Source organism: Salmo trutta, chromosome 1, assembly GCF_901001165.1.
Source record: "Salmo trutta chromosome 1, fSalTru1.1, whole genome shotgun sequence".
NCBI classification, from domain to species: domain Eukaryota; kingdom Metazoa; phylum Chordata; class Actinopteri; order Salmoniformes; family Salmonidae; genus Salmo; species Salmo trutta.
In genome coordinates this window covers 43,817,034-43,889,122 of record NC_042957.1, presented here as the reverse complement: position 1 = coordinate 43,889,122, position 72,089 = coordinate 43,817,034, and the positions used below count along the sequence as shown (strand labels likewise).

Here is a 72,089-nt window from a genome sequence, read left to right as displayed (position 1 = left end):
ACTGGGGAACCAGGCCCTACCAGGCCCACCCAATCAGATTGAGCGAAAACAAAACAAAAATATTTCTTCCGGGTTGGAGTATGAAGCACTCACCAACCTGAAGCTTGACCAAATTCTTAAAATACAAACTAGCATTCTAATTATAATTGAAACACTCCAAATAAAGTAAGTGTTTATGTTGTACTTGCTACTCTACACACTAAAAACAAATGGTTCTATATAGCGCCAAATGAGGGTTATTTGTCTTTTAACCATAGCGGATCCCTTTATGTTCCTGTATATCCAAGATAGCGTAGGTCGGACGTGTGTTTTGTCTTGTCCCGTGTAAATAATAGTTTTCCTCGTTTTTTTCGTTTATATTTAGCATACATTTTAATCTCACTTTCCATCTACAGATTAAATATACTCCTCACCCAATGTGGTACGGATCTGCTATTTTTATACTTTAGAACCGGAAACCCCATCAGAAGCTAGCCAGCTAACTAGCTACTAGCTAGTAGTCAGTTAGCCACTGCTAGCGGTCTTCACCGTTAACTTGAACACCAGCTAGCCTCAGCTCAGTCAATACCTGCCAGTCTGCACAGCGCGATATCAACCCAGAGCATATCGGACTGCTTTTTCTCTACCACATCTCCGGATTCCTACCGTAAGCTCTGGACCATTACACCGGATCATCGCAGCTAGCTGCAATCCGATTGGCTACTCCTGACTAACGCCTCTGTCCCGAAGCAAGCACCAGTTAGCCTTGAGCTAGCCTCGAGCTAGGCCCACCTCCCGGCTAGCCGAAGAGGTCTACCAGCTAATTCTTGGGCTACAATATCTCTTTTTACAAAATAGCCTCCAACACTCTACTCAGCAAATTGCATGTAGTCTATCACAGTGCCATCTGTTTTGTCACCAAAGCCCCATATACTACTATCATACGGTGGGTGTAGCTGGTGCATTGAAGTCAGGCGAAAATGAAAGGTGGAGCGGCGATGGCTAGAAGACTGGTGACGTCGACCGCCGAACGCCGCCCGAACAAGGAGAGGGACCAACTTCAGCGGAAGTCGTGACAACTACCTACCACTGCGAGCTGTATGCTCTCATTGGCTGGCCCTCGCTACATATTCGTCGCCAAACCCACTGGCTCCAGGTCATCAATAAGTCTTTGCTAGGTAAAGCCCCGCCTTATCTCAGCTCACTGGTCACCATAGCAACACCCACCCGTAGCACGCGCTCCAGCAGGTATATTTCATCCCCAAAGCCAACACCTCCTTTGGCTGCCTTTCCTTTCAGTTCTCTCTGCCAATGACTGGAACGAATTGCAAAAATCACTGAAGCTGGAGACTTATATCTCCCTCTCTAACTTTAAGCATCAGCTGTCAGAGCAGCTTACCGATCACTGTACCTGTACACAGCCCATCTGTAAATAACACACCCAACTACCTCATCCTCATATTGTTATTTTTTATTTATTATATATTTTTTTGCTCTTTTGCACCCCAGTATTTCTACTTGCACATCATCATCTGCACATCTATCACTCCAGTGTTAATGCTAAATTGTAATTATTTTGCCTCAATGGCCTATTTATTGCCTTACCTTCCTAATCTTACTACATTTGCACACACTGTACATAGACCTTTTCTATTGTGTTATTGAATGTACGTTTGTTTATCCCATGTGTAACTCTGTGTTGTTGTTTGTGTCGCACTGCTTTGCTTTATCTTGGCCAGGTCACAGTTGTAAATGAGAACTTGTTCTCAACTAGCCTACCTGGTTCAATAAAGGTGAATTATTATTATTTTTTAATATATATATATATAACCTTTTTTTTAAAGTTCTATAAAGAACCACGTGCATAAGGTTCTAAATGGTACCTGTATGGTGCTACAAAGTACCCTTTTCTAAGGTTCTATAAAGAACCATTAATTTGGGCGGCAGGTAGCCTAGTGGTTAGAGTGGTGGACTTGTAACCGAAAGGTTGCAAGATCAAAGCCCTGAGCTGACAAGGTAAAAAGCTGTCGTTCTGCCCCTGAACAAGGCAGTTAACCCACTGTTCCTAGGCTGTCATTGAAAATAAGAATTTGTTCTTAACTGACTTGCCTTGTTAAATAAAGAAAAAACACTGTCACTGGCCATAGTCATATATAACATAACAGATTGGATAAACTGGAATGACATTCTCACCTACACAAAAAGAGCAGTAAACAAACCATGCCCCAAAATGTTTGAATGAGCTGCCACTCCTACATTTTAATTATTACTAAAAGAGCAAAGAACCCCTTTGTGAACTGAAAATAACCATTTGAAGGTTCTTTGAGAATCAAAGGGTTTTTTGAGTCATTAATGTTCCACATAGTACCATCACTCTTCCCAAAGAACCCTTGAGGAACCCTCCTTTCTTAGTGTGTACCCTAAACAAACACTACCTCTTCATTGTCAGATGATGGCGCCACTACCCTATAATAAGGAATTTCCCATTACAGTTGCTGTATGTGTAATTCAATCAGACAAACTCTTCCAAACCAGCTATCATTCTGTTGAAGTAATGGTTTGCTTCATATTTTCTGTTGATTAAATGATTTGCAACATTTGATCCTATCAGTTCGTATAGGCACTGCACACTGTTTACTGGTGAAGACCAAACGAGTCTGTATAGATCCATGTTAACTTATGGTAATGGTAAAAAAACAAAGGGGCCACTGAGCAGGAACACAAGCTGTAATTAGATATATGCAGTGTAAGAGGCCTCTTCTTCCTTGTTAATTTCATGTGACTTTTTGTGTATATTATATTTTTTATTCAACCTTTATTTATCCAGGTTTGTCTCATTGAGATAAAATGTATTTTTAGAGAGACCTGGTCCAATCTAGACCTGGTAGCTAATCTAGCTAGATTTGCGTGCACAACAATTCATTTGCATACACCCCAATTCAATTCACTCTTTGTGTACCCCACAATTCACTCTTTGCTTACATCACATTAACAAGACACACTGAACCTCCTGGCTCAGATTTATATCAGTCTGGTTGTTACTGGTTGTGCAATGTGAACTTCAGCAGAGCAGGGAGTCAAATCAGGAAAGTTGTAGCAAGTTATAGTCAAGCACTAATCATGGATACGTCCTATATAGCCACTGAAACAAATGTTTTCTCAACTAAAGCTCATGGGCAACTTTTCAATCACCTCTAGAATCCCTTCCAGAATCCCTTTAAGGCTGATGACGAAGAATATACCAGAGACAAAGGGGTCAGAAAGGGTAAGACGCTAAACAGAACAGCATCTTTAGTCTCTACACTTGGGGAACTCAACACCAGGGAAAGGAGAAGAAGAAAGAGCTTTAAATACTACCATTTCACCCAACACCCTGAAGGGGCCTAAATTAGTATCTGTAAAGGTTCCTCTGACATTTGCTACCTGGGAGACACTATTTGTTGTCGAGCCATAACAGGGACAAAACACAGCAGTTAATATTTGATGAGTACTGCCCGGGGCAACGGGATAGACTCTAGGAAGAGAAGAAGAAAGGAAACCACTTAAATCTTTAGCTTTATTTAAATGTCACCGAAATCAAAGATTTACATAATGAGAGCTAGCTGACCCTTTCCAATGTGTAAAGGCTCCACTCCAATTTAGAACAAATTCGTATAGGTGAAAGAGTTGGTACAGTATGTTCAGAGAAACATACACTAGTCAAGTGGCACTATTCAGTTAACAGGGATCTGTTTTTCTTGTTTTCACAAATTAATAGTGTTTTCTCTGCCTTGCTTATACCCAAGGATCATCTCATCTTAGATAGAGCACTTTCACAATGTTTTGAGGACACGAATAAAGCGTTGTCAATCCAAGTGGATAATCATCACCTGGAGGGGGGAACCAAAAAATATTGATCCTTGTACGACAAACTAAACCCAATGACACAGTCCACAGCCTGCCTGGCAGCTTGTATAATCTGTACGAATATGTAGATAGCATGTGTTGGTCTAAACTAGTGTCTGACTGGTACCGATATTCAGCCCTGATGAGGTGCAGAGAGAGCTGCTGCCACATCATCATCATCCCAAAGTGTCAGTCAGTGTTGCTATCGTAAACTGAACCCCCAACTTTCCCTCTGTCTCTCTCTCGCCCTCTGTCTCGCTCTTTCTTTCTCTCTGAGAATAGTGTGGGTTGTTTTCATTCTCATCCACTACCCGACCCACAGCCTCATAACTGTAGATCCTTGATCGTCAGTATTGTTTCTCACTGATGTTCATTGGAGTAAGACTAAATGATCTTGCCCTAGTTATAAGGGCCCAGAGTTTTCCTGGCCAAGTCACATGAAAAACAGGAAAAACTCCCTGCCTTATACTTATAAACTAGATGAGCTTCACAAGGCTTGCAGATCTTCCTGATACAGTCTACAGCCACCTTATGGATATGAACAAGATCCTACAAGATCGATACCTCACTATGACTGTCCATTATGATGTGGAATCATCCGTGGCCCCTGAGGTGGAAGAACAGGCGGACAGACAGAAAATGTAATGTTATGCCTCAGCCCTCCACAGTCTCATCTGTGTAATCTGACCTGAATGATGTGTTCCATCAGGATACAGGCATTTGGTCTTTGTACCTGGTCTTGGGTTTGCTAGCTGGAGAGTGAAGCCATGAAGATAATGGTCTGGGAAGAGCTTTCAGAGGCTCAGTAATCTCGACTGGATATATTTTGTGTGTAAACCAAATAATGTGTAGGATAACACAGCAATAGTTCCTGTAGCATCAGTAGTTCCTGTGTTTTGGTTTTCTTCACTGATATTTGGATGGGGGGGTGCTTTGGCTGAGAGCTTCATTTTGCGAGGGTGGACTTCCCAAATCGGAACTCCCAATTTCTAACACGTATGGACCCAGAACTAAATCACTCACCTGACCACATTACGCAAGTTCTGGGTTAACCGAAATTAGAGTCTCTGTGGTGTTTTGGTTGAGTTAGATATTCTGGCACTAATCCAAGATATCCATTTTGTAGTTGTAGGACCTTTCAAAGGGGATACTTTCTGTTGACATCTCTCTGCATCATCAGTATCTTCCAGAATGTAATAGGATTCTAATATTTAGAGGGTTCTATTCTATTGTTTGTCTTGATCTTCCAGAAATCCTCTCATCTCCCCAAGGTAGGGTACCTAATTTGGAGAGCGCAATGGGAAAACATTATTGCCACCATCAGCTATTACAGACCTGTGTAATATTAGATCATGTTGCTATTGGGCGTTTATGAGCGGGTGGTATGACAAGGTCTGGAGCGCAGCTCCCCCGAAGGTTCTGGATGTCATAGAGACGACAGCATGAAATGTGGTCCGTTGCGTCAAACCCAATGAGTTTCGCCAGGGCGACAAATATGAACTGGTAATAAAGATGGATTCCGATGGCGTCTCAGTATGGCCAGGGCCGAGGCAGGGGGTCGAAGGCTGATTTGATTTGTCAGGCCATCTAGCCTACAGGGGCGAGTGCAGGCAAGCGTTTAGCTGGGTCTCCAGTCCTTTACCTGGAGCTCACGGCACATTAGTGATGTTGGTGATAGCTCAGCCGCAGGTTGTAGACGCTGTGGGGTACTAAACTAAGCAGACAGACATGTGTGTGTTCCTGTGGGATTATGAGGCTGCAGCATGTGACTCACAGGTTTAAAAAGATTTCTGCTTTGACAAATCTTTAAATATTCATGGGGCCGGTGGCTATTAGTGGTATGTAAGATAATAAATAACTATAAGCAGGTAATCTCACGCAAATCATAAAAAGGATAAACTAAGGATGCAGATATGTAAAAAGAATATATATATATATACAGTCCCAGTCAAAAGTTTGGACACACCTACCTACTCATTCAAGGGGTTTTCATTATTTGTACTATTTTCTTCATTGTCACAACACAACTGATTAGCTCAAACACATTAAGAAGGAAACAAATCCCACAAATTCACTTAACAAGGCACACCTGTTAATTGACATGCATTCCAGGTGACAACCTCATGAAGCTGGTTGAGAGAATGCCAAGATTGTGCAAAGATGTCATCAAGGGATAGGGCGGTTACTTTGAAGAATCTCAAATATAAAATATATTTTGATTTGTTTATACTTTTTTGGTTACTACATGATTCCATACATAGTTTTGATGTCTTCACTATTATAATACAATGTAGAAAATAGTACAAATAAAAAAAAAACCTGGAATGAGTAGGTGTGTCCAAACGTTTGACTGGTACTGTACTTAATTTAATCCTGTGTTAAAATAATACAAAACCAATGTATTATATATTGGATCTAAGAAAATGTCACAAAGTGTGTTTCTAAACCTAATCAAATCAAACTGTATTCGTCACATGCACCGAAAACATAGACATTACAGTGAAACGCTTACTTATGAGCCCATAACTAACAATGCAGTTACATTTTTTTTATGAATAATAAAAGTAACAAGAAAGAGCAACAGTAAAATAACAATAGTGAGACTATATACTGGGGGGTACCGGTACAGAGTCAATGTGCTGGGGCACCGGTTAGTCGAGGTAATTGAGGTAATATGTATATTAAAGTGGAAATGCATAGATGATAACAACAGAGAGTAGCAGCGGTGTAAAGGGGGGGGGCAATGCAAATAATCTGGGTAGCCATTTAATTAGATGTTCAGGAGTCTTATGCCTTGGGGGTAGAAGCTGTTTAGAAGCCTCTCCGACCTAGACTTGGCACTCCGGTATAGCTTGCCGTGCAGTAGCAGAGAGAACAGTCTATGACTAGGGTGGCTGGAGTCTTTGACAATTATTAGGGCATTCCTCTGACACCGCCTGGTATAGAGGTCCTGGATGGCAGGAAGCTTTGCCTCGTTGATTTACTAGGCCGTGCGCACTACACTCTGTAGTGCCTTGCGGTGGTAGGCCGAGCAGTTGCCATAATAGGCAGTGATGCAACCCGTCAGGATGCTCTCGATGGTGCAGCTGTAGAACATTTTGAGGATCTGAGGACCCACGCCAAATCTTTTCAGTCTCCTGAGGGGGAATAGGTTTTGTTGTGCCCTCTTCACAACTGTCTTGGTGTGCTTGGACCATGTCAGTTTGTTAGTGATGTGGACACCAAGGAACTTGAAGCTCTCAACCTGCTCCACTACAGCCCCATCGATGAGAATGGGGGCGTGCTAGGTCCTCTTTTTCCTGTAGTGCACAATCATCTCCTTTGTCTTGATCACATTGAGGGAGAGGTTGTTGGCCTGGCACCACACGGCCAGGTCTCTGACCTCCTCTCTATAGGATGTCTCATTGTTGTCGGTGATCATGCCTACCACTGTTGTGTCATCGGCAAACTTAATGATGATGTTGGAGTCTTGCCTGGCTGTGCAGTCATGAGTGAACAGGGAGTACAGGAGTGGACTGAGCACGCACCCTTGAGGGGCCCCCGTGTTGAGGATTAGCGTGATGTGTTGTTACCTACCCTTACCACCTGGGGCGGCCCGTCAGGAAGTCCAGGATCCAGTTGCAGAGGGAGGTGTTTAATGCCAGGGTCCTTACCTTATTGATGAGCTTTGAGGGCGCTGTGGTGTTGAACGCTGAGCTGTAGTCAATGAATAATCGACCTGTCCCGGGTATCCTAACATCGAACAAGTTCTGGGACACTGTAAAATGTGTCCCAGCTGCCCACTGTTACCACCGATAAATCCACTATAATTGAGAATTTCAATAAGCATTTTTCTACGGCTGGCCATGCTTTCCACCTGGCTACTCCTACCCCAGTCAACAGCCCTGCGCTCCCCACAGCAACTCGCCCAAACCTCCCCCATTTCTCCTTCACCCAAACCCAGATATCTGATGTTCTGAAAGAGCTGCAAAATCTGGAATCCTACAAATTAGCCGGGCTAGACAATCTGGACACTCTCTTTCTAAAATTATCTACCGAAAATGTTGCAACCCCTATTGCTAGCCTATTCAACCTCTCTTTCGTATCGTCTGAGATTCCCATAGATTGGAAAGCTGCCGCGGTCATCCCCCTCTTCAAAGGTGGAGACACTCTAGACCCAAACTGCTAAAGACCTACATCTATTCTACCCTGCCTTTCTAAGGTCTTCGAAAGCCAAGTTAACAAACAGATTACCGACCATTTCGAATCCCACCGTACCTTCTCCACTATACAATCTGGTTTCCAAGCTGGTCATGGGTAAACCTCAGCCACGCTCAAGGTCCTAAACGATATCATAACCGCCATCGATAAGAGACATTACCGTGCAGCCATATTCATCAACCTGGCTAAGGCTTTCGACTATGTCAATCACAACATTCTTATTGGCAGACTCAACTGCCTTGGTTTCTCAAATGATTGCCTCGCCTGATTCACCAACTACTTCTCTGATAGAGATCAGTATGTCATATCGGAGGGCCTGTTGTCCGGACCTCTGGCAGTCTCTATGGGGGTACCACAGGGTTCAATTCTTGGGCCGACTCTCTTCTCTGTATACATCAATGATGTCGCTCTTGCTGCTGGTGATTCTTTGATCCACCTCTACGCAGACGACACCATTCTGTATACCTCTGGCCCTTCTTTGGACACTGTGTTAACTAACCTCCAGATGAGCTTCAATGCCATACAAGTCTCCTTCTGTGGCATCCAACTGCTCTTAAATGCAAGTAACACTAAATGCATGCTCTTCAACCGATCGCTGCCCGCACCTGCCCGCCCATCCAGCATCACTACTCTGGACGGTTCTGACTTAGAATATGTGGACAACTACAAATACCTAGGTGTCTGGTTAGACTGTAAACTCTCCTTCCAGACTGACATTAAACATCTCCAATCCAAAATTAAATCTAGTATCGGCTTCCTATTTTGCAACAAAGCATCCTTCACTCATGCTGCTAAACATACCCTCGTAAAACTGACTATCCTACCAATCCTTGACTTCGGCGATGTCATTTACAAAATAGCATCCAACACTCTACTCAACAAATTGGATGCAGTCTATCACAGTGCCATCCGTTTTGTCACCAAAGCCCCATATACTACCCACCACTGCGACCTGTACGCTCTCGTTGGCTGGCCCTCGCTTCATACTCGTCGCCAAACCCACTGGCTCCAGGTAATCTACAAGTCTCTGCTAGGTAAAGCCCCGCCTTATCAAAGCCCCGCCTTAGCAATTTGGGTCAAGAGTGTCACCTCCTTTGAAGAGGGGGATGACAGCAGCTGCTTTCCAATCTATGGGAATCTCAGACGACACGAAAGAGAGGTTGAACAGGCTAGTAATAGGGGTTGCAATAATTTTGGCAGATAATTTTAGAAAGAAAGGGTCCAGATTGTCTAGCCCGGCTGATTTGTAGGGGTCCAGATTTTGCAGCTCTTTCAGAACATCAGCTGAATGGATTTGTGAGAAGGAGAAATGGGGAAGGCTTGGGCGAGTAGCTGTGGGGGGTGCAGTGCTGTTGACTGCAGTAGGGGTAGCCAGGTGGAAAGCATGGCCAGCCGTAGAAAAATGCTTATTGAAATTCTCAATTATAGTGCGTTTTTCGGTGGTGACAGAGTTTCCTATCCTCAGTACAGTGGGCAGTTGGGAGGAGGTGTTCTTATTCTCCATGGACTTTACAATGTCCCAGAACTTTTTAGAATTTGTGTTGCAGGAAGCAAATTTCTGCTTGAAAAAGCTAGCCTTAGCTTTTCTAACTGCCTGTGTATATTGGTTTCTAACTTCCCTGAAAAGTTGCATATCACAGGGGCTGTTTGATGCTAATGCAGAATGCCATAGGATGTTTTTATGTTGGTTAAGGGCAGTCAGGTCTGGGGAGAACCAAGGGCTATATCTGTTCCTGGTTCTACATTTTTTGAATGGGGCATGCTTATTTAAGATGCTGAGGAAGACATTTTTTTAAAATAACCAGGCATCCTCTACTGACGGGATGAGGTCTATATCCTTCCAGGATACCAGGGCCAGGTCGATTAGAAAGGCTTGCTCGCTGAAATGTTTCAGGGAGCGTTTGACAGTGATGAGTGGAGGTCGTTTGACCGTAGACCCATTACGGATGCAGGCAATAAGGCAGTGATCGCTGAGATCTTGGTTGAAAACAGCAGAGGTGTATTTAGAGGGCAAATTGGTTAGGATGATATCTATGAGGGTGCCAGTGTTTACGGCTTTGGGGTGGTACCTGGTGGGTTCATTAATAATTTGTGTGAGATTGAGGGCGTCAAGCTTGGATGGTAGATTAGCTGGGGTGTTAAGCATGTCCTAGTTTAGGTCACCTAGCAGCACGAGCTCTGAAGATAGATGGGGGCAATCATTTCACATATGGTCTCCAGAGCACAGCTGGGGGCCGAGGGTGGTCTATAGCAGGCGGCAACGGTGAGAGACTTGTTTTTAGAGAGATGGATTTTAAAAGTAGAACTTCAAGTTGACTGATGTGGTGAACTCCTCAATGCCATCAGAGGAATCCTGGAACATATTCCAGTCTGTTCTAGCAAAACAGTCCTGTAGCTAGCATCTGTTTCATCTGACCACTTTTTTATTGATCGAATCACTGGCGCTTCCTGCTTTAATCTTTGCTTTTAAGCAGGAATCAGAAGGATAGAATTATGGTCAGATTTGCCAAATGGAGGGCGAGGGAGAGCTTTGCATGCGTCTCTGTGTGTGGCGTAAAGGTGGTCCAGAGTTTTTTCCCTCTGGTTGCACATTTAACATGCTGATAGAAATTTGGTAAAACGGATTTTCCTGCATTAATGTCCCCGGCCACTCGGTACGCTCTATTTGGGTGAGCGTTTTCCTGTTTGCTTATGGCGGAATACAGCTCATTGAGTGCAGCCTTAGTGCAAGGATCAGCCTGTGGTGGTATGTAGACAGCTACGAAAAATACAGATGAAAACTCTCTAGGTAGATAGTGTTGTCTACAGCTTATCATGAGATACTCTACCTCAGGCAAGCAAAACCTTGAGACTTCCTTAGATATCGTGCACCAGCTGTTATTTACAAAATACATAGCCCCCCGCCCCTTGTCTTACCAGACACAGCTGTTCTATCCTGCCGATTCAGCCCTGATAACGTCGTCTTTCAGCAACGACTCTGTGAAGCATAAGATATTACAGTTCTGAATGTCCCGTTGGTAGTTTAATCTTCCGTGTAGGTCATCGATTTTATTTTCCAAAGATTGCAGAATGGAAGGCAGTGGGGGTTTATTTGATCACCTATGAATTCTCAGAAGGCAGCCCACCCTCCGACCCCTTTTTCTCCGCCTTCTCTTCAATTTAAAGAGCATATGTAGTTATGGATGAAAATCCACAATGACTTTTGAGGATGACCAAATTAGTGTAGGAGGAATTCTATCATATTAATAATAAAAAATGACTCCCAACTCTTGTGTATAAAATGCAAGAGGTCCTCTGATGGATCTAGCAAGATAGCTAATCGTGGCCTCCCAAGTGGCGCAGTGGTCTCAGGCACTGCATCGCAGTGCTAGCTGTTCCACTAGAGATTCCAGAGTCCAGGCTCTGTCGCAGCCAGCCGAAACCGGGAGACCAATGGGGCAGCGCACAATTGGCCCAGAATTGGCCGGGTTAGGGGAGGGTTTGGCCGGCAGTGATGTCCTTGTCCCATCACTCACTAGCGACTCCTGTGGCAGGCTGGGCGCAGTACACGCTGACACGGTTGCCAGGTGTACGGTGTTTCCTCTGACACATTGGTGCGGCTGTCTTCCGGGTTAAGTGGGCATTGTTTCAAGAAGCAGTGCGGCTTGGTTGGGTTGTGTTTCGGATGACGCACGGCTCTTGACCTTCGCCTCTCCCGAGTCCATATGGGAGTTGCAGCGATGAGACAAGACTGTCACTACCAATTGGATACCACGAAATTGGGGAGAAAAGGGGTACATTTTTAAAAATTATTAATTAATAATAAAAAATAAGATAGCTTATCAATGCATCAGGCTCAGAGACTATAACATCTATCTTGCACTGTTATGCAATTAATAAAGTCCAAATACTGAGCTGATTCTAGCAATCAAAGATCTAGCATTAATTAATTGAGCCAGGTTTAGAGCAGGGATGTCAAGGTGGAACCAAATCATGCGATGTGTAGTATAACCTAATAATATTTAGCATTAGTCCATAACAACAAAACAAAGAATACTGTGAATTATGAAGACCTCAGTATGAATCCAATTTAAAACTAACTAAGATAAATTACAAGTTTAGGCAATAAGAATACAATTATCAAAGGTGTACACACCATAGGCCTTCAAAGTAACTAATGCACCGTACTATGGCATACAAAGTATAAACAGGAGATTTGCAATACAATTTCTCCATGAATGAAGCAACCATCAACCTTTAACCCTACCTAGGGCGAACTGAATTTCAATAACCCTCATCGTTTAATTAGCGTCACTCTGCTGGCCAAGAAACAATAGGCTATAGCGAAAGGCATAAAACTTTACACTCATTCTCTAAACCTAATTATAAACTGGGTGGTTTAAGCCCTGAATGCTGATTGGCTGAAAGCCATGGTGTATGTAAGGGAAAATCAACAAGAGGCTATGCATTCTATTGAAAATAATGAACGACGTGGAAGGTGTGTTGCATTATTTTCCAGAGAACGCATACTGCCACAGGTTGATTATCCCTTTTATACCATGGCTATGATTGAAATTATTTTTCCATGGGCTGCATCTCAATCCACCTCATCTGCCTATGTCAGCCTTCCGCATGTGCAATGGAAGGTGGCCAAGCTACAGCGGTGTTTATCAGACCATGAGACATCCCGAAAATCAATATTCTCACGAAAACGGCTCTCACGAACACAAATGTCACGGGACTCATCTGAAGGTAACCCATACAAACAAATGGAGGTATGGAGGTAGTTTTGTGCTCTCTATGAGCTATTGAAAGTATCCAAAATTAAATTCAACACAAGTCAACACAAGTTTCATCAGCCTTCAAGTCTCTGAGGGCTCCAGTATGGAGTTCCGTGGGAATGACCCACCCCGGAGGAAGCCACGGACGAAGGTGTGCTCACTCCTGTGATGTGTAAACATATGGCCATACATTCGGACAGTGCCATGAATTGTGACCAAATGATCAGGCTGTGCCTTAGTCGCCGACGTGCCTTCATCACTACCTTCATCATCGGTCACCCACATGCTTGTTTGGGTTATTAAATGCCGCTAGTGTTTCCAGCCCTTCTCTGGGCTCCTGGGCCGACCATGTTGTGTCTGAGACAAACTGCTGCAATAACAGTGGTGGCCATTTTGCTTGTGGCTTGTTGATGCTCGTGGCTGTGAGCCTGTTGGTCAGTTTTGAATAAAACAACAAATTTAGGGCATCAGTCATTTTTTAATAGGCCTAGTTGTATTTCTGCCATTATTTGATATATGTTTCAAATAAGAACAATATAATTTCATGCGACAAGACAGACTTGTTAAACGCTAGAAGCTAGCTGTTAAAAAGGAATGGAAATTCACCTAGCTACGTGTTAAGGAGTACATCTTTGATATTGTTTTGTTTACCTTACCTTAGACACTACTGTCCATCTACAAGGAAAATAATCCCTATTTTATATAATAAATGGTCAACCTGTCACGGTTGTCGTCGGTGAAGGAGGACCAAAACGCAGCAGGTACGTGTATGCTCATCTTGAGTTTTATTAACTACAAAAAATGAACGTACAAAATAACAAAACAAAAAGAACGAACGAACGAACAACTACTAACAGTCTGGTAAAGCATAAGGCTGAAACACAGAACAATCACCCACAAATAACAACCACAAACACACCCTAATATATGGGACTCTCAATCAAAGGCAGATAGACAACACCTGCCTTCAACTGAGAGTCCCAACCCCAATCAACACAACATAGAAACACACTCACCAGACTACACATAGAAATACATAAACAGACTATAAACCAAAACCCCGGAAATACTAAATCAAACACCCTTTAACCAAACACACACCACCCTGAACCACATAAAACAAATACCCTCTGCCACGCCCTGACCAAACTACAAAACAATTAACCTTATATACTGGCCAGGACGTGACACAACCTAAAAGGAAAACTATCCCTATTTTATCACAAAGAAATTGGTGAAGGAGAAAATTAAGAGAAAAACACGAGATTAGGAGAAAAATGGAACTGATGACAATATTACTAGAAACAAAAGTCTGGATGACTTTTTAAAAGTAATTATATATTGTGGAGTGAACCACTGAAAGCACTGGGTCTAAATCCTGATTTGTGTGCATATTCATATCCTGTCTATAAAAAAAACCTTCAAAAAATGATACCTTGAGGATACCAGTATTGTCTGTCTCAATAATCTGCGGTATGTTCATTCCTCACTGCTCAACTGACCTCACCCTCTCTATCTCTCTGTCCTAAGGTAAAGAGACAAGAGGTGCTTCATTCCAAAGGATGGATCAATGGTCGAAATGAGCTTTGATGCCACCCGGAGCCGTCAAAAACACACTCCCATCATTCCAACCTCCGCCGTCAAATACACACTCCCATCTTTCCAACCTCCCCCTAGTACTTACAAAATGGATGAAATGTAGGAGGATGATAAAAATGTATGTCCTGGGTCTGCCTGGTGGTCAACCCCTTCCTTTCACTCCTCGCCCCCTCAACATGGAACTCCTGGTAAGCCCCTGAAGAGCCAATACAGCCCTGTGGATTTCCAGTAATGTTTCACTTGTATTGTGTGTCCTAAAAGCTACATAAAGCTGTCATAAACATGATACGTCACCTGTCATAATAACAAAGTACAGGTGATAGAATACAAACATTTCACAAACTATATGTTTTTTCGTGACACATGCAATGACTACAAAGTGGCCATTTGGCAAACCCCTTTTCTCTGCTTCCTTCCACTCAAAACAATTCCTCTGATTAGTGGAAATTGCCATCCATTAATATTACCTTGTTACAATAACCCAATGACACTTTTAATTTAGCTGACGTGATTTTTGTGAGACATTTGCAACCCATGAGCAAATAAAGTATACATTCCTTTCCTAATCATGGTAAATTGTCAGTGCATGAACGAATATGAAATCATGAAGAACTGTCTCATATGACAGGCTTCAGGCTTAGCCTAAGTTATAAACAGATGGGCATAACATTATAAAGTTATAAACACACGGGCATAATGTGTGAATACAATTCATTTCTTTGGCATATTTGAATGTCATTTTGATATGACATATGGGAATATACACTGAGTGTGCAAAACATTAAGAACACCTTTTGCCATGAGAACAGCCTCAATTCATCAGGGCATGGACTCCACAAGGTGTCGAAAGCATTCCACCATTGTGTCAAGTTGGCTGGATGTCCTTTGGGTGGTGGACCACACGGGAAACTGTTGAGCGTGAGAAACCCAGTAGCGTTGCAGTTCTTGACACAAACCGTTGCGCCTGGCACCTACTACCATAGCCCGTTCAAAGGCACTTCAATCTTTTGTCTTGCCCAATCACCCTCCTAAAAAAGGCTTAAAAATCCTTATTTAACCTGTCTCCTCCCCTTTATCTACACTGATTGAATTGGACTTGACAACATCAATAAGGGATCGTATCTTTCACCTGGATTCACCTGGTCAGTCCATGTCTTGGAAAGAGCAGGTGTTCATAATGTTTTGTTCATAACGACACAATATCAGTTCCACTTTCTTCACAGACCATAATATGTGCTGTATAGGTTATTTTGGACGACATCTTCCTTACGGGCTTTGAGATCCTGACAGTATAAAGTGTTTTATTGGGCAGGCTTAGCCTCAGTAAGCTGAGTAGCTCACCAACTGTAATATCTATCATGGAAGACAGATATGGAGGCAAAGATAGATACAGCACATCTAAGAGAGAAATAAATCAAACAGACAATTATACTATTTCTAGAGGACCTCTTTATATCGCACAAAACAACGGACAAAAACCTACAAGAGCAGATCCAAAATTCGACTAATATATATACTTTTCCAAACGTTCTGTCAAACCGTAAAGACCCAGTGTGGTTTACATACACTGTTCTCACTGATCAAATAAAGACATTCCCCTTGGACAGAAGCAACACCAGTAGTGCCTTGATGTTTCATATCCAGCCATTGATCTGTTCACTTCCTTTTTTTTGTGAATTGAGTAAATCAATTAAAATAGGATCTGGGAAGCCCAGCAGATGTGTTATATTCCCTGGGTTTAGAAATGATCTGCCTACTGTGCCTTGTGGCTCTCACATCTACATTTCTTTCTCTGTTGTTGCCTGAGCTAAAATCTGAAATGATTTCTATACCCTTCGGTGATAGGCCACTTATTCACATCTATTGTATGTCACAGCTGCAGCTTTAACCCCATGTATTTACCTGCACTATGTGTGGATTCAATTAGCTTCATTTCTCTCATATTCAGAATAGCCACAATTACACAATTGAAAATAAGGCTTGTGTTTACACTTTTAACTCAAAAATCAATGGATCTTTTAGTGGTTTTGTGCCACAATTCACCCCCCAAAGATCAATGTACTGTATTGAAGTACCTATCGTAGTATCTATCATATTTTATAACCAGGTACAACTGGTAGTTGTGCATTATCTGTATATTGTGGCCATTGGGCAGTCTTCCAACGTTGAATTTGTTTGCTTGCCTTGGCTCTGTTGAATGACACTATCAGTGGGTAGCTTATCGCCCTTCCCATAGACAAACACTGGAGTATAAACAAGCAGTGCTTTCCTAGAGTGCTCTGGATCCCTCACTTAGAAGATAAGACCTGGGATCAAATGCCTGTTTCCTGTCTAAAAAAGTAGGAGATGTGTATTAAGTGCAAATGTTTAAACATTAAAGTTCTGCCCATCTAAGTTATTCTGGCTGACCTGGAGCATTGGTCAAACCGAACATCCTGCTGATAAAACTGTAAAACCTGTCATATTGTTAGATAAGAATGAACCAATAACACAAAAATCTGTGATCGATTGAGTAACTTCGGCATCAGAGAAGTGATCAGGGTGTGCTTTTAACACAATGTCCCCACTATTCATATTTGACAAGCAATTTTTATAACATGCAAATAAGTAAATATAGTTTTGATATCCATGAATAATTTGGGGCAGCTGGATCTGAAATGTTCCCGTTTACAATTGGTCAATGGGTTATTAAGAGTGACCAGAATTGTTGGATTTTGATCAGAATATTACATTTTCTCTGCCCTCTTCAACGGAATATCTAGCGGCATTGTCTGTAGTTATAATACTAAAATAAAAAACAATTTGCACTGTTATTTCCATAATGCACAATGTCACAGCTCAACCCCATGACTCAAGTAGTTGTCTATCAAGGGCTTTGGATGACTCTCAATAATATCATGTTGACATTGAGAAATTGCGAGGTCACGGTAGATTGTAAGCCTACAAGGCGGATTTAATTTGGGTTGCAAATGATTTTACATTAAGGAAGCATGAAGTCGAGTATTTTTCTTGCTTGTAGGCCCATGCTATGATAGCTTTTTTGGTGCATTTTTACAGCACATAGAAACTGACTTTTTTGGGATTGATTAAATGAGGCAATAATAATCACATGGAAGAATGACAGCTTTTTCTTGTTATCTCCAATAGCGGAAAGGTTCTCTGCTAGTCTGTTTAATACTTCCATTTGTAATGACCTTTTACCAATGTCCCGTTTGACATCACCATGAACAGCAAGCAACCTGTCAAAACAGTCAGACGCAGCTAGACGCAGCCTATCGTCTATCACACCGTCAGCCATGCCTGACATATCCTCGGCGCTGCTAAATACTTCCAAGCGCCAGAGATGGAGAACAAATGTACTATCAAATATCATCGGGAATCAGATTGGCACTGGTCCCTCTATTAATGTATGTCATATTGTTGTCTTTACGGTCTGGTTTTGACAGCAGCGGTTCCATTCTGTCTGGCCCACTCTTTGCTCAGTGCGTGGCTAGTGTAGGGCCCAGTCGTGGCAGCCTCCGATCTGATGCCCACTGCTAGTTATCCTAATGTTGCTTTAACAGTATTTTCCCTTCCATTAGAGGGGAAGACTAAGAGGGTTACACCACCTGGCCCTGTTCACTGCTGAGCTGGCACTAGCCTGGTTATGTAATGCTGCATAGGCTGCTGGAGGAGAGGGTGTTTGCTTAATTAAGAGTCTGTAAACCACAGGCTCCTCCACCAACCACAGGCTCCCTCTAGGAAACCCTTGGTTTGACTTGGCCCTGATTTGGACAATTATGAGTTGGAGCAGTCTGCCCAGATGGTGTACCTAAAGACTCCTTTCTGAAGACACTTTACGTACAGAACAGAGATTCTACCAACTACCCAGTTGGCTCTGCTTCCCAAATATACGTAGCAACTCTGAGAACTCCCTCCATTCCAAATTGTTGTAGAAGCTGGTAAGAACAGTCTTAAGCATGGGTCTTTTTCAAATTCGACTTATCACAACTCTATACACGACGCAGTGGGATGACAAAGATGGAAGGGCAGAAATCAAACACAAGCACACGTCAACACGACCACCACCATCATGCATACAGATTACATGCATGATGCAGTACTACCTGCCCACATCAAGTTCCCGGCTGTGATTATGAAAGTGTGGAGGTTGGAAGGTTGGGTCAGTACTGCTGGGCTGGTTAGTGCACAGGCAGCAGGTGCTAAACGCAACTGAGACCCTTGGAGAGGGGGGAGAGCTGTCAGCTCTGATCAAAAACCAGACTGGATCCGTAGCAGTCTCATGATGCCTCTCTCTCTCTCTGCACCACCCCCGCTTGAAGTCTGGACAGGGCGGATAGTGGGCTCTGAACCGTCCCTCTAAGGTGAACCTTCAACGCAGTCGGCAAGGTGTGGGCTGGGGATGCCAATTCGGGCCAGCAAGTAAAGCTACTGGGAACAATCACTGAGGCGTACAAAATAAGCATTGTGCATCCCTGTTTGATCCAGACAAATCATTCTTCTGGGCAATTGAATCACCATTTGATTTTTTTTTTAAAACTAGTTCTGAAGTAATCCCTGTACAAGAAAACCTGGCAACTGTTTTTAGGTAAGAGGATGATTATTTAAATAATGCGTACAACCCTGTCAATTCAACCCTTCAACCTTTCAATTCATACCTCATCAATAAAAGCTATTTCAAATTACAGCAACTTATCAGTGAAAATTCACCAACTCAATACCAGCTGCAACCGAAACCAGATGTAAACAATCACTTAAAGGGATAGTTCACCCATATTACAAAATGTCATTGCTTCCTTACCCTGTAAGCAGTCTATGGACAAGGTATGACAGCAATCCATGCTTTGGTTTAGTTTCCACATGCTAACGTTTTAGCATTTGTGGCACAAATCCCATGCAAGTCATGGTACTTATTATTTTACCATTTTTCACACATCATGTCCAATGTCAAAGACTGCTTACAGGGTAAGGAAACCGTTATGTTATTTAGTCATTTGGGTGAACTATCCCTTTAACATATTCAAGGCAATTTGTCTCTAATCTCCATCCTGTCTCTCTGAGGAGTCAAGTCTATATTTCACTCCAAGGCCTTTGACTACTGATTCTCTGTGGTCACTAAAGATTACATGGCACTTATTGTAAGAGTAGAGGTGTTGACCCCGGTGTCCTGGCTAAATTCCCAATCTGGCCCTCACGCCATCATCTCCACTTAATCATCCCCAGCTTCCAATTGGCTCATTCATCCTCCCTCCTCTCCCCTGTAACTATTCCCCAGGTCGCTGCTGTAAATGAAAATGTGTTTTCAGTCAACCTGGTAAAATAATGGTTACATTTAAATAAATGCAATCATTGAATGGAGTTAAGTTAAATAGAAATGATTCAACACGTCATGGTTGGAATTGAGCAGTGTAGGCTAAGGGTCATCCGTATACAGAGTGACTACATATCCCATCCCATAGTGAGCATCAGACGCACCTAGAATAGCTCCGGAACATTCACTCAGCCCAAGAGTTGCTCGCTAGAAATCACAAACATCCCCCCTTCTTAGTGATCTCAATTGTAATTGCCCTTTCGGAAACACATTAGCTCAAGACTTGTTTGAGGAAGGAACTGAGGCGCATAGCCTTGTCCAAACAGACTCTATACACATGTAGAGCTTCCGTACACACACACACACACACACACACACTGCGGCAGACAGGAGTGCTGTCCTGTGTTTGCTCATACATATAGATCGGAGTGGCGACATGTAATCTTGGCTTGGAAGAAGTAGGAGAGTCCTACGTGTGTTGATGATATGATGATGGGGTGGTGGTGGGGAAAGCGTATAGGTCATAGTGTTGTGGGGGGTCAGATATGGACACCCTAGCCTTACAGCTGGCATGCAACAGAACGATCTTCACAATGAGAGTCTGTTTCAGCTGGTCTTGTGTCCGTATAGTAGAATTGTAAATGCCACACATCTCTCTCTCTCTCTCTCTCTCTCTCTCTCACACACACACACATACACACACATATCCTCCGGGAGTGTCTTGGATAATTTATTCAGGCCTGCCCTCTCTCTGATGGAAGGTGTGGTGTGGTGTGTCGCTGTACTGCCTGGGAGACCATGCAACAGTAGGCCAGGTGTGTCCGTCCGTCTGTCTGTTTGTCCCCAGGCATGCCAGGTGTGTGTGTGCTCTTGTGTGTGTGGGCCAGCCAACGGTATCTGTCTAGGGGTGTCTGTCTGCAGGCGTCCTGGCCAACAGCTGGGTCTGGCTGACTGACAGTGTGCGTCTACACAAAGCTGATTCACCACCACTCAGTGGTTTAGGGGCCACTGCTAACACACAGGTGTGCACGGACGCGCACGGACACAGACACGCACGCACGCACGCACACACACACACACACACACACACACACACACACACACACACACACACACACACACACACACACACACACACACACACACACACACACACAGCTTAAATAAATGGAATAAAGGCCCAGTGCAGTCAAAAAAGCGTGATGTCCTGTGTTTTATATATATGAGGTTGGAATAATACTGTGAAATTGTTAACATTATGATAATGCCCTTTTAGTTTAAGAGCTGTTCTGAAATTGCAGCCTGTTTTTTTGGGATGGAGTTTTGGCCTGTATTGGTATATAAGTTAATAGACTAATAAGAAAGAGAGTTCCAAACATCTCTGCCAATAACAACTAGTTTCCAGTTTTCCCCTCCCCATTCAGACCACTCCAAGACAGCCCTAGCAACATTTTTGCTTGAGAAATTGCTATTTGCTAAGAAGCTATTTTTGTTTCTTTTTTTTACCATTTTAATTTAAAACAATCACAATAAGGTACTTAATCGTTATGCAGAAATGATTTGATATTGAGAGTCAGAGAGAGGCAAGGATAATGGGATTTGTATGGTGATGAGATGTCTGTATTTTCATACTCACTTTCCAGGAAAGATGGATCCCTGGTGCTGACAAAGGCCGTGTTGCCCACTAGAAAACATACCCTTACATTCTATTTTATATAGAATGATTTTCCTTTTCGAAGAATCGCATGGAAACTACCCTGCAAACAAAAATGAGTAGTTAGAACGTCCCCAGAACATCAATATTGTCATCGATTAAAGATTTTTTACACTATTTTAGCTGAACAGTGCACCACTTACCTTAATTAAGTGATAATGCCCGAGAAGCCGGTGTTTGGAGGATTTGGCACGGGTGTTGTTAGGCCCGAGACCAAGTTGAGGGCCGGCAAACCGTGCCAATATATCCTCCAAACACCGGCTTCGAGGGTCACGGCGAATTTTTAGTTGCGGGGAAGTTCCCTAGAGACTGTCACGCAACATCCTAATGACTAGTAAAATGAACATTTGAGAACGTCCTGAAAAGTCCTGACATGGTCCCCCGTGACGTCCTGGTACAGGGAACTAGACAAAGGTTCCCCAGAGAATGTTCCATTGGGACTATCATGCGACGACCCCTTTACCATCATGAAACGTCCCCTTGTGGTCATTGAATGTCCCACGGATAGCGTCCTTATAGGCAAGTAATTGAAAGTGGTGGAAAGAGTTGGTAAAAATGTAATTTCCTGCAAAAGCAGGGGCCATGTAACAGTTTTTTCTCTGAAGATTATTATAATAACAAATACATAAATAAATGAGATTGCTGTAGAATTACTGACTAGGATACAATTGCACAATATTGCTTTATCTCATCAACTTATTCATAATTGCTTTAACATGTCTACATTTTACGCTTCATAACTGAATTCATACCTCCAATATGATATGCGAGAATTTTCTTCTCTTAATAACCAGTTAGTATCAATTTTCTAACCGTAACAAATGTACTTTATAAGAATCGAGCTCTCCTCCCTTCATCACTAATGACAATCTCATGTTCCAGCGGTAGGTTGGGTTTAGAGTTGGATTTTCTCAAAGTATTGTGTTGAATAATGTCTCTAGTAAGTAATCAGTTTGTCAACTGAGGTAAGTGTCTGATTTCACCAGATGCTGGAATTGCTGTTTTTACACACACAAGCTCAATGAAAGTTGTAGGAAAAAATACATTGAAATCATTGTTATTCAAGCAATTTATGTGACACGGTGGACATGCCATCTTATATCTAGTAAGACACATTGATAACTCTTAAGGGTAGTAATATTGACTGTATGCCACTGTGAAGACTTCATAACATTTTTGACACTCCAGAGTCAGAGGTAATACTACTCTTAGGGTGACATTTCAAAGCATGGGAATTTACAGTAATCTGCGGAATACATCTGTTCTTTTAGTGTGTGTGTGTGTGCTCACTGATTAGATTATTCACAACGTGATGATGCAGTTGTTGCTAATGGTAACGCTATGCGGATTAGATTGCTCTATAACTCTTAAAATGAGACACAGCTATATAACAGCACGTACACCAAAATCATTAACGTAATCCGTTTCGCTCGCTTTTAAGAGAGGACAACTTGACACTTGATGAGTTTGAGATAAAAGCAATTAGTACCTAATTTGATCTTCTTTTGCAAGTCACTTGCCACATAATAAGGAAAATAAGAAGAGGCGGATTCCTTCTCTCTTTCTCTCTCGTTTCTCTATCTCGCATTCTCCTCCCGATCATATTTGTCTGCTTTCCTTCCATCTCTCATTGAGTTAAACCGTAAACAGTGGAATATTGAGACGGAGGTTAGGTTGGTGTTAGTTCTTTGGGGCCTTGTGACTAGCTCACACCACAAGGAGTTGTGAGGGACGTGGTGTGTGTGTGTAATGATAGATGTCCTCAGGGCGGAGGAGGATTAGTATGGATGAGAAAGCCACTGACGCCTCATGTGGAGCCACGTCAGACGCTTTGGGCGTCTTTTGGGGAGAGGGCATGAGCCCTGAAGTTATTTTGAGCCATTTGACGTCCAATGGGCTATGGCCGGGTGGGGTGAGTTGAGTGAATCAACAACAACAGAAAGGGGAGAGAACGGTCATAGTCAATCAAGAGGAAGTGTCAAATAGGGGAGCGGGGCAGAGAGCGGAAGGGAGGAAAGGAGGGGAGAGCCTCTGGACCCTTAGAGATACAACTGGTGTTATTTGATGCAGTGTCATACACTGATTGACTAACACTCATATGGATTTTTTCACTGGAATAAAACCTGGCCTCTGGCTTATTTAAAATAGGCCAAATAATCATTCTCATTGTTAACGTGTGTATTCATTTAGTTGTGTGTTGACGGCATTTTAAATACTTAGCCCATGGTGATGATTTCACAAATCTCTGCTCATATTCAGACATACCTATGCATTGTAAAAGCGTTTCTTTGTACAAATATAGCCCTCTACACCTGCGATAAAATCTATGACTTGTATAGTCCTAGTCCCCCCTTGATTCACACTGACCTGAGTAAGTTAAGGTGTGCGTCTCTTGACTGGTCCGATAATTACTCACTCGTAGTCTCAGACAGTAATTGATGGAAGACATTGATTCGGCCCGGACGGCAAACAGTCTGTGTTTTATTATCCTGTGGAAAACTGTGTTTGATTTCTGATTCACCCGACTCCCACGTATTCTCCTCTCCAAATCACCTGCAAATCATTTAGAGAGCCATTAGTTATCGTGAACCGAGAAAAGTGAACAATAAATATCCAATTATTATCCCTCTTACAGGATGTGGAGTCTAATGAAGTCTAATTATAGCTCATTGAGTATATGTTGTTATAACATGTAGCAGCTAGATTACTGTCAATAATCAAATTAACTTGATTATTTCTGTTAATAAAAGACGGATATAAAACATAGGTAGCCCTATACAAAGTGTTGCCCATATGGAAAGCGTAGCTCATATGGAAAGTGCAGCCTATTTCTCTTAATCATATCACAATCAACTTTTAACAGTTGAATGTCGGCACATATATACAAATATATATATATATTAACTTTTTTCTGAAATATGTTATCAAAATATGCAAATTATGCAATGGCTTGTTAAATGTGCACATACAGTGGCAAGAAAAAGTATGTGAACCCTTTGGAATTATCAGGATTTCTACATGAATTGGTCATAAAATTAGATCTGATCTTCATCAATAGACAAACACAGTGTGCTTAAACTAATAACACACATTTTATTTTTTTTACTCGTCTATATTGAATACATAATTTAAACATTCACAGTGTAGGTGTAACGCCCTGGCCATAGAGAGGGTTTTTTTGTTCTTTATTTTGGTTAGGCCGGGGTGTTACATTGGGTGGGCGTTCTATGTTCCTTTCTCTATGTTTTTGTATTTCTTTGTTTTGGGCCGTGTGTGGCTCCCAATCAGGCACAGCTGAAGCTCGTTGTTGCTGATTGGGAGTCACACATAAGGAGCATGTTTTTCCTTTGAGTTTTGTGGGTAATTGTTTTCTGTTTAGTGTGTTCCTAACAGAACTGTTGCTAGTAGTTTTTTGGTTTCTTTTGTATAGTGTTCGTTGATCATTAAAACCTTTTATGATGAACCCTAACTCCGCTGCACCTTGGTCTTCTTCCGACGACAGCCGTTACAGAATTACCCACCAACAATGGACCAAGCAGCGGAGGAAGGAGAAGCGCCAGGAGAGGAGCGTTCAGGATTCGTGGACTTGGGAGGAAATCCTGGACGGGAAAGGACCATGGGCTCAAGCTGGGGATTATCGCCGCCCGCAGTGGGAGATCGAGGCGGAGAGCTGAGAGGCGCTGGTATGAGGAAAGGGAGCGCAGCAGACACGAGAGGCAGCCCCATAAAAAATTTTGGGGGGGCACACGGGGAGATTGGCAGAGTCAGGCGGTAGACCTGAGCCAACTCCCTGTGCTTACCGGAAGCAGCGTGGTACTGGTAAGACACTGTGTTATGCTGTGGAGCGCACGGTGTCCCCAGTGTGCGTTCAAAGCCCGGTGTGCTACATATGAGCCCCCTGCAAGTGCCATGCGAGTGCAGGCATTGAGCCAGGGCGGATGGTGCCAGCTCAGCGCGTCTGGTCTCCAGTGCGCCTCCTCGGTCCAGGTTATCCTGCGCCGGCGTTGCGCACTGTGTCTCCAGAGCGCTGGGAGGGTCCAGTTCACCCAATGCCTGCTCTCCGCCCGTGCCGGGCCAAAGTGGGCATTCAGCCTGGAGTGGGAGTAAAGAGCGTCCGTACCAGAACTCCAGTGCTCCCCCACAGCCCGGTTTATCCTGTGCCTCCTCCTCGGACCAGGCCTCCAGTGGGTCTCCCCATCCTGGTCAGTCCTGTGCCTGCTCCACGGACCAGGTCTCCAGTGGGTCTCCCCATCCTGGTCCGTCCTGATCCACCTCCCAGGACTAGGCCTCCAGTGGGTCTCCCCATCCTGGTCCGTCCTGTGCCACCTCCCAGGACTAGGCCTCCAGTAGGTCTCCCCATCCTGGTCCGTCCTGTGCCGCCTCCTAGGACTAGGCCTCCAGTGGGTCTCGCCAGTCCGGAGCCGCCAGAGCTGCCCGCCAGTCCGGAGCCGCCAGAGCTGCCCGCCAGTCCGGAGCCGCCAGAGCTGCCCGCCAGTCAGGAGCCGCCAGAGCTGCCCGCCAGCCAGGAGCCGCCAGAGCCGCCCGCCAGTCAGGAGCCGCCAGAGCCGCCCGCCAGTCAGGAGCCGCCAGAGCCGCCCGCCTGTCCGGAGCCACCAGAGCCGCCCGCCTGTCCGGAGCCGCCAGAGCCGCCCGCCTGTCCGGAGCCGCCAGAGCCGCCGCCTGTCCGGAGCCGCCAGAGCCGCCCGCCTGTCCGGAGCCGCCAGAGCCGCCCGCCTGTCCAGAGCAGCCAGAGCCGCCCGCCTGTCCAGAGCAGTCAGAGCCGCCCGCCAGCCCGGTGAGTCCTGTGCCTACGCCTAGGGCCAGGCCTCTTACATGTCTCCTCAGCCTGGTGAATCGTGGGTCAGTGCCGCCGGAGCCGCCAGGAATGCCCGCCAGCCGGGCGCAACCAGGGCCGCCCGCCAGCCGCGCGCAACCAGGGTAGCCCGCCAGCCGGCCTCAGCCATCGCCGCCCGCCAGCTGGGCGCAGTCAGGGTCGCCCACCAGACCTTCGGCGCGGCCAGGTGCGCCACCTAAGAGGGCGACGCCAAGGGTGGAGCAGAGGCCACGTCCCGCACCTGAGCCGCCGCCATAAGAAGGCCCACCCGGACCCTCCCCTTCAGTGTCAGGTTTTGCGGCCAGAGTCCGCACCTTGGGGGGGGGGGGGGGGACTGTAACGCCCTGGCCATAGAGAGGGGTTTTTGGTCTTTATTTTGGTTAGGCCAGGGTGTTACATTGGGTGGGCGTTCTATGTTCCTTTCTCTATGTTTTTGTATTTCTTTGTTTTGGGCCGTGTGTGGCTCCCAATCAGGCACAGCTGAAGCTCGTTGTTGCTGATTGGGAGTCACACATAAGGAGCATGTTTTTCCTTTGGGTTTTGTGGGTAATTGTTTTCTGTTTAGTGTGTTCCTAACAGAACTGTTGCTAGTAGTTTTTTGGTTTCTTTTGTATAGTGTTCGTTGATCATTAAAACCTTTTATGATGAACACTAACTCCGCTGCACATTGGTCTTCTTCCGACGACAGCCGTTACAGTAGGTTGGAAGAAGTATGTGAACCCCTAGGCTAATGACTTCCCCAAAACCTAATTGGAGTCAGGAGTCAGCTAATGTGGAGTCCAATTAATAAGACGAGATTGGAGATGTTGGTTAGAGCTTCCCTGCCCTTTAAAAAACACTCACAAAATGTGAGTTTGCTATTCACAAGAAGCATTGCCTGATGTGAACCACGCCTCGAACAAAAGAGATCTCAGAAGACCCAAGATTAAGAAATGTTGCCTTGCATAAAGCTGGAAAGGGTTACAAAAGTATCTCTAAAAGCCTTGATGTTCATCAGTCCACGGTAAGATAAATTGTCTATAAATGGAGAAAGTTCAGCACTGTTGCTACTCTCCCTAGGAGTGGCCATCCTGCAAAGATGACTGCAAGAGCACAGCGCAGAATGCTCAATGAGGTTAAGAAGAATCCTAGAGTGTCAGCTAAAGACTAACTAACATCTCTGTTGACGAGTCTATAATACTTAAAACACTAAACAAGAATGGTGTTCATGGGAGGACACCACGGAAAAAAACACTGCTGTCCAAAAAAAACTGTGCTGCACGTCTGAAGTTCACAAAAGAGAATCTGAATGTTCCACAGCACTACTGGCAAAATATTATGTGGACAGATTAAACTAAAGTTGAGTTGTTTAGAAGGAACACACAACACTATGTGTGGAGAAAAAAAGGCACAGCACACCAACATCAAAACCTCACCCCAACTGTAAAATACGGTGGAGGGAGCATCATGGTTTGGAGCTGCTTTGCTGCCTCAGGGCCTGGATAGCTTACTATCATCGACGGAAAAATGAATTCACAAGTTTATCAAGATATTTTGCAGGAGAATGTAAGGCTATCTGTCCGCCAATTGAAGCTCAAAAGAAGTTGGGTGATGCAACAGGACAATGACCCAAAACACATAAGTAAACCAACAACAGAATGGCTTCAACAGAAGAAAATACGCCTTCTGGTGTGGCCCAGTCAGAGTCCTGACCTCAACCCGATTGAGATGCTGTGGCATGACCTCAAGAGAGCACTTCACACCAGACATCCCAAGAATATTGCTGAACTGAAACAGTTTTGTAAAGAGGAATGGTCCAAAATTCCTCCTGACCGTTGTGCAGGTCTGATCCGCAACTACAGAAAATGTTTGGTTGAGGTTATTGCTGCCAAAGGAGGGTCAACCAGTTATTAAATCCAAGGGTTCACATACTTTTCCCACACTGCACTGTGAATGTTTAAACGGTGTGTTCAATAAAGACATGAAAATAATTGTTTGTGTGATAATATTTTAAGCAGACCATGTTTGTCTATTGTTGTGACTTAGATGAAGACCAGATCAAATTGTATGACCAATTTATGCAGAAGTACAGGTAATTCCAAAGGGTTCACATACTTTTTCTTGCCACTGTATTTGCAAACTGCGCAAATACAATTTTCTGGACACCGAATGAAGTCAGCCTAAATATTTTTGTTTCATTTTGTTAAGACACTACAGGACCAGACTTGTCCAGAGCAGATTGTGGATAAATACTTTTAACATTTTTCCATCTGTAAAATACTAAAGATATATATTGAAAATGCAGTTTTGGCATTTTTTTTTCACATATAATGTTGTCTGGAATAAAAAATGTACAACATATCAACAAGTCTCTCTGGGCCAGTCTGAGGAATATATCTAAGGATAACCACATACAATTTGGTGAAGGCAGATGCTTCTGAAACTGAGAAAATGTGTTGGCCTGTGGGAAGAGTCTGACTTTCAAGAAATGGCATTTAAAGACAAGTACACCACTGAATTAAGACTACCAAAGGCCAAAAGCCTATTTAGACACAACCACCATTTCTTCAAAGTTACTAAACGTAGTCCATTTTGTAACATTCTCTATGAAATGGGCTTAGCAATGATGTGTAATTCAATGTAGTTAGCCTCGAAATTATTGACACATGCCCATTTTATGTGGTTAAAATTCATACAAATGTGAATGGCAGTAGTATGATAAACTTTAGAAAAGATACATTTTCATCAATTTTTTTTACATTTTAAATTTTACTTTTTGAAAATACTAATATTAATGAACCAAAATACCAACTAATCTCAAAATTGACAGGTAGATGCAAAATTTTCATTTCAGGCTGTGGTGCTTGGCTTTAAGGGCATTACTGTACCAATAGGAATTTGACCGCCACCTGGTGGTTATAGGATTAGGCTACTCCACCACACACTCTAATTGGTACATTTCACTTTCTGACCTATAGGGAGTTTTATCCCTTGTAAATAATAATATTAGGCAATATTAATTTAGCCTACTGATCAGTGTAATCTTTATATGTCGAGGACCGGCCCTATATGTTGCTCCTGTTTTAACCAAGATATCCATTGGAAATTGTGAAAGAATGAGTAAAGGCCTAATGATTATCGATATTTAGCCTGTTTGTAGCTTATTACCATTTAACTATGTTTGACATCGTCCATCCAAATAGTTTGACAGCATTCTATTGGTTTGTCAATGTCAATATGACAGGTGTGATCCAAATTGCCCCAATGTCCTTATAGCATACGTCAGAGATTCCAATTGCGTTTCCCCACATAGGAACATTCGACTAGGGTGATGCATTAGTAACAAATTATGTTAATCATCAGTTGACGTCGGTATTATGCCCCCATCCTCCTTACCATCACATCACAGCCACCCGTCCCACCTCGTTGACGAGGCGAAGATGGGTATATAAACCCCCTTGTGTTGGAGTGAAACAAAAGACCAGCGATTTGCTGCAAAGACACCAGTTCAAAAAGGAACATTGCAGAAGCCAAGCAATAGAATCCACACTGCTGGACGCAGACACCCACCTGTCTTAACTACCTGTAGCTCACGTCAAGTCTTCTCAAAGTAAGTACAACTTCTAGTCTTGTGCATTTGAAATGTTTGCTAGTTTGCTAGTTTGGCTTGTATTACCTTTAAAATTACATTTATTTTTATATTTGGACATTAAAAAAATGAGTAGTTATTTGTGCAGTTCGTCATTGAAAAAATGTGAATGGTCCGATCACCTACAGCATTGATCTGCATGTTGCAACCTACAGTTAGAATTGTTTCCCCAACTGGAGTTGGTTTGAAAATGCTAGAAAATACTAGAAAAGGCTTTTCAGAACCATGGACAGCCACGGGGCGAAAGTTGCGCAAATTAAATTTGGATAAAGTCGTGATTTCTGAAGGCACAACATGCATTCCTATAACAGTTGCAAATATTTGACAGTAGCATAATAAATCATGTTCATGTTGAATAGCCTACTATTTTGCCAATGACTGGTGAATTATAGCGAAAACATGCTTCAAAGGGGAAATATAATATAATTGGTAAGCTTTTATCAATTCTTTCTGCTGTTTTAATGGTTGCTTGTTCCCTTTCAAACTCATTCCTATTACTTTATCGATAATTATTTAGATGTGAGTTCGAATTAGTCATCAAACATGGAGAATTCGCTTGTACTGTAACTTCCTCTCAATACGCATTCAGTAGCCTACAGAAAATTCAGATTTCATTCAAGAATAATGCAGGATCGAAATGATCTATTACTAACAGGTGGACATCATTGCGCCCGATGTTAGCCTTCTAAAACATATTTTTATTAGGATGCCTGCTCATCTATGAAATTGGTGTAATATTGATTGGTAGGCTATTTTGGCTATATTATTGAGCTCGGTTGAGGCTTTGTTAAATGTTAAAATCGCGTGCTCCCTAACCCCATTCTCCTGACCACAGATGGCCGTTATGCTGAAACCCTGGACCGTCTTGGTCGCCTTGGTGTTGTGCGTGCTGGTGTGTCTCGGGACTTTCGTGGACGCTTACCCACCTAAACCTGAGAACCCCGGAGAAGACGCGCCTCCAGAAGAGCTGGCCAAATACTACACCGCGCTCAGACACTACATCAATCTCATCACGAGACAGAGGTAAGCAGACCGTGCGCGCGCCACACGGCAGCTTTTGCTTTTTAAATTATATTTCTTCCTGGTCCTAATATCAAGGGAAATGTTTTCTATTAAGTTATAAACCACATACCTCGTTTTTTTTATGGCAAATGGAGCCGTTTTTCATTTTATTCCGGTCTAGGTTAAGTCGTCTACTGTGACAGTGGCCCCTAATTCTTCTGCTCTTATATTTGCCTCAAGCTCTCAATGTTCCATACACCATGAAATATGTTTTCAACATTTTATTACAGGCCACTCTCAAAAAGCTTTAGGCCCTCCATATAAATAATGTCATAGCAATAAAACCGGCGAAGACAGACCCATGTGAAGTCTCCAAATCGAGTTATGGACCTCTGTGTGCCGGCAGGTTCCCTATAACATATTCTATATTGATATGGTGATGTCTGGGTTGAATAGGTGGTCTCTGTCTTATGCTGATATGGCACTGAATCAGGCACACCTGATATTATTCATGATATTCAAATAGGCCATTGATCTTTTGAGAAAATATATCCAACCCTCTAACATTCAATTTTAGAGGGGGAAATGTTTACTCTTTTGTAATCCATTATCATACAGAATCCACATTTAAGTTTTCATAATATCCCAATGGCCTGGATGATAACCAATAACATACTGGAATAGTGTAGATCAGAACTACATAGTCCAAGAGGATGACACGTAGTGGAGAATGTTCTTCTTGTCTCTCATAATAACACATTGGACTACATTTGACATTTTAGTCATTTAGCAGACACTCTTTTCAGAGTGACTTCCAGGTGCAATTCGGGTTAAGTGCCTTGCTCAAGAGCACACAGGCAGATCTTTTACCTAGCCCGCTTAGGGGTTCAAACCAGTGACCTTTCAGTTACTGGCCCAACTCTCTTAACCGTTATGCTACCTGCCGCCAAATATGAATGATCAATGGGAAATGCTAATTTGGACATTAGAGAAGCTTTGCCTGCTGCAAGAGCACTGATTTTCCTGGAATCAGAAATATATAACAGTAATATTGTCTTCTGCATCCTCACAAAGTGGTTTCTAAGTGGAGAGATGAGTGCATGGTCTGACGATGACGATTCTCTTTTACACCTTGTTACATCTGGCTGTCTATGGAGCAGGTGTGATTGCCTCGGTCGCTTTCTTAGAAGGCTGGCTGATCATGCTTACCTCCGCTTCACTGGTATCGCTGTGGAGTGCCTAGTGGGGTGGAATTGGAGTGTAAAATTGCACAGCCATTATGAATGCCAGGTTAGGTGGCATGATGGGAATGTGAACATCTTCCACTCAAAAAGTTTTCCCCACAGAGGAAGCAATTCACGCCAAATCCCGCTGAGATATTCAACTTCCAATTTACATTTCAAAGAGAAATTGATCGTTTGTACAGACATTATCTGCGCAGGGAGTGCTCATACAAAAAAACAGACAAACACACAGGAAAGGAAAACTATTCGATTTTGCCCGAATAATCCAAGCATAGTTTCTCAGTCTATTACCTACCTTACGACAGAGAACTACATTATCATGCCATTTAAAACCCTCAATATCTTTGGTAGTTGAGCAAGAAAGGCCTCGAACAGCCTCTTTTCAGAGGAAAGGAGCTCTGACTCACTATAGGTTCTAATTGGCCTTGTCTGGCGACTCCAGTGTCTGTAGCAGTTTGTGGGCTGACATGCTCAAGTTTCACACATACGCATAATTACATCACCCCTCTCCCATTACACACACCTCGGACAGCTTCCTTGGCACCTTTAGACACAATCAGACAGCAAAATGTTCTACCTGTCATTGAGAAGTAGTATGCTTAGAGTGGAGTGGAAGTTTGACGGTCTTAGCTCTCTCTCTCTCTCTCTCTCCCTCTCGTTCTTTCTTCCTTTCTTTTTTCTAGGTATGGAAAGAGGTCCACCCAGGAGGGAGTGATGTCAGAGTTGCTGTTCGGCAACAATGCAGAGAGAGACCAGAGATCAAGGTCAGTCCATCAAAGATATAAAAAATGGACAATGCAATTTCAACGGAAGGTGCAAATACTGATATGTCTTTGTTTCTGGGGTTATTTCAATAGGGTAGTGTCAAAGAATGGCCACTTTATCAGCTACAGCCACCTACTGTACAGAAAAAGACTGGCATGCACAACTTTTAGTAGGTCTGTCTTTGGATAGCCCAGGAGTAAACCAAAGGTTAATTTCCACAGGACTCATTGTTCTCGCCTCTCTCTCTCTCCCTCGCTCCCTCTTTCCTCTGTTCCATCTCCAGATATGACGACTCCTACATGTGGTGATTCCTCTTCCTCATTGGGCATTCTCTCCAGGTGTCCACCAATACCTGGAGAGGCCGACCAGTGCCTCCCACAACCGCCACCCCCTCTGACCCCTGACCCCTGACCACAACCAATGACCATCACATGACCTTAAGACAACGTAAAATCAACCTTATATACCTAACCCTCCTTTCCCCTCTTACTCTCTCTCTCAGACTTCTCTCTCTCTCTCTCACTCGAAGTCTCTGCCTCACTTCTTCACACGAAGACAATTGTACATAATGAATAATTGAATTAAGATATAAAATAAAAAAATATATAATGATTTGATGAAATCATATGTGTAACCTACACTGCTGTATGTCTTAACAGAGAATGATCTTTTATGGTTGGTACTGTATAAATGCTTTGTGTGTGATTAAAGTTTGATGGATGACTATGACAAGAGAGATTATTGTGTCTCATTCGTTCTTACAGTCAAAATGATTGTGGCGTTTTAAAAGGATCTCTTGGAGTAAAATAATGTATTGATGAGCAGAAGACATTCATTCTAGTTGAAAATGGATAACACCCCCGGTGAGGACTTTCCCAACCATGTCACTATAAGGCTACTAGACGGCCTGAAAATCAGACATCTGTTGTGTCTGGTGCAAGTACTGGACATCAGGCTATGTAAATGCTGCATTGCCATGATGTCTCCTCTTGATAAACATGCAGATGGTTCCCTCTTCACTGTAATACTTCTCTTCGTCCAGTAGATGTCCCTCCTGTAAGGCAGGTACCTGACAGGAACATGAGTGTGGAGTGAATACAATGTGAACGCTGATTGAATGAGTAAACACTGATTTTCTGAAATACATATATTATAATGGAGTACATATAGTTTAATCAGCCCACATATTATATACTTGTATACATAATATAAGTATAATCATCTACTTAGCATAATTGCATGAGTTGCATGAGTCGAAGAGCATATGGAATTGTAGCATTTTTGATAGATTGACATCTTGACGATTCAGTTCCATTAAAGCAACAATACGTAAGATTTCCATTTGCTCATTTGCCCTTTCAACGAATGGAATAGCCATGATTTCTGAGGAATGTGGCTCATAGATGCCCTGTCTTACCTTATCATAACCAAAGCAATAAGGACCCATTACGCCATTGTATATGATACTTTTATGCTCTGCACAACTTAAGAGTGTGGCTTTAACCCAAACAAATGTGTATTTGTTCCTAAATGTGAAAAGGAATATTCCTTGGAAGAATAAGGACCACAAACAGATCATGTGATGAAAATCATGTAAATCCATGACATGTAATGGTAGTCAATTATTTGTATCAAGAATATTTGTGTGTTCTCGACTTGTAGGCCTAACTGTATTTCTTTGTTATTGTAAAAACATGAAATGGTTGTGCAGTAATTATTTGTTTACTAGCTTAGAAAGACTGTTAAAAGACACGGACAGGATATCTATTCTACACAACCGCCATATGTAGTTGGTGGGGCACACATTGAGTTAAGAAGTGCGTTGCCCGTTTAAATCTCCATCGCGACGACTTTACACTGGTTTGACAATCCGTAGAGGTTCAGAGATCTCAAATTAAACGGAGACAACGACGCGACCACCGAAACGGAACAGGTTAGTGCAGTCCGGTTATGTAGAATTGCGTTTTTATGTTTTTAAATCATACGATATATTTTCAGTGGAATGCATGACAGATGGTCTATTTGATTTTAGGTGTTTTTCGTTGTGCTTTGTATGCATGTGTGGGCATCATGCTGTCAAGCAGTAGATGATTCCGATAATGTAGATACAGAGTCAGGCAAATACTCAAATGGTGCCATCAAGACATAGCCTAACCGAACCCAATTTCTATTAATACCTACATAATAGTGTTTCGCATTGATTTTATTTTATTAAATTATGTATGCGTGTCTCTGTGTCTCGGTTGCAGACACGCAGCGTTAGGTGTGCTATCTGGCTACCACATGTGGTCGTGAGCTATCGGCTACGCACCAAAGATAACGGTTCTCTTCAGTAATTTAATCTAAATACACACTAATATGAAGACTGTATTTTCGTTAGTGGAGAAATATCATTCGTGAATAGTGTGGTATAGTGGTGCATGCTGCAAGCAAAACAATACAATGCGCCCCCTACACTCACTCGAACACTTACGCACGCACACCACCTGCACACGCAGACTTTTGGCAAGGTACAGTAGGATCCTAATATCCCACATGTCATGTAGGCTATAAGACGCACCTAACCATACTCTCTCTCTTTCTCTCCATCTGGGGTGTGGAGGAGATTGCTCAGGTGTAAGAATCAGACCTTTGGAACATTGCCTTTTCTGGTTTGTATCCTGTAGGTTGAAGCACAAAAGTGAAAGTGGACTGTCCTTATTATAAAGTTATTACACTATTATAGAACTCAAAATTCAAAAGGAACTCGCACATCTGAGCAATCTTTTTTTTTTGCAGGTGCATGGTAACAGTTGAACAAGATGAAGGAGAAAGGAAACCGCACACTGCTCTTGATAGTATCACAGATATTTAATAAGCTTACGTATCGGCCTCACCGCCTTCGTCAGAGCTTTATTGAGTTTGAAAAAAATCACTATTATAGACCTGCCATGACATAAATCCAATTTCACTTTCCCGATTAAAGTAAAACCATGTGATTAGCTCAAAGCCAATCATATAATTGTGTGGTGGCAGTGAAAAGTCATTTTTCTTTTGAAAATATGTCGGTGAGCAATTGATAGTAAAGACTTATTAGTCATTTGAATAATGGAATTGAAGAGATCAATCTCTTAAAATGAAACATCCCTTTTTCTATAGCTTCCTCTCTCACTCTCTCTCAACTGAGTCTTTGGAACAAACCACAACATGCAAAGTGACTGGCCAACACACTGTGTTGATAGGAGCCAAACACACACCACAGTCTTTAGAGAGAGGGAGACAGATATTGTGACACAAGCAGATGGGGCATGTAGCCTATCTCTTAGGGGGTGGGGGTGGATGAGAGTGGGGCAGGGAGGGATGGGGGGGCACAATGAGGGGAGCAGATGGAGTTCACATCAGCGTGTGATCTCGTTAGTGCCTGGACAAGGTGTCTTTAGCACAAGAGGCCACAGCATGACATGTGTATGTAGTAGGGGAGAGAGGGAGGGGAAGAGGAAGGAGAGAGGGATGGAGAGAGAGAAGAGAGAGGGATAATGAGATGGATGGAGAGAGGGAGAGAGGGAGGGGGGATGGGAGAGAGGTAGGGAGAGAAGTGGAGAGGGATGGGAGAGAGATGGGAGGAAGAAAAGGATGGAGAGAGGAATGGGAGGGTGGGAGGAGGTGGGGGGATGAGAGAGAAGGATGGAGAGAGAAGAGAGAATATGCACTACCCATTATGAGGTAGGAGAAAAGGATAGAGAAAGGCAAAGGGATGGCGGGATGGAGAAGAATGGAAAGAGGATATTAACTACCCAAGTGGACTGCCTGCCCTATGGTTCGTAACCCCCCAATATGAGTCAACATGAGGAGGGAGGTGATGAAGGAAACCTCCCTAGGGATCTGTGTGTTATTGCTGAGTTTGCATATTATCTACCATCGGCTAGGAGCACTGTGGCAGGTGATGTGGTAGCAAGGTTACAATTTAGTAGTAGAGCTACTGAGCTGGTTTAGTAGGGGAATAATGTACAGTAAGCAGGATCTCTTTATGCCAAGAGATAAAATAGGTACAATAGTAGCAAAAGCAAGTGGATGTTTTGGGTGCTCTCTAAAAAAATGTTTAGGTTATTTTCCATCCAATTGATGATAGCACAGGGGAAAAACGAAATCAGTTCAACGCAGATGAACAGTGGAGAGAGAAACGGCTTCGTTACACCATGCTGACTGGCAGAGAATCAACCTCAGAGTGCAGGCTCTGCTGCTCTCATTGATTCTGTGGGCATTTTCTGCCCCAGATATCCTCCAGACACCACAACTTCCTAACTACTGTCTGTCTCAAGACAAGAGGATGAGTGGAACTAGCTATAGCATTAGCCTGTAATAAGCTAATTATGGCTCCTTTGTTCATTTTTATTTTATTTTAGGTCGTAGATCAGCTTTAATATTGCCGATAGATTGTGGCTTCCACCAATGTAAATGTCTGCATCATTTCCAATCACCCATATTTTTGTTAGTAAATATATATACTGTATATAAATGATACATACATATACAGTATATATTTGTATATATTTAAATGTATTATTTTCCCATAACTCTACCATCCCTCCCCTAATTGGAGTAAACTAATGGACAATTAGGCTTCTACTTCCAGCTTATACATACTATATACATTTAACAGATACAGTACATTTTACAATAGTTATCTTTTGTTTGTTTTTAGTCCCATCCTTCAGCTCCACTCAACCCCACCTATTTATCTCTGAACAACATCCAGTTTCTATTTACCAAAAAGTTCTGAACCTTTCTTTCTCATGGATTCTACATATTGTAAATTAAAGATATATATTTCTGCTAAGAGTTTTACAGATAGAGTACATTTTACAATAGTTATCTTTTTATAGTTACTTTTTACACATAACCTTTATTTAACTAGGCAAGTCAGTTAAGAACAAATTATTATTTATAACAACGGCATAGGAACAGTGGGTTAACTGCCTTGTTCAGGGGCAGAACAGCAGATTTTTACCTTGTCAGCTTGGGGATTCAATCTAGCAACCTTTCGGTCACTGGCCCAACACTCTAACCACTAGGCTACCTGCCGCCCCAAAAGTGCTGTACTATTTGCAGAGTTAGCGGCAGGTAAATGTTGCAATTCTTCAGCCATTCAGCCATCCCTGAAACTGCGACCAAAAACTAGCTACATATGGAAAGTACCAAAACAAATTAGCTAATGACTCTGTCTCTTCACAGCAATATATCTATCTATCTATCTATCTATCTATCTATATATTGTCACAAAAGGTGCCGTGTTGAATAGACCAAACTGCAGCGGGAATATGGATTTTCATGTTTTTATTAAAAAAAGGAGTAAAGCATCCACTTGACAAAACAATAAATGATACACACGACACAAAACATTTTTGCAGGCTCACAAACGCAGTGCAAAAACAACTATCCACAAAACCAAGTGACAAACATATTCCTACATATATGACTCCCAATCAGGAACAACGATCCCCAGCTGTTCCTGATCAGGAGTCACAAGACCAACACAGAACATTCACACACACACAAGACTGCCACATCCTGACCCCAAAACTACTACAACAGCTCCATCTGCTGGTCAGGACGTGACAGTACCCCCCCCCCCCTCAAGGTGCAAACCCCGGAATGCACCTAACAACAAAAAACACCAACAAACAAAATCCCCAACAAAACCCATAAACAATAACCCCTAAACAATAAGGGAGGGAAGGGAGGGTGGCTGCCGTCAACGACGGCACTGTGCTACACCCTCCCTCCCCAACCCACCTATCCTGGAGGTGGCTCAGGTGCAGGACGTGGACCTTGCTCCACCCTCGGCGTTGCCCACTTCGGTGGCGCCGATAGCTGCGCCAGGCAGACGGGCCACTCGGGCTGGACCGGAGGACAGGAGGGCCCCTCGGGCTGGGCCGGAGGACAGGAGGGCCCCTCGGGCTGGGCCGGAGGACAGGAGGCCCCTCGGGCTGGGCCGGAGGACAGGAGGGCCCCTCGGGCTGGGCAGGAGGGCCCCTCGGGCTGGGCCGGAGGACAGGAGGGCCCCTCGGGTTGGGCCGGAGGACAGGAGGGCCCCTCAGGCTGGGCCGGAGGACAGGAGGGCCACTCTGGCAGCTCCGGGCAGTCTGGCCACTCTGGCAGCTCGGGGCAGTCTGGTCACTCTGGCAGCTCGGGGCAGTCGGGCCACTCTGGCAGCTCGGGGCAGTCGGGCCACTCTGGCAGCTCCGGGCAGTCGGGCCACTCTGGCAGCTCCGGGCAGTCGGGCCACTCTGGCAGCTCCGGGCAGTCGGGCCACTCTGGCAGTTCCGGGCAGTCGGGCCACTCTGGCAGTTCCGGGCAGTCGGGCCACTCTGGCAGCTTCTGACTAGCGGGCGGCTCTGGCGGCTCCTGACTAGCGGGCGGCTCTGGTGATTCCTGACTGGCGGGCGGCTCTGGTGACGTACGACTGGCTGGCAGCTCTGGTGACTGTTGACTGGCTGGCAGCTCTGGTGACTGTTGACTGGCGGGCAGCTCTGGTGACTGTTGACTGGCGGGCAGCTCTGGTGACTGTTGACTGGCGGGCAGCTCTGGCGACTGTTGACTGGTGGGCAGCTCTGGCGACTGTTGACTGGTGGGCAGCTCTGGTGACTGTTGACTGGCGGGCAGCTCTGGCGACTGTTGACTGGCGGGCAGCTCTGGTGACTGTTGACTGGCGAGGCTGGGCTGATGCACTAGACTCCTGATGCGTGGGGCTGGTACTGGACGTGCCAGCCTGGAGACACGCACCTCCATGCTAGTGCGTCTAGCGGGAAACACCGGACCGAAAGGGCGCACTGGCGGTCTTGAGCGCAGGGTTGGCATCACCCCTTCCGGCTCGATGCCTACTTCGCCCTGGCACATGCGGGGCGCTGGTACTGTGCCTACCGGCCTGAAAATCCCAGGCCTCACCACAGCCCCAACCCCAAAGCACGGGACCTGTCCAGTCTGCCCTACAAGGGTACGGGGAGCTGGCCTGGGGCTCCAATCTCGCCCCGCCAAATAGCCCTTGTGCCCCCCCTAAAAAATTATTGGGGCTGCCTCTCGGGTTCTACCTGCCTCCCAGGCTGGTTGTCACAATGGACCCGCAACTGCTCCCATGTCCAGTCAATCCTTTCCGTCAATACTTCCAGCGACCAGGAATCCATCACCTCCCGAGCGCGCTGCTTCCAACATTCCTCCCTCACTTGCCTCTGTCCTCTTCTCCGCTGCTTGGTCCCTTGGTGGTGGGTAGTTCTGTCACAAAAGGTGCCGTGTTGAATAGACCAAACTGCAGCGGGAATATGGATGCTCATGTATTAATTCAAAAAAGGAGTAAAGCATCGACTTGACAAAACAATAAATGATACACACGACACGAAACAGTTTTGCAGGCTCACAAACGCAGTGCAAAAACAACTACCCACAAAACCAAGTGACAAACATACTCCTACATATATGACTCCCAATCAGGAACAACGATCCCCAGCTGTTCCTGATCAGGAGTCACAAGACCAACACAGAACATTCACACACACAAGACTGCCACGTCCTGACCCCAAAACTACTACAACAGCTCCATCTGCTGGTCAGGACGTGACATATATATACATTCTATTAGTTGCAAGAATTTTGTATAATAATTTATATTGAAAAAAGTTTTGAATCCAGCGCTGTTTTGTGTATCAGTTCATAAACCATGTGCCATGGAACTGGTAGATCGAAAATCTCTTCCCAAGTATTTTGCAATCTATATGGCACCTTCATTAGCCATAGCCATTTGGGAGGATATGTTACATTAGAAAATAAAAAATATATTGTTAGTGGCCTGCACCCATGTTGAAATAAGCTACATCTCTTCTAGTTATTGTTTGTCTAATTAATGTAACGGTTACTGCTTTGCTAAGGGCTCAAATACATGATTAAAATATAAAAGCTATACTTTTTATATTATTTCATACTGTTTGGCAGAATCATAATTCAGCATACAAGTCATCAATATTAGATGCCATTGTATCTGCCAAGTTATGGTACAAAATCATGTAAAGGGCATTCTGCCATGGAAATTGCTGACTACACATAATAATCTAATGCAAATGCAGAAGAAATATCTGCACACACAGACTTGCTCCTGAAAAGGGACATTTTATTTAAATAATTTGAGCATGGCTTAGGTCAAACATTCCAACCGTTGCTTAATTTTTGTGTTAGATTCATCTTCCCCCATGTATACACTCTTAGGTGACATTTTGTGCATAAAAGCCAAACAAGCCACATCTATAAGTGTCTTTATGGATTGATTAACCATATTGCCCCTAGATGTCTCTAGATGTACTCTCTCTCTATCTCCACCTTCTCCTTCTTACACAATGCCTAGCCTCGCAGCAGAGTGAATGTGCATTAAAGGGGAGGGGTACAAAGCGGTACATCCCATTGGTTGCCTACCTCTCTGTAGGTATCCAGGGACGTATAGTGGCTTGCGAAATTATTCACCCCCCTTGGCATTTTTCCTATTTTGTTGCCTTACAACCTGGAATAAAAAAAATAGATTTTTTGTGGGTTTGTCTCATTTGATTTACACAACATACATATCACTTTGAAGATGCTAAATATTTTTTATTGTGAAACAAACAAAAAATAAGACCAAAAAAATGAAAACTTGAGCGTGCATAACTATTTACCCCCCCCAAAGTCAATACTTTGTAGAGCCACCTTTTGCAGCAAATACAGCTGCAAGTCTCTTGGAATATGTCTCTATAATCTTGGCACATCTAGCCACTGGGATTTTTGCCCATTCTTCAAAGCAAGTCTGGGATTTGACTAGGCCATTCCAAGACAATTAAATGTTTCCTCTTTAACCACTCGAGTGTTGCTTTAGCAGTATGCTCAGGGTCATTGTCCTGCTGGAAGGTGAACCTTCATCCCAGTCTCAAATCTCTGGAAAACTGAAACAGATTTCCCACAATAATTTCTCTTTATTTAGCGCCATCCATCATTCCTTCAATTCTGACCAGTTTCCCAGTCCCTGCCGATGAAAAACATCCCCACAGCATGATGCTGCCACCACCATGCTTCACTGTGGGGATGGTGTTCTCGGGGTGATGGGAGGTGTTGGGTTTGTGCCAGACATAGCATTTTACTTGACGGCCAAAAAGCTCAATTTTAGTCTCATCTGACCAGAGTCAAATCAAATCAAATTTATTTATATAGCCCTTCGTACATCAGCTGAAATTTCAAAGTGCTGTACAGAAACCCAGCCTAAAACCCCAAACAGCAAGCAATGCATGTGAAAGAAGCACGGTGGCTGGGAAAAACTCCCTAGGAAAAACTCCTGAGAAAGGCCAAAAACCTAGGAAGAAACCTAGAGAGGAACCAGGCTATGAGGGGTGGCCAGTCCTCTTCTGGCTGTGCCGGGTGGATATTATAACAGAACATGGTCAAGATGTTAAAATGTTCGTAAATGACCAGCATGGTCAAATAATAATAATCATAGTAATTGTCGAGGGTGCAACAAGCACGTCCGGTGAACAGGTCAGGGTTCCGTAGCCGCAGGCAGAACAGTTGAAACTGGAGCAGCAGCATGGCCAGGTGGACTGGGGACAGCAAGGAGTCATCATGCCAGGTAGTCCTGAGGCATGGTCCTAGGGCTCAGGTCCTCCGAGAGAAAGAAAGAAAGAGAGAAAGAGAGAATTAGAGAGAGCATATTTACATTCACACAGGACACCGGATAAGACAAGAGAATACTCCAGATGTAACAGACTGACCCTAGCCCCCCGACACATAAACTACTGCAGCATAAATACTGGAGGCTGAGACAGGAGGGATCAGAAGACACTGTGGCCCCATCCGATGATACCCCCGGACAGGACCAAACAGGCAGGATATAACCCCACCCACTTTGCCAAAGCACAGCCCCCACACCACTAGAGGGATATCTACAACCACCAACTTACCGTCCGAAGACAAGGCCGAGTATAGCCCACAAAGATCTCCGCCACGGCACAACCCAAGGGGGGGGCGCCAACCCAGACAGGAAGACCACGTCAGTGGCTCAACCTACTCAAGTGACGCACCCCTCACATGGACGGCATGGAAGAACACCAGTAAGTCAGTGACTCAGCCCCTGTAAAAGGGTTAGAGGCAGAGAATCCCAGTGGGAAGAGGGGAACCGACAAGGCAGAGACAGCAAGGGCGGTTCGTTGCTCCAGCCTTTCCGTTCACCTTCACACTCCTGGGCCAGACTATACTTAATCATAGGACCTACTGAAGAGATAAGTCTTCAGTAAAGACTTAAAGGTTGAGACTGAGTCTGCGTCTCTCACATGGGTAGGCAGACCATTCCATAAAAATGGAGCTCTATAGGAGAAAGCCCTACCTCCAGTTGTTTGCTTAGAAATTCTAGGGACAATTAGGAGGCCTGCGTCTTGTGACCGTAGCGTACGTGTAGGTATGTACGGCAGGACCAAATCGGAAAGATAGGTAGGAGCAAGCCCATGTAATGCTTTGTAGGTTAGCAGTAAAACCTTGAAATCAGCCCTTGCCTTAACAGGAAGCCAGTGTAGGGAGGCTAGCACTGGAGTAATATGATCAAATTTTTTGGTTCTAGTCAGGATTCTAGCAGCCGTATTTAGCACTAACTGAAGTTTGTTTAGTGCTTTATCCGGGTAGCCGGAAAGTAGAGCATTGCAGTAGTCGAGCCTAGAAGTAACAAAAGCATGGATTAATTTTTCTGCGTCATTTTTGGACAGAAAGTTTCTGATTTTTGCAATGTTACGTAGATGGAAAAAAGCTGTCCTTGAAGCAGTCTTGATATGTTCTTCAGAGTACCTTCTTCCATATGTTTGGGGAGTCTCCCACATGCCTTTTGGCAAACACCAAACGTGTTTGCTTATTTTTTTCTTTAAGCAATGCCTTTTTTCTGGCCACTCTTCTGTAAAGCCCAGCTCTGTGGAGTGTACAGCTTAAAGTGGTCCTATGGACAGATACTCCAATCTCCGCTGTGGAGCTTTGCAGCTCCTTCAGGGTTATCTTTCGTCTCTTTGTTGCCTCTCTGATTAATGCCCTCCTTGCCTGGTCCGTGAGTTTTGGTGGGCGGCCCTCTCTTGGCAGGTTTGTTGTGGTGCCATATTCTTTCCATTTTTTAATAATGGATTTAATAATGGATTTTTTAATAATGGATTTAATGGTGCTCTGTGGGATGTTCAAAGTTTTGGATATTTTTTTATAACCCAACCTTGATCTGCACTTCTCCAAAACTTTGTCTCTGACCTGTTTGGAGAGCTCCTTGGTCTTCATAGTGCCGCTTGCTTGGTGGTGCCCCTTGCTTAGTTGTGTTGCAGACTCTGGGGCCTTTCAGAACAGGTGTATATATACTGAGATCATGTAACAGATCATGTGACACTTAAATTGCACACAGGTGGACTTTATTTAACAAATTATGTGACTTCTGAAGGTAATTGGTTGCACCAGATCTTATTTAGGGGCTTCATAGCAAAGGGGGTGAATACATATGCACGCACCACTTTTCCGTTGAAATGTTTGTATAATTTTGTGAAACAAGTAATTTTTTTCATTTCAATACACCAATTTGGACTATTTTGTGTATGTCCATTACATGAAATACAAATAAAATCTATTAAATTGCAGGTTGTAATGCAACAAAATAGGCAAAATGCCAAGGGGGGGGAATACTTTTGCAAGCCACTCTATGAGATGGACTGCCTCCTTTCTTCCGCGTCAGCCAGTTGCTATGACAATGTGCTAGTACAGTCTGCAGCCGCCATAGCGACCAGTAATGATGCTTAGGGAAAGGGATCGGGATGCATATTTTCAGCGCATGGCACATGTTAGAGGGGCTTCTGGGATGGAGGGGGGAGCAGGGGGAACGTGGGTAGAGGAGCACTGTCAGCAGGGGTTATTAATCTAAGCTATACACACACACACACACACACACACACACACACACACACACACACACACACACACACATACACACACACACACACACACACACACACACACACACACACACACACACACACACACACAGACAGACACACACTGTTCCATCATTCCACCACTCATGCCAATGTTATAGGTGGGGAAACAAAGCAGCCTTCCAGCCTCCTCAGCTGGCCGCCCATAAAAAGGAAAAGGTGATTATACCCTAACGGGAGCAAGGATTGTCTGACCACAGATCTATCGGCCGATAGCCCTAGGAGGTGTGTTATACAGCAGCTCTGTCTATCAGTCAGAGTGTGTGCAGATAATGCCGACCAGATCGACCACACTCAGTCCTTGGTGTGAGAATAGCATCATGGGGGACCTGTGGTTTCTGGCATACTGTATATTTTATTGGACTGGACCTCTGTGTGTATGTCTGTGTGTGTGTGCATGTGTGTGTGTGTATGCTTACGTGCATGTATGTGTGTGTATGCTTGCGTGCATATGTACACTGTACATACGTGCATGCATCTGTGTGTGTGTGTCTGTTGTGGCTCTGCCTACAGAGGAGCTATTTTCAGCCCTAGCTTATTAGAAAAGACCAGCGGACAGAGAGGAAAGGAGAGCTGCTGTCTTACTATGGGATGGAGGTAAGGTAGCCATCGCCATCGGCAGCCAAGCTCACACATGGAAGTTGGATCACTATTACATCTAATGAAAAATTTCACAGGTCAGATACTGTATGGCTGGATTCACTGATACAGGCCATATATGTCTTCTTACCATTTTACAGATACAGTATATTTTCTTTTATGACTGTTTTGACAAATCATACATTTCTTCTGAAATGAAATGTTATTTGAAGATGAGAAATGACAATTTCACTCCTTATCACATTCATTAGTTGTGTCCATCTAATCAAATGTAATTGGTGTCACTGTCTATTTTAAATCAAACCAACTGTCAACTGTCATTACTTTGGGAAAATATGCCTCAACAAAGTTTTGTGGGGGTAATAGGTAGGCCTAAAGTCACTCGTCACCGGTGTTGTGTAATGGGTCTGCTGTTGGTCAGTGTGTTGTTGTTGACCACATGACAGCCCTCTGACAAGACCTGTAACGCAAAGGGACTGGGACATGTGGATTTGCAGGCCGGGATGTGTTAACAGGCTACCTGAGTTCAAGGGTCACTAATTAAAAATGTTTCAGCAGCAATGGTTCTCTATTTTGACTTTAGATCAGCAGCACGAGAGAAGAAACATTTGTGGTCAGGAGAGTTTGTGGTCGTCATACCGATTCCTTTGTTTGTCGCTAAATCTTTTGCTTGTGGCTACACACATATTATGCTTTCCATTATGTTCAAAGTAGCCTGAATCCTAACTACAGTGATTTTGTCACGATTAACTTGAAAGTTAAGCTAATGTAAATCCTTACTTTGTTTGTCCTTGACTGTAATTGTAGAGGGGTCCTTAGGGTTTCCTGGTCGGCGATTGTGAGAGACAAACGGGGGTGAGTTCCAGAGCTTTTAAACTGTGTTGTGGTTCATGCCGTTTCAATGGCTTGAATGAAAAAGTAAATGTTGCCAAAGCGAAGTGATGCACATAACAATTATGAAAACAACAGCGACAAGAATAAGAGTAGTACCTATAATAGTAAAGAAAAATTATATATATATATATATATATATATATATATATATATATATATATATATATATATATATAACAAATTAAACAAATACATATCCAATACAGAAGTGTAATAACTGTAGTAATGGTAGAAGCAGGTGTAATCTATGTGAGTCATTCAAGAGTCACTCCTCATGTCTTACTGCCTGTCTTGTTGCCTCAGAAGAGTCTGTCAATGAGGGGAATCTGGCCGATATCTTTCTAGCAGACGTTATCAAAACACTTTGAAGCAGCAAAATGGCTTCTTACAGCAAGTGTGTTGGTAGAGTACATTCGTCTGCCTGATTTGTCTGTCTGCCGCCTCAGGCTCGTATTATTGTTTGCTTAAGTAGGATTTTCTGTTCTTTATTCTACTCCTTTAATTTTACTCTCGCTCCCTTTCTGTGTCTCTCTCATGCACTCTCTCGTCTTGCTGTATGTATGTCTCACTCTCACCCTCTCTGTCTCTATTTCTCGCTCTATCTGTCTTCCCCTCCCTCTCTGTCTCCTTTTTGTCTCTTTCACTCTGTCTCCCTCTCCTTCCTTGTCTTGTTTCTTCTTAATGTCCCAGTCTTTTTCTCTCTCTCTCTCTCTCTCTCTCTCTCTCTCTCTCTCTCTCTCTCTCTCTCCCTCCTAAAACATCTCCTTTCAGAATTTGACATATACAGGAACTCTGTGCATGGTTTTCTCCTCTTCGGGGGGTGAGACAGTGTTTTGGTGGGGTGGTGCTGAAGTGGGGTGGGGCCGCTGCTCTCTCTTTTTGTTCTCCTTTATTGCCCCTACCTCTCCATTCTTACCATACATTGAGCCTGTTGTCATGGATACCATGAATTAGCTACACCAGAAGCCCACTGTGTCTGTGACGGCGCAGGCCTTCTCTCTTGTTCATGTCTCCTTACATTGTCCTGTGAGAATAGATACCCGCACGCCATCGAAGGGTTAGAAGAAATCCAAAACAAAGGCTTAGATTAGAGATCTTCGTGTTCCAAAATGGAACTGGGGCTTTCCCACCGAGCCTGGCATGCATAAATAAAACATGTTTATATAGAGATCCATTCTGAACGGACCCAAGGACTATTAGGCCCGTGTCGTATAGACCTGGTTGGATCCAGACCCGGTCCGATTTGATCAGAGTAAAGCTACTTAATTAACCAGAGCTGATAAAGCACGTGGGAGAGGAGGGAGAGAGAGGTGCTACTCTAGCAGGCGGGAGAGAGGCTGTACTGTGTGAGCAAGTGGAAGGGAGCAGGGAGGGAGAGACAGACAGCAACCAACCAAACCGACTCGTGCTATAGTAGGCTAATAGCTGCCATAGCTAGGTTATTTATCATCAAATATGATTACGTAGTACCTGTCTTGACTGCATCAAACCGGGAGAAGTTAGTTAAGCTAGCTAACGTTAAGCTAGCTATCTCCTAACTTTTGCCCCACATGGAGGCTATGACTGTAGCCTATTGCTGCTTTGATGACTTACGATTGGCCAACAACAACAACAAGCTACCTGCTCGGTTCCTGGATCAGGCCTCGGTATTCAGGTACAAGTAGATTCATGAAGACCTTTAGCTAATATGAAAAAATATGGACAAGACAAAAGATTTAAGTGCTTTTGAACGGGGTATGGTAGTAGGTCCCAGAAACACCAGTTTACCGTGTGTGTCAAGAATGGTCCACCACCCAAAGGACATCCAGCCAACTTGACACAACTGTGGGAAGCGTTGGAGTCAGCATCGGCCAGCATCCCTGTGGAACACTTTCGACACCTTGTAGAGTCCATGCCCGACGAATTTATGCTGTTCTGAGGGCAAAACAGGGTGCAACTCAATGTTAGGAAGGTGTTCCATATGTTTTGTACACTCAGTGTATATAAGTCAAGGAAACATCAGTGCTTATTGGTCATCCATCGTTCAAACTTGAATATAATCTGCTGATGGGAAAACAGCGCTCCCTGCTGGTGAATATTATACTAAGAAAAATTGCCAAATTCACCTGTTGGATTCTATGCTGGTATAAATGTGTATCGTTACTGTACATTAGAGGTCTTCATTGATCCCCCTATACCCGAAAACCTGAGACCGAGCGGGTTCGGATCCAGAATTCTAAATAATGTCACGGGTCTGGGTCGGATCTGATCTGATATGATTGTCGGGTCTCGGTTATGTGTAATTTTAACTGACTTGTCCGGAAGGACCCATACAGATCCGAACACGACTACTGAAGTAAAGAGAGAGAGAAATTGCGTAATTTATGCTGCTGCTATTTGCTTTTCACAAGAGTGGCGCATGTAGCTTGTGGTTGTTGGCCAATCATAAGTCATCAAAGCGTCAATAGGCTACAGTCATGGAGTCTTTATGTGGGGCAAAAGTCAGGAGATACCTAATCAATGGAAGATGGAATTAAAATTACGGAGTTAAAGGAGCAGGATAGGCTACAACGACCAAGAGCCAACAGATAGGCTGCTACTTTACAGTGGCTTGCGAAAGTATTCACCTCCCTTGGTATTTTTCCTATTTTGTTGCCTTACAACCTGGAATTAAAATAGATTTTTTGGGGGTTTGTATCATGTGATGTACACAACATGCCTACCACTTTGAATATGCAAAATATTTTTTACTGTGAAACAAACAAGAAAATAAGACAAAACAATTGAAAACTTGAGCGTGCATAACTAATTCACCCCCCCCAAAGTCAATACTTTGTAGAGCCACCTTTTGCAGCAATTACAGCTGCAAGTCTCTTGGAATATGTCTCTATAATCTTGGCACATCTAGCCACTGGGATTTTTGCCCATTCTTCAAGGCAAAACTGCACCAGCTCCTTCAAGTTGGATGGGTTCCTGCTGGTGTACAGCAATCTTTAAGTCATACCACAGATTCTCAATTGGATTAAGGTCTGGGATTTGACTAGGCCATTCCAAGACATTTAAATGTTTCCCCTTAAACCACTCGAGTGTTGCTTTAGCAGTATGCTTAGGGTCATTGTCCTGCTGGAAGGTGAACCTCCGTCCCAGTCTCAAATCTCTGGAAAACTGAAACAGGTTTCCCTCAAGAATTTCACTTTATTTAGCGCCATCCATCATTCCTTCAATTATGACCAGTTTCCCAGTCCCTGCCGATGAAAAACATCCCCACAACATGATGCTGCCACCACCATGCTTCTCTGTGGGGATGGTGTTCTCCGGGTGATGGGAAGTGTTGGGTCTGTGCCAGACATAGCGTTTTCCTTGATGGCCAAAAAGCTCAATTTTAGTCTCATCTGACCAGAGTACCTTCTTCCATATGTTTGGGGGGTCTCCCACATGCCTTTTGGCGAACACCAAACGTGTGTGCTTATTTTGTTCTTTAAGCAATGGCTTTTTTCTGGCTACTCTTGTGTAAAGCCCAGCTCTGTGGAGTGTACAGCTTAAAGTGGTCCTATGGACAGATACTCCAATCTCCACTGTGGAGCTTTGCAGCTCCTTTAGGGTTATCTTTGGTCTCTTTGTTGCCTCTCTGATTAATGCCCTCCTTGCCTGGTCTGTGAGTCTTGGTGGGTGGCCCGCTCTTGGCAGGTTTGTTGTGGTGCCTTATTCTTTCCATTTTCTAATAATGGATTTAATGGTGCTCCATGCTCCGTGTTCAAAGTTTCGGATATTTTTTTATAACCCAACCCTTTTTATTTTTTTTATTTCACATTTATTTAACCAGGTAGGCCAGTTGAGAACAAGTTCTCATTTACAACTGTAACCTGGCCAAGATAAAACATGGAATAAACAAACGTACAGTCAATAACACAATAGACAAAGTCTATATACAATGTGTGCAAATTGCGTGAGGAGGTAAGGCAATAAATAGGCCATAGTAGCGAAGTAATTACAATTTAGCAAATTAACACTTGAGTGATAGATGTGAAGATGATGATGTGCAAGTAGAAATACTGGTGTGCAAAAGAGCAAAAAAGTCAATAAAAACAAAATGGGGATGAGGTAGGTAGATTGGATGGGCTATTTACAGATGGGCTGTGTACAGCTGCAGCGATCGGTTAGCTCCTCAGAAAGCTGATGCTTAAAGTTAGTGAGGGAGATATAAGTCTCCAATTTCAGCGATTTTTACAATTCGTTTCCAGTCATTGGCAGCAGAGAACTGGAAGGAAAGGCGGCCAAAGGGGGTGTTGGCTTTGGGGATGACCAGTGAAATATACTTGCTGGAGCGCCTGCTACGGGTGGGTGTTGTTATGGTGACCAGTGAGCTGAGATAAGGTGGAGCTTTACCTAGCAAAGACTTATAGATGACCTGGAGCCAGTGGGTCTGGCGACGAATATGTAGCGAGGGCCAACGGACGAGAGCATACAGGTCGCAGTGGTGGGTGTTATGGGGCTTTGGTGACAAAACGGATGGCACTGTGATAGACTGCATCCAGTTTGCTGAGTAGTGTTGGAGGCTATTTTGTAAATGACATTGCCGAAGTCGAGGATTGGTAGGATTGTCAGTTTTACGAGGGTATGTTTGGCAGCATGAGTGAAGGAGGCTTTGTTGTGAAATAGGAAGCCGATTCTAGATTTAATTTTGGATTGAAGATGTTTAATATGAGTCTGGAAGGAGAGTTTCCAGTCTTGCCAAACACTTAGGTATTTGTAGTTGTCCACGTATTCTAAGTCAGAACCGTCCAGGGTAGTGATGCTAGTCGGGCGGGCGGATGCGGGGAGCGATCGGTTGAAAAGCATGCATTTAGTTTTACTAGAGTTTAAGAGCAGTTGGAGGCCACGGAAGGAGTGTTGTATGGCATTGAAGCTCGTCTAGAGGTTAGTTAACACAGTGTCCAAAGAAGGGCCAGATGTATACAGAATGGTGTCGTCTGCGTAGAGGTGGATCAGGGAGTCACCCACAGCAAGAGCGACATCATTGATATATACAGAGTACAGAGTCAGCCCGAGAATTGAACCCTGTGGTACCCCCATAGAGACTGCCAGAGGTCTGGACAACAGGCCCTCCGATTTGACATACTGAACTCTATCTGAGAAGTAGTAGGTGAACCAGGCTAGGCAGTCATTTTAAACTCATAGCTCTTAGACTGGATAAGGTTCTTCCGGACATGGTTGATATGGACCAAACAGGCTTTGTAAGAAACCGCTCATCTCCTGATAATATCAGAAGATTATTTAATATTATGCATTATGTAGAGAATGACCAAGAATCTGTAGTGGCGGCTTCATTAGATGCGGAAAAAGCTTTTGACCGCATAGACTTGAACAACCTGTTTGAAGTTTTACAGAGGATGAATATTGGATCTCAGTATGTTGGTCTGATTAGATTCCTGTACAAATGTCCGGTAGCTCAGATCCTGACTAATGAAAACATTTCCTCACAGTTCTCCCTATCACGTGGCACAAGACAGGGTTGTCCCGCTAGTCCGCTCCTTTTTTCTTTGGCTATAGAGCCACTGGCAGAAGCTTTAAGATCTCGTCCATCCATCCATGGTGTTCGTATAGGTGGGCGTGAACATCTGGTCTCGCTATATGCCGATGACATTTCGCTTTACCTTGCTAAACCAGAAATTTCACTCCGAACATTAGTTGACATCCTGAAAGAATATGGGATCTTTTCAGGATATAAAATAAACCTATCGAAGAGTATAATTATGCCTTTTAACGGGGCAGCTATGCAGAACCCAATGTTAGACCAGCCGTTTTCTTGGAAACCACAGAAAATGATATCTTGGATAGCAAATTCCTTCTGAAATTATTAATACATATCAACTGAACTATACTCCACTTCTCGAAAAGGTTGGGGAAGAATTGGATAGATGGCGGGATTTACCAATTTCTCTTATTGGGCGGGTAAATTGTGTAAAGATGAATATATTACCAACATTCTTGTACCTTTTGTCATGATCACTGTCTTCAAACTCCCTATCGTAAATAAGCGCAGCGTGCATGGAATTCCACATCCTTTAATGAAGTGAAACCAAACAACAATACAGAAGGGAAACGAAACATGACGTACTGGGCTGCTCACTGGCAGCTACACAAAAGCAAGATCCCACAATCACAGGTGGGAAAAGGGCTGCCTAAGTATGATCCCCAATCAGAGACAATGATAGACAGCTGCCTCTGATTGGGGACCATACCCGGCCAAACAAAGAAATAAGAAAACTAGATTGCCCACCCAAATCACACCCTGACCTGACCAAATAGAGATATAGAAAGGCTCTCTATGGTCAGGGTGTGACACCTTTTTCAAACCTTGCCCTTTCCTATTCCCAAAGTTTTTTTCAAACAACTTAATAGGAAGGTTTCTTCATTTCTGTGGAAAGGGAAACCCCCCCAGAGTGAAACTCACAACTTTATGCAAACCATACTCAGAAGGAGGACATACTCTACCTGACTTCCTGTCGTATTACTGGGCATCTCAGTTAAAGGCTGTGTGGGTATGGCAAGATACAACAAGTTCACCCTCTTGGAGACAGATAGAGGAGGAGTGTCTGACCCCTGCTACATTGGCATCTATACCTTATATTAGCCCACTTAAAGCTTTGCTAGGTCTCATAAACAAGCTTTTCATTAAAAACACTTTAAATATATGGATTGAAGTCTGTAAACAAACAGAAGGGCTTAGATCTATATATGAACAAACACCTTTCTATAATAACCCCATCTTACCCAAAGCCCTGAGAGATGGTATTACATTTTCTTGGTTCAACAAAGGAATTAAAACATTTGGTAATCTCTAAAGAGAAGGTGAACACTATCCTTTCAACAACGGGCATCTCATTTTCAGTTACCTCAAACTCATTTCTTCAAGTACCTACAGGTTAGGCGTTATATTGCCACTCAGAAGGGAGGTAGGATTCAGGCCATGAGTAAACCTGTAACTGATAAACTGTGGCTGGAAAGGAAAGGGGTAAAAGGTTTCATTTCTTACATGTACTCTGCGCTTCAAGCTCTGTTGGGGAATGATGAACCTCTGAAAGCTTGCATGAAGTGACATGATGACCTTGGTCTCATTGTTGAGGATGAGAAATGGGGAAAGCTCTTTTTAGATGCTCAGCGTCTTTCACTTAACACAAGGCACAAGTTGATGCAATTCAATATTTTACATAGGGTCTATTTTATACCAGAGAGACTGTAAAATATCAATTCTAAATATTCAACATTTTGCCCAAGGTGTAAAATGGGAGTGGGCACACTTATGCATATGTTTTTGTCCTGCCCTGAACTAAGCAATTATTGGAAAGACATTATTCAGATCTTATCACAGGTCACTAATATGACGGTACCACTAGATCCTTCCCATATTCTTCTTGGAGATGATTCTGTTATACCAGTTAATATTTGTAGCAAAACCAGATTAATTAAATTGGCAGCCATTGCAGCCAATAAATACACAGCTATTATATGGAAGAGTGACACTGCGCCAAGCAAGCAGATGTGGCTAAAAGAACTAACTTCCTATATTCTATCTGAAAAAATAACATACAATTTATGTAATAAACCATTTGAATTTACTGATGTCTGGGGGGACTTTCAGCAGTTTCTAGCTGCCTCATTACTACCTTCTTCATTAATGTATTATTATTATTTGTTTTTGTGTTGAATAATTTCTTTTCTAGTATGGAATGTGAAGGTCATTCTGTTTCTTTTTTTGTTGTTAATCAGTGAAGCGATTACCGGTAGAGGGGAGGGAGGGGGTGTTCCTGTGTTGGGGAGGGAAGGGTTTTGTACGATGTGCCCCCATGTAGCATGGTGTTTTGTGTAGGTGGAAGGAATAACGGGGCTTTATCTGTGTCATATGTTTCTGATTGTTAAATTGTAAAAAAAGAAATGCCAATAAATATATTGTACAAAAAAAAAGAAAAAAAAGAATACGGTGTCGAAAGCCTTGGCCAGGTCGATGAAGACGGCTGCACAGTACTGTCTTTTATTGATGGCGATTATGATATCGTTTAGTACCTTGTGCGTGGCTGAGATGCACCCGTTACCAGCTCGGAAACCGGATTGCAAAGGGGAGAAGGTACGGTGGGATTCGAAATGGCCAGTCATCTGTTTGTTAACTTGGCTATCGAAGACTTTAGAAAGGCAGGGCAGGATGGATTTGATCTGTAGTTCTCCACAACTTTGTCCCTGACTTGTTTGGAGAGCTCCTTGGTCTTCATGGTGCCCCTTGCTTAGTGTTGCAGACTCTGGGGCCTTTTAAAACAGGTGTAAATATACTGAGATCATGTGACAGATCATGTGACACTTAGATTGCACACAGGTGGACTTTATTTAACAAATGATGTTACTTCTGAAGGTAATTGGTTGCACCAGATCTTATTTAGGGGCTTCATAGCAAAGGGGTGAATACATATGCATGCACCACTTTTCCATTTGTAATTTTTTAGAATTTTTTTAAACAAGTTCTTTTTTTCATTTCACTTCACCAATTTTGACTTTTTTGTGTATGTCCATTACATGAAATCCAAATAAAAATATATTTAAATTGCAGGTTGTAATGCAACAAAATAGGAAAAATGCCAAGGGGGTTGAATAGTGTGCCAAGGCACTGTAATATTCTGACTGGACTTGTTGTTGTTTGTAACTGTGTAGGACGAGAAAGGGCATGCAGCCAAAACCGGTACTAAATAATCTTGTTGGATGATAAATAACCTAGCTATGGCAGCTATTAGTCTACTATAGTGCGAGTCGGCTTGGTTGGTTGCTGTCTCTCATCTACCCCCCTCCTCCCTGTTCATTGTGTCACTCGCTCGTAACCTACACACACAGTACAGCCCCTTGCTCCTCTCTCTACCTTCTCTCCCTCATGTTTTATCAGCTCCGGTTAATTAAGTACCTTAAAAATTGATTTTTCTGCTGCTTCCCTCATTCGGACCGGGTCTGGAACCGACCAGGTCTATACAGAAAGGGTCTAGTTGTCCTCGGGTCTGTTCGGGATGGGTTTTATATTTTTTAAATTAATTTATGCATATCGGGTCCGGACGGGAAAACCCGAGGTCCATTTCTGAAGAGGTCCAATTTTTTTGACCTGTGAAGGCCTCTACCATACATTTTAGCTCTGATGACCGCATTCAAAATGGATGTTTGTTCTGGCTCACATGCATGCACACATGAGGGAACACTCTCAATACAAATACATTTTTTATTAAACTAAATGTTTATTAATGTCCCCCCTCTATCTTTATCTCTCTGTCGTTCTCTCTTTCTCTCTCTCTCTCTCTCTCTCTCTCTCTCTTCTTTCTCCACAGTTTGACTAAAGTTTGACTAAAGCCTCGACATGCCTGTGGCGTCGACTGGCACCGAGCGTGGTGAGTTTTGTTTTCCTCTCCCTTCCTTTCCTCCCTCCATCCCTCCTTTCCTTCCTCCAGGCCCTCAACCTCCTCTCTGTAGCTCTGATAAATGGGGCCGCCCCATGTTCTATATGACACCCACATCCATAAACACACCACACAGTCATTAAGACCCACAGTTTCTCAATGCCGCAGCCAGAAAATGACTACTTTAATGAAGCCATATAATGTGTCCCCTAAATGGAGATCGAACTGACACTGTTACTTCCTGGAAGTAGACCCATTTTTCACTGCTTGTCCAGACAACTGCCGCCATCTTTTCCTGCATAAGTTTTGGGATTTGGTGGAGGGAGTCTTGGGTCACACTTGACATTAAAGGGCAATCTGCAGTTGCTACATCCATTTGTTTACTTATAAATAAATTATATGTACCCATTGATTCTTGAAGAATATAACTTAGAAATGCCTCATGAGCTTAGTTCAACTGCCGTGCCCCATCACAACCCAAAATATGCCTGTTTTACTCCAATGTTTTTAAACAAAATAAATGTAAACAAACACTGTTTAACCTCGAAACATGGTTAAAACTATAATTGTGGTATCATGGATGGTCAGTCCTTGCATCCATAGCTCTGTCTATGAATGGGAGAGTGGTAACATTTCTCCAGCCTCCTCTCCTCAGCTTTTTACTGAAACAATGGTTGGTAAACACTTTTTTTAAACTGTTGATTGCACCTTTAAGATACACGGATATTACCCAGCAGTGATATAGAGAGAAGATACTGTATGAGCACTTGTATTTTCTCTGTGACAAAGCTACCACAAAATGGACTGTTTTTAATCAACAGCAGAAGATGGGCAACTGAGACCTTGGTCAAACCACGTATGACATACTATGACATTATAGGATACGGCCATTGATTGTGACTAACTAACTATACGTATATCTATTTTTAAAGTCCTTATATCCTGTACTGGAGATGGACATGCTAACGACATGTTGATGTCATATACATGTATGACATTGTTAGTCACTCATAGCTTAGTCACTCATACATAGCTTAGTCTCATAGCTGGGTGCAGAAATGCAGAGACAGCATACAGTTACAAATCTTGTTTAATGGGGGAGCTTGATGACTGGGCTGTAAATTGAGTTGGAAGTCTGTAAAACAACGGTTTGCTTTATACATTTAGCTGCATGCTGAAGGTTTTATGAGATAAAGATAAAACGGATGATCCATTCAAGGTTGTCTGGAAAACCTGAACCTTGGCAGTAGAAATGTGATAACTCCTCCAAAACTTTAACTTCAAGTTTAACTTGCCTTCGCAAAAGGGCGAGTCTTTCCTCTTTCCAAGGGTCAGTCCTGAATTAGTCCTATTTCTCTGTGTGAAGCTGGGTGTAACTCATTCCTCTGAATCCGTATCTGTGTTTTTGTGTCGCTGTATGAAGCTGGGTGTAACTCGTTCCTTTGAATCTGTTTCTGTGTCTCTTTGTGAAGCTGGGTGTAACTAATTTGTCTGAATATGTATCTGTGTTTCTGTGTCTCCGTGTGAAGCTGGGTGTAACTCGTTCCTCTGAATCTGTGTCTTTGTTTCTGTGTCTCTGTGTGAAGCTGGGTGTAACTCGTTCCTTTGTATCTGTGTTTCTGTGTCTCTGTGTGAAGCTGGGTGTAACTCGTTCCTTTGAATCTGTATCTGTGTTTCTATGTCTCTATGTGAAGCTGGGTGTAACTCATTCCTCTGAATCTGTATCTGTGTTTCTGTGTCTCTTTGTGAAGCTGGGTCTAACTCGTTCCTCTGAATCTGTATCTGTGTTTCTGTGTCTCTGTGTGAAGCTGGGTCTAACTCATTCCTCTGAATCTGTGTTTCTGTGTCTCTGTGTGAAGCTGGGTGTAACTCATTCCTCTGAATTTGTATCTGTGTTTCTGTGTCTCTAAGTGAAGCTGGGTGTAACTGTCACGACTCCCGCCGAAGTCGGTCCCTCTCCGTGTTCGGCGGCATTCGACGTCACCGATCTTCTAGCCATCGCCGCTCCACCTGTCATTTTCCATTTGTTTTGTCTTGTTTTCCCACACACCTGGTTTACATCCCCTCATTACTCTACGTGTATATTATCCTCTGTTCCCCCCATGTCTGTGAGTAGTTTTGTTTTTTCGTTACGTGTGTGTCACTTCAGGCTGGTTTTGCGCCGGGTATTGTTATAACCCGTGGGTTGGTTATTTGTACTATTTTGTGTATTTGTGCGCTATCGCTTTGTTCCTTGGGCCAGAGTGTTGTGACGCAGTTGCGTCTGGCTGTTTTACCTCTGCCTGAATAAAGTGTGCCTGTGCACTCATCTCTGCTCTCCTGCACCTGCCTTCTTTCGACCAGTTGCGCACACTCTGACAGTAACTCATTCCTCTGAATCTGTATCTGTGTTTCTGTGTCTCTGTGTGAAGCTGGGTATAACTAATTTGTCTGAATCCGTATCTGTGTTTCTGTGTCTCTGTGTGAAGCTGGGTGTAACTCCTTCCTCTGAATCTGTATCTGTGTTTCTGTGTCTCTGTGTGAAGCTGGGTGTAACTCCTTCTTCTGAATCTGTATCTGTGTTTCTGTGTCTCTGTGTGAAGCTGGGTGTAACTCCTTCCTCTGAATCTGTATCTGTGTTTCTGTGTCTCTGTGTAAAGCTGGGTGTAACTTCTTCCTCTGAATCTGTATCTGTGTTTCTGTGTCTCTGTGTGAAGCTGGGTGTAACTTCTTCCTCTGAATCTGTATCTGTGTTTCTGTGTCTCTGTGTAAAGCTAAGTGTAACTCCTTCCTCTGAATCTGTTTCTGTGTCTCTGTGTAAAGTGGTACCCCCCCAGGTCCTGGATACCCTGAGTGACAGCAACAGCTCCACCACCGCCAATGACCTGGACCTCATCTTCCTCAAAGGCATCATAGACAGCCCCGTGGTAAGTCAGAGAGAAAGAGACCTATTCACACACAGGCCTACACAGAGCCTTGTAGTGAGTCAGAGAAAGGTGAAATATGTAGGCCTAGTATGTAGGATCACACACACACATACACACACTCACACACACACACGCACATATACACACACACGCATGTACACCCGCACGCAGGCGCACACACACACACACACACACACACACACACACACACACACACACACACACACACACACACACACACACCAGAGAGAGTGATTGAATAAGGCCCACAGTCCTAAAACCAAGAAATTCCAGCTCCAAAAATACATTGCACGTTCCCAGAAGCTATAACTCATTCAAGCCTTTACAAACTCACAACCCTGTATGTCATCAGAGACAATGCCATGTAAACGGACACCCTCCCCCTGAACATGCATTTTATAAAAGGTGAGAGGCATCACAGCATGTAATTGCAACTGATATCCCCCTTCTGCTGACATGCATTTTAAAAAAGGTGGGACGCATCAACCTTTGCAAATCCATTAGATGATTTACTACCAAATGAAAATAGCAGTGAAAGCTGTAAGTCATTACAATCTCTCCATGTCTGAGGGGAAAAGGAAACCACAGCTGTAAACAAAGGAGACAGAAAGGGGAATCATTCAATTGCTTAGGAAATAAATTGGGTGTTTAGCCTTTTGTTCAATTAATGGTACCCAAGGAGAAGGGTTTTGCACCTTTTAATTGAAGTCTTGCTCAGTGATTAAAGGGGAATTATCTGGGTACTGTTGCTGGAAATGTAGGGGGTTGGTTTGGAACAAAGGCTACTAAGTCTTGCTCAGTGATTAAAGGGGAGGTATCTGGGTACTCTTGCTGGAAATGCAGGGGGTTGGTTTGGAACAAAGGCTACTAAGTCTTGCTCAGTGATTAAAGGGGAAGTATCTGGGTACTCTTGCTGGAAATGCAGGGGGTTGGTTTGGAACAAAGGCTACTAAGTCTTGCTCAGTGATTAAAGGGGAAGTATCTGGGTACTGTTGCTGGAAATGTAGGGGGTTGGTTTGGAACAAAGGCTACTAAGTCTTGCTCAGTGATTAAAGAGGAAGTGTCTGGGTACTATTGCTGGAAATGGTTTGGAACAAAGGCTAGATCTTTTTTTAAGAGCACAACAGGTCTTTATCATTTTGTTATTCATTTATTCATGATTAGTTGGGGCAAGTAAATTAAATGATTTAAATTAGGTAGTCTCTTGAAGAGGGTAATATGATCTCAAACTATGTCGACATCTGAGGATGTGGAGCTGTCATGCCCCAGCACTACTGACTGCTGCTGGACCGCTTTGATGTCAGATGATGAGAGGAGTCTCTCTCTCTCATCATACTCTCTCTCTCTCTCTCACACACACACACACACACACACACACACACTGGCTCTCCCCTACAGGGGAAATGAGAAGTGACAGCCCAGACTAAAATTAGCACTTCTAAGGGAGGCCTGACATATTGATTTGCCTTGAACCACAGCTTGTCAATGAACCAGATTTAAGGTGTAGGTGCACTACTAGTCCACCAGGTGGCATGATTCCAAAAAAAGTTTAAATTAAATTGGTCTGGCAGTGAGGCCCATATACTCTGTGTAGGTGGGTCACTTTGCCTTTAAGTGTTGATCCCAGTACAGATTTGCTAAATCCCTCTTCATGGTAAGTTTACGTTAAAGAAGGATAGATTGATCTTAAATCTGCTCTTATGACAACCACTGGGCTGGAAGCCTAAATTCCAGGCTCGTGCCAGATGCCACTCAGTCCCAGAACCCAGGGTCGTGTCTGGCCCGTCCCTTCAGTTGTTAATGTCCACTAATTCTCTCAATAATTACTTTCAAGCATCTGCTTTTACATTAAAGACATGATCAGCTGACCTTGAACTAATTTCCCTCTGTGAATGAACTTCAAAGGGAAAGTCAGCCAGCCAGTAAGGACATTTTGGGCGGATCTTCGAGACACTGTGAAATATTAATGGCTTCCACTCTACTTTTATGAAAAATACTTAATTAATCAGATAAAAGTCAAAGAGAGCAAAAAAAGTTTCAATGATTTTGAAAGATTTTTATATATATTTTAAGGTGCAAAGTATGTGTACTTACTATTTTTAAAGAACTGAAAACCATTCTGAAATATATTTATTTCCATCTTAAAGAGATTCTCCAGTACTTTTGTATACTTTTTAGCCAATAGTTCTGAAAGTGGCGCTTATGAGCCAAAAGTGGTCCTGAAAAGTGTGTGCATTTTGTTAGCTGTCACTCAAATGGCGAGGGGCTGACTCACGTGGGGGGAAATGTAGGGAAAATGTTGCAGCACAGCTTACAGAAAAATAGTCGCCTTCAAACTAGGGATTTCGTAGCTTATTGAGGTAAAACAGTAATTCTGCTCATAGATTATGCATGTATGAACTACACATTGACACACCCAGCCTAAAGCGGGAGAACCCCACCTCTTTAAGGAATACCTAGGATAGGATAAAGTAACCCTTAAAAGATTTAGATGCACTATTGTAAAGTGGTTGTTCCACTGGATATCATAAGGTGAATGCACCAATTTGTAAGTCGCTCTGGATAAGAGCGTCCGCTAAATGACTTAAATGTAAATGTAAATTTCAAAAAGAAAATGTTCCAGAGCATGTCTTTAATATGTATACATTTGTATTTCAAATATGTATTCAAATAAAATTATAAGTGTGTGTGTGTTTTCTTATGTCCCGAAGGAGCCAGAGAGTCTGGAGGAGACCAGGTTGGAGGCGGTGAGGGACAACAACGTAGAGCTGGTCGAGGAGATCCTCAGAGAGCTGAGTCCCTTCACACACCAAAGCAACACCGCAGCAGAGCTCACGCGCATCCTCAACGAACCCCACTTTCAGGTACACACACAGACGCACACATAGTGTGCACACGCATACCCGTACCCATTAAACCACACACTCATGTGGACATCAATGCACACATACACCTAAGTGGATGTGCAGAGAAGAAATATCCTTCATCACAAAATCCACTATTTAGTCTTAAGAAAGTATTGCCTCGGTCTGCTGTCAATCTAATGTTCTCTCTTTGCCGACTGGTTCCCAGTCTCTGCTGGAGACCCATGACTCGGTGGCGTCCCAGGTGTGTGACACCCCTCCCCCCAGCCCCTGTGCCTACATGGAGCCCCCCGTCAGCAACCAGCCCGTGCCCCCAGATGCCGTCCGGATGGTGGGCATCCGCAAAGTGGCTGGTGAACACCTGGTTAGTACCACCTTGCTCTTTGTCTATCACCTATCTGTTATAGATAGCATGGCACCCAGAGTTTAGGTGTTTTAGTCAACTCTTACTCCTTTGGCTGAATCACAAACAGGCTAGTGGTTTTAACCACAGTGTAAAATTGTAACCGTATTGTATCCTCATTCATGTCCTTTTTTTCAGGAGAGGGAATTCCCATTATTTTGTCATTTTTAGATCTTTTATTGAACATATTGGACATTGTAGAAGGACAATGATGAGAGGACAGAGTTTGTGCCAAAGTAGCAACATCCCGCTCCACGCATCCTCATTGGGTTTCTATGTTTTGAACCTGTCCAGGGCGTGACGTTCCGTGTGGAGGCGGGGGAGCTGGTGATTGCCAGGATCCTTCACGGAGGGATGATTGACCAGCAGGGTCTCCTCCACGCGGGTGACATCATCAAGGAGGTGAACGGGAAGGAGGTGGGTGAGGACCCGAGGGTGCTGCAGGAGATGCTGCAGGATGCCAGTGGCAGCGTGGTGCTCAAGATCCTCCCCAGCTATCAGGAGGGCCATGCGCCAGGACAGGTACGAGCAATAAAGTACCAAGGCCCCAGACAAAGTGCGAGTTAATAACAAACGATAACACTTTTTTTTGGGGGGGGGGGGGGTAGATCTGTAGATGCTCAACAGACGATCAGTAACATTTCAACTAACTATCTACTAACCCTAGCGTAAACCCTTGTCCTAACCCTAACTTAACCCTTACCTTAAGCCTTACCCTAACCTTAAGCCTTACCTTAACCCTTATTCTAAACCTAACCCTAACCGTAACCTTAGCAAGGAGTTGCTTATCAAAAGATAGTTTGTTGATTGTAGAGAATCTACAGATGGACCATCCCGACTATCAAAATAAAGTGTGACCTAACAAACTACCAGTGGACAGGTAAGGGTTAACATACGCAACACTTACTGTAACAGCATGCTACCAGCCTAACAGACAGGTAAACGTTCAAAACAAACAAGAGCCCCATGTCTCCAGACAGACGAGCCATAAGCCCCACAGACAGGTCCCCACTATTGTACCCAAATACTCATCTAGAGCCCTGCGGTAGGTAAGTGCACTAATCTGCCCCTGCCAATGAACTTCAATCTACTCCACAGTTTGTACATCATTTACTGGCTCTAAGAATATACTTTGAGGGGTGGATTATGACAGTGTCACATTGTCTGCTAGTGTTCATCCCCTCTGGTTGTCATGGATACCACCAGGCAGAGGGGGCTGAGTAACCCCTTACATCTTTTTGGGGTGATTTCTTCCCTTTTTATCTTCACTCGTTCTGTGGCTGGTGGGCTGTGGGAAAAAAGGGGGATGGAAAGTTAGTCTGAAAGTACAAACAAGTCGTCAGCAGAAAGGGTGCTATGGCTGCTGAGGAAGTGTTGATATTTACAGTAGGCCTGATGTAGTGCATCTGAGGATTGTAGAAAGTGGTTTGTTTTTATGCATTCTTGTTGATAATGGCTTGCAGTGATCAGCTGGAATACTGTATACAGCTCTATACTCTGAATGCACATCCAGTGTGCTCTAGAGCAAAACTTCCACTTCGATAAAACATTTAAAAAAATTATTTCACCTTTATTTCACCAGGTAGGCCAGTTGTGAACAAGTTCTCATTTACAACTGCGACCTGGCCAAGATAAAGCAAAGCAGTGCAACACAAACAACAACACAGAGTTACACATGGAATAAACAAACATACAGTCAATAACACAATAGAAAAGGTCTATATACAGTGGGTGCAAATGAGGTAGGATAACGGAGATAAGGCAATAGGCCATAGTGGCGAAATAATTACAATATAGCAATTAAACACTGGAGTGAAAGATGTGCAGATGTATTTATGTTTAAATGTATTTAAGTTTAAATATAAACTTTGCAAGTTAGACATGTGCACGAATCAAGCTTCTCCTTTTGAATTTGGTACGAAATGTTCAACACTATCCAACAGCAACAGGCTCGTAACCATCTGGACGTATCGACTTCCTGTTCCCCACAGGTGTTTGTGAAGTGTCACTATGACTACGACCCGGCCAATGACAACCTGATCCCGTGTAAAGAGGCGGGGCTTAAACTCTACACCGGTGACATCCTGCAGATCGTCAATCAGGATGACCTCAACTGGTGGCAGGTGGGTCCATTGGGATTCCTTTGCCATGTACTGTACTCTACTGTATGTAACACACGTTGTTTTGTGTATTGCTTCTGCTGTCAATACTATCACCTCTATATTTGGCTACTTGTGCCTATCGGTAAACGGTGTGCGTGCTGGTGGGTCTAAGTATTGATGAGAGTATCATCCTGTGGGTCTGTCAGGCTCGTCGTTGTGTGGAGGGAGGAAGTGCTGGGCTGATCCCCAGTCAGCTGCTGGAGGAGAAGAGAAAAGCCTTTGTCAAGAGAGACGTGGAGCTAGCACCCCCTGGTAGGACCAGTGCGTAGGGCTGTGGCAGTCACGACATTTTGTCATACTGTTATTGTCATGCAAAAGACTGCCGGTCTCATGCATCTCCAGGCCTCCATGCATACAAGCCACCGATGCGCGCCTTTTGGAACGTCTACATTTAAAAAAGTATGATACATTTATTTAATATACACCATCACAATAAATCCATTATAAACATGATCATATATCATGTATTATCATGTATTTCAGAAGAACAGAATATGAATTGACCTACTGTATGTTATCTGGCTATGCTCCATGCCATAGGCTGTTCGCTTGTTCATTTAGCTGACAAGATATGCTTATTATTTAATTTTTATTAGATGTTATAGTAAGAAGAACATAATAGAATTTAGCTAAATAAAATAGAAAGGATATTTTTCACATTACAGAGCGAGTACGGCATAAAAGTGATAATTTGAAACAGGTCCTATATGCTAGATTGAGAGTTATTTGGCAACTTTAGTTGTGAATGATACGAACCTTAGAATGTCTTAGAAATGCCCAAAATATTATGGGCTGCAGGATGTGACTATAGAATATTGATGATTTGAGAAAGTAACAAAAAAAAGCTTGCGCTCTGCTCCTTGCCTCTGGCTGCGCAGCTGTTCTCTCATCAAGTGATCATAGTATCACCCATCAGACTATTCTCAATTTAATCTGGTCTTTACTAAAACACGATTGTCTTTATCTTGACTTGACTACTGTAAAAGTAGTTTCGATTTAGAATGGCCCATGCATGTCATCTGTATGCCCTCACATAGCGAATGGAGACCGTGCTTCCCGCGGGTCCGTTTTGTCGGCTACTTCGGTTTTTATTGCGGAGCATGTGCTTAATATGAGCAGCTGAGAAATAACTATAAGGACACTTATTTCACGACACGCGTCAACCACTGTTTGAGGAGCATGCTTTCTCTGCCCGACACGTGATATTCCGCCCAAACTACTAGCATGGGCTCTCAAACCTTGTTCCTGCAGCTACCCAGTGCTTCATTTGGGAAAGCAAGTGAAATCTGTTAGGGAACATCAATAGTAAAAAAAAAAATCCCAACAAACATATTTCGCTAAACTGCTCACAGACCGCCTGCGAGCTCAAGAAAGGAATTAGGAGAGAGCGGAGGAGATGGTGAGGTATTCTTTATAGTTGAAGGTAATGTGACACTCAATTAATTATGAAAAAAAAAAATATATATATATATATATATATATAACTATTACTAGGCTATTCAAAATCGAATACAAATTCACTAATTGTAGACTAACTGTAAACTGCCCTGACCAATCAATGAGCTAACAGCCTTCGTCTAGGACTGGCTATACGTCCTCTCCCAGACTCATGGATAGACATTTTGCAGCATAGCGTAAGGTAACTGCTGTAGTCCATCCAGTATGCATGATAATACAGTCCACACTCAAAGGCGATCACTCAAATTTGTTTCATTTTGGAGCATAGGCTATAACAATTATGTCCCACAGACATCTTAAATCAGTTTTGTTTCATTTGTTTTCTGCCATGCAAAATATGCAGTAGGCTATGTATTGGGGCGGCAGGTAGCCTAGTTGTTAGAGCGTTAGGCCTGTAACCGAAAGGTTGAGAAGGTATGATATGTCGTTCTGCACCTGAAAAAGGCAGTTAACCCACTGTTCCCCGGTAGGCCGTCATTGTAAATAAGAATTTCTTCTTAATTGCCTAGTTAAATAAAAGTGCTTTTTTTTTTAATGGTATAACTGCACAATCGTGTTGGGTACAACCAAAGCGTGTCTAAAGTGCATAAAAGGAGATTACCATCACTCAATGGTCAAATGGAATTTTACGGCGGTCATGACTCATAGCTGCTGGTGTGGCAGTCATACAGTCACCCAACAGCCCTGCTAGTGGAGCCCACCTTATTAACTCTTCATAACTCTTACCCCCTATCTGTCTGTCTGTCTGTCTGTCTGTCTGTCTGTCTGTCTGTCACTCATCACTAATGAACAGACAGCATTTAATATGAGCCATATCGTCAGATCCTAGATGTGTAGCTTATTATGTAGAGGGGAATGACGGGTGAGGTACAGAATACAGAGACCCGATCTGGGACCCGAGTGGGTCCGGATCCAGAATGATAAATAATGTCACGGGTCTGGGTCGGATCTGATATGATTGTCAGGGGTCTCGGGTATGGTTAATTGTAACTGACTTGTCCGAAGGGACCCGTACATATCTGAAATGCAACTGCTGCAGTAGAGAGAGATACATTGAATAATTTATGCTGCTGTTCTTTTCATGATAGTGGCACTTGTAGCTTGTTGTTGGCCAATCATAATTCATCAAAGCGTCATAGAGCCTCCATGGCAAAAGTTATGAGATATCTAATCAGTGGAAGATGGAATTAAAATCACAGAATTAAAAGTTTAAGGAGCAGAATAGGCTACAACGACCATGAGCCAACAGTTAGGCTGCTACTTAATTTTCTGAATGCAGTTGTTTTTATTTGTAACTGTAGGACGAGAAAGCTCATGCACTGCAGCCTCAATTAGCCTAGCTAGCTAGCTTAACTAGCTTCTCCTGGTTTGATGCAGTCAAGACAGGTACTATGTAATTATATTGGAGGATAAATAACCTAGCTATGGCAGCTATTAGTTTGCTATAGCGCGAGTCGGTTTGGTTGGTTGATGTCTCTCGTCTCTCCCTCCCTCCACCCCGTGTCACTCGCTCACATTAACACACTCCCTCCCCCACCTGCTAGAGCGACACCTCTCCCTCCTCTCCCTCGTGCGTGATCAGGTCCGGGTTAATAAATTAGATTTCAAAACTTCACTTTTCTGCTGCTTCCCATTCTCGGATCGAGCCAGGAACCAGGTCTATACTGAATGGGTCTAGTTGTCCTCGGGTCCGTTCAGAATGGGTCTCTTTATTTAAAAAAAATAATGTTTATGCATATCGGGTCCGGGTGGGAAAGCCCCAGGTCCATTTCGGAATGTTTCCAACTTTTTGGACCCATGATCTCTACTTGGCATTGTTATATACTGCCCCCTAGTGCAAAATCAAATGGATGATTAATAAGAAAACCATGTGAATACCTGTGGATGCATGTGGATAGATGGAGTTTGTATGGGATCGTGTTTGTATGTGATCGTGTTTGTATGGGATCGTGTCTGTATGGGATCGTGTTTGTATGGGATTATGTTTGTATGGGATTATGTTTGTATGGGATCGTGTTTGTATGGGATTATGTTTGTATGGGATCATCGTTGCTTACATGTGTGTTATTGTGACAGGAAACCTCTGTACTGGAGTGGCGGGAAAGAACAAGAAAAAAAAGATGATGTATCTAACCACTAAGAATGCAGGTGGGAATTTTTTGAATTCTGAGAATTTCTGGAAGTTACATTGAAAGGTTGACAAATAAATAAAGCTATCAATTTGTCACTGTATTTATGTCTTTATCTGTCATTGTTTTTATTCACCCTCTCTCTCTCTATTTCTCTATCTCTTAGAGTTTGACAGGCATGAGTTACTGATCTATGAGGATGTTGCCAAGGTGCCTCCGTTCCGCAGGAAGACGTTGGTTCTGATTGGTGCTTTGGGAGTGGGCCGACGCAGCCTGAAGAACAAACTGCTGCTGTCTGACCCACAACACTACGGCACCACCATCCCCCGTGAGTGTTGCTAGCGCTAACTTTCCAACTAATTAACAACAACAAAAATGCTAACATGCTAAAGCTAGCTGTTGATGTGGAGTTCTAACAATCCAAGAATGTTCTTTGGATTTTGGATTGAATCCATTGTGTTAGGACACCTTCATACAGTAACTAGTGATTGTTGAAACAGTTTCCAGCAAGTCGCTCTGGATAAGATTGTCTGCTAAATAACTAAAATGTAGATAATATTCTTGCCTCCTCCAGACACCTCCAGAAAGCCAAAGTCAGGGGAGCGGGAAGGCCAGATGTATGCCTTCACCTCGCGGAGCAAGATGGAGGCAGACATCAAGAACGGTCGCTACCTGGAGCATGGCGAGTACGTCGGCAATCTCTACGGCACCAAGATGGACTCCATCCATGAGGTGGTGGAGGCCGGTCGCATCTGTGTACTGGACGCCAATCCTCAGGTAGGAGCGATTGGCCACATTGTGACCTCACACACCACAATCTGGAGCCCTATATGGGTGAATTCAGGGTTCTAACAGTTCTAGACATTGGTACCTCTTACAGACATTGTATTCCTTGCACTATTTCCAGGCCTTGAAGGTACTGCGGACGTCTGAGTTCCTGCCTTACGTGGTGTTCATCGAGGCCCCTGATTTTGAGGTCCTCAAGGCCATGAACCAGTCGGCCATCGAGACTGGAGTCGTCACCAAGCAGCTGACGGTAAGCATTAGGGTGAAGTCAAACAGAGGATAATGACTGAATGGAAAAATCAATGACAGCTACTGTCTATGTCTTTCATTCAGGAAGACCAACATGCCTCACTTTGTTTAGCCATTATACACTGAGTATACAAAACATTAAAGGACACCTGCTCTTTCCATGGCATAGTCTGACCAGGAGAAAGCTATGATCCCTTATTGATGTCACTTGTTAATTCCACATCAATCAGTGTAGATGAAGGGGCGGAGACAGGTTAAATAAGGATTTTTCAGCCTTGAGACATGGATTGTGTACGTGTGCCATTCAGAGGGTGAATGGGAAAGACAAAACATTTAAGTGCCGTTGAACGGGGTATGGTAGTAGGTGCCAGGCACATCGGTTTGTGTCAAGAACTGCAATGCTGCTGGGTTTTTCCATGCTGTTTCCCGTGTGTATCAAGAATGGTCCACCACCTAAAGGACATCCATCCAACTTCACACAACTGATATTTTTATTCAAAATGAGTGAGTCACATTCAATAGATCTTCAGATGGTTCTTCATACTGTACGTCTGTGAAGTTAGATTTTTGAAAAAGTAAAAGTGGGGGAAAAATATGTCAAAACTAGAAAGTTCGAACTGCATAAACCCATTTGAACTTGGAGCTATCCAATCACAAGCCAGAACAAATACAGACGGACGAATCAGGGCGTGTCTTTGCCGACAACACTGTCAGAAATCTCAAAGTAAACGATGTCCCATCGTCGTTCAGCGACGACAGTAATTCGTCTGATGATCATAATACGTTTCTTGATGTATTTGAGGGTGTATTCTGAATTTATCTGGGTACAATAGAATAATACTATCATTTATATATTCAAATAGCAACAGTGAATATGACTAGTTCAGAAGTGTCTCATAGAACTATGCTTTGCACAGATAGAACCTTATAGTCCCAAGGTCACAACTTGCTGTAAACCTGAAAGGCCCTAACTTTGCTCAGTAGCTACATGTCTGAGCCTCCAGGTTCGTAGCTATTGGCGCCTCATAAACATAACTAATTAGCTTGTGCAGGGCCTCTTCCCTACCTGTTACTCTTAAGTTCTAACAACCACCGTCTTTGTTCTCTGTAGGACTCAGAGCTGAAGAGAACAGTGGACGAGAGCGCCCGCATCCAGACGGCCTACGGACACTACTTTGACCTCACCATCGTCAACGACAACCTGGACGAGAGCTACAGGAACCTGAAGGCAGCTCTAGAGAAGGTCTCTGCTACCCAGCAGTGGGTCCCAGTCACCTGGGTCTTCTAGTGGGAGACAGAAGGACAAGAGGGTGGTGTTGAACACTTGTTCTCTCATTCATCAACACAAGACATCCGATGATACTGTCTGGCTCATCATCACAGTGACCTCTGGACCTCTGACCTTTGGACCCCATACATAAGACTGAACTGACAGCATTCTTTTTGCTGTGTACATATTGCTTTTGGAAATTTGTCGACAAAACGTCAAGGATTTTCTTGTTTGGGCATTATGTGATTCTGGTGTGTGTGTGTGCATGTGTGTGTGTGTGTGTCTGTGTGTGTGTGTGCATTCGTGTGGTTGCAGAGTGTCTTTACCATAATCATGTTCATAACATCGATTCTTTAGGTTAGCAATGGTTCATCAATATTTATATGAATCATTAAATGGACATTCAGAATATTAAATAGATAATCTTACATGTAAACAGTGGTAGATGGCCTTCTACTGTTTATGTCTTCACTACAGGTCTGACACACACACAGGCAGGCAGGCTGGCAGGCAGGCAGGCAGGCAGGCAGACAGACAGACAGACAGACAGACAGACAGACAGACAGACAGACAGACAGACAGACAGACAGACAGACAGACAGGCAGGCAGGCAGACAGACAGACAGACAGACAGACAGACAGACAGACAAAGAGAGCCAGCTGTCTTATTCCCCAAATTATATTTTTATTACCACATTATATTTTTATTACCACATTATATTTTTTTGTATTGGGAGTTCAAGTTGAAACCCTTTTTGACACCTACTATTGGGTATTTCTTTTTTCTATCATTTCAAAAAGGCAAGACACTGAGGTGTGAACATAAAACCGTCAAATCATTTGAAGATAGCATGTAGATACATAGAGAGATGTGTATGATAGATAGACTGTAAGTGCAACCGTTATTTATGTGACTACACAGACACTTTTTATATTTGTTTTTGACGTGTCAAAAGCCCTCTTTCTATTTTATTTCATAAAAATACTATTTCCACCCAGGTCTGCTGTAAAGTACAGTACACACCAATTTGACAAATAAACGGCTCCAGAATTTTACACGATGGGTTCCTTGCTGGTGGTTTCAAAGAAGGCCTTCTGGAGCCATTTATCAGGTAACCAACAGCAAGGAACCCATCAAGTAAAATTCTGGAGCCATTTACTTGTTAAACTGGGCAGACCTTTTTATTCCACTTTCGTAACAGAGGATCTTGTGATGCAGTAGTACAGGATGCGTGGTCTATTGAGTCAGTTGAAATCGATGCACCCCAGGCTTTGGGAAATTTGGTGATCATTTGCTTGGGAAGAGAAAGCTAAAGGCAGATGACCCCAGCGTTCTGGGTCGTATTGACTAGACACGAAACAGAAGAAAACAGACTTCCTATAGAAGACGCTTGTTTTTGTTTTCTGTTGCGAAACATTTAGCTTTAATGTGCCCTAATGAATATGACCCTGGAAACTCCAGAGGAATGACACACAACAATGACAAGTTTGTGTACTCCCGATGAGTATAAGGTCATAGTTTCTTCCTTTTAGTATGGTTTCTACATTCCATGATGCTCACATGTATCCATGGCATTTTCAAATACAAAGAATATGAGTTTGGAGATTTCAATTAGATTAATTCATGATTGAACGATTTCAAGATGCTTCTGTATTTGACTGTGTATCAGTCACAGTTTCTAGACGTACTGTAAATGACAGACTGTGAATGTAGATACACAGTAGACTAGAGGCAAACGCTAACTACAGTGACAGTGTGTTGTTTATAGGAAAATGAACTATACATTTGATGATGTCCACAATTAAATGCATAAAATCAATGAGACCAAATTGACGTCTGATTCCGTGGAAGGATCAATTTTTTATTTAACCTTTATTTAACTAGGCACTTCAGATAAGAACAAATTCTTATTTACAATGACAGTCTAGGAACAGTGGGTTAACTGCCTTGTCCAGGGACAGAACAGATTTATTTTAACCTTGTCACCTCGGGGATTCCATCTAGCAAACTTTCAGTTACTGGCCCAACGTTCTA

General features: G+C 43.3%; 2 protein-coding genes across 3 annotated transcripts; both read left to right on the top strand.

Moving 5' to 3' along the window:
* The first annotated feature begins 29,687 nt into the window (after window positions 1-29,687).
* LOC115196665 (peptide YY) lies at window positions 29,688-33,657 on the top strand. Its single transcript, XM_029757510.1, has 4 exons — window positions 29,688-29,871; window positions 30,746-30,933; window positions 32,840-32,920; window positions 33,205-33,657. The coding sequence occupies exons 2-4, from the start codon at window positions 30,746-30,748 to the stop codon at window positions 33,227-33,229; spliced, it is 294 nt and encodes a 97-aa protein (XP_029613370.1). The 5' UTR covers window positions 29,688-29,871; the 3' UTR covers window positions 33,230-33,657.
* Window positions 33,658-34,749: 1,092 nt separating this feature from the next.
* LOC115196648 (MAGUK p55 subfamily member 2-like) lies at window positions 34,750-70,584 on the top strand. Of its 2 annotated transcripts, none has more exons than XM_029757496.1 (13): window positions 34,750-34,854; window positions 55,738-55,797; window positions 58,609-58,712; window positions 61,445-61,597; window positions 61,806-61,961; window positions 62,295-62,522; window positions 63,992-64,123; window positions 64,309-64,414; window positions 67,697-67,768; window positions 67,916-68,077; window positions 68,324-68,526; window positions 68,657-68,785; window positions 69,896-70,584. In XM_029757496.1, exons 2-13 carry the CDS (start codon window positions 55,767-55,769, stop codon window positions 70,070-70,072), a joined length of 1,653 nt encoding a protein of 550 aa, XP_029613356.1. In that variant the 5' UTR covers window positions 34,750-34,854; window positions 55,738-55,766; the 3' UTR covers window positions 70,073-70,584. The 2 variants fall into 2 exon arrangements, with proteins under 2 accessions (XP_029613356.1, XP_029613363.1); XM_029757503.1 differs by lacking the exon at window positions 34,750-34,854 and adding an exon at window positions 46,208-46,363.
* The last annotated feature ends 1,505 nt before the right edge of the window (window positions 70,585-72,089 follow it).

Excerpts from the sequence above, each read along its gene's own strand:
- LOC115196665 (XM_029757510.1), top strand. The coding sequence starts at position 30,746 with ATGGCCGTTATGCTGAAACCCTGGACCGTCTTGGTCGCCTTGGTGTTG. Across the intron at positions 30,934-32,839 it reads AATCTCATCACGAGACAGAG|GTATGGAAAGAGGTCCACCC; the intron begins GTAAGCAGACCG and ends TCTTTTTTCTAG. Across the intron at positions 32,921-33,204 it reads GAGAGAGACCAGAGATCAAG|ATATGACGACTCCTACATGT; the intron begins GTCAGTCCATCA and ends TTCCATCTCCAG.
- LOC115196648 (XM_029757496.1), top strand. The coding sequence starts at position 55,767 with ATGCCTGTGGCGTCGACTGGCACCGAGCGTG. Across the intron at positions 61,598-61,805 it reads TCAACGAACCCCACTTTCAG|TCTCTGCTGGAGACCCATGA; the intron begins GTACACACACAG and ends ACTGGTTCCCAG. Across the intron at positions 68,786-69,895 it reads TCGTCACCAAGCAGCTGACG|GACTCAGAGCTGAAGAGAAC; the intron begins GTAAGCATTAGG and ends TGTTCTCTGTAG.